Source organism: Mercenaria mercenaria, chromosome 7, assembly GCF_021730395.1.
Source record: "Mercenaria mercenaria strain notata chromosome 7, MADL_Memer_1, whole genome shotgun sequence".
In the NCBI taxonomy this organism is placed as follows: domain Eukaryota; kingdom Metazoa; phylum Mollusca; class Bivalvia; order Venerida; family Veneridae; genus Mercenaria; species Mercenaria mercenaria.
The window spans coordinates 42,449,114-42,521,202 of NC_069367.1; the positions used below are offsets into that span (position 1 = coordinate 42,449,114).

At 35.2% G+C, this 72,089-nt stretch overlaps 3 protein-coding genes across 8 annotated transcripts; 2 read left to right on the forward strand and 1 right to left on the reverse strand.

Annotated features, from left to right (window-relative positions):
- Positions 1-4,502: 4,502 nt before the first annotated feature.
- Positions 4,503-41,003, forward strand: LOC123554311 (inactive ubiquitin carboxyl-terminal hydrolase MINDY-4B-like). Of its 5 annotated transcripts, none has more exons than XM_045344371.2 (16): positions 4,503-4,597; positions 7,827-7,988; positions 9,056-9,211; positions 15,363-15,477; positions 18,544-18,632; positions 19,489-19,608; positions 20,015-20,109; positions 23,764-23,929; positions 28,025-28,090; positions 28,467-28,537; positions 29,992-30,151; positions 34,766-34,852; positions 35,323-35,500; positions 36,323-36,379; positions 39,886-39,982; positions 40,656-41,003. In XM_045344371.2, exons 2-16 carry the CDS (start codon positions 7,875-7,877, stop codon positions 40,702-40,704), a joined length of 1,620 nt encoding a protein of 539 aa, XP_045200306.2. In that variant the 5' UTR covers positions 4,503-4,597; positions 7,827-7,874; the 3' UTR covers positions 40,705-41,003. The 5 variants fall into 5 exon arrangements, with proteins under 5 accessions (XP_045200306.2, XP_045200309.2, XP_045200308.2 ...); XM_045344374.2 differs by lacking the exon at positions 9,056-9,211 and adding an exon at positions 9,584-9,613; XM_045344372.2 differs by having other exon boundaries at positions 4,545-4,697.
- A 6,907-nt stretch (positions 41,004-47,910) lies between these two features.
- LOC123554310 (uncharacterized) lies at positions 47,911-50,434 on the forward strand. Its single transcript, XM_045344370.2, has 2 exons — positions 47,911-47,993; positions 48,354-50,434. Exon 2 carries the CDS (start codon positions 48,365-48,367, stop codon positions 50,150-50,152), a length of 1,788 nt encoding a protein of 595 aa, XP_045200305.2. The 5' UTR covers positions 47,911-47,993; positions 48,354-48,364; the 3' UTR covers positions 50,153-50,434.
- A 5,222-nt stretch (positions 50,435-55,656) lies between these two features.
- Positions 55,657-59,632, reverse strand: LOC128558568 (uncharacterized). 2 transcript variants are annotated; one of them, XM_053548238.1, is made up of 2 exons: positions 59,532-59,632; positions 55,657-58,648 (listed from the first exon to the last, which is right to left on the reverse strand). In XM_053548238.1, the coding sequence occupies exon 2, from the start codon at positions 58,408-58,410 to the stop codon at positions 57,511-57,513; it is 900 nt and encodes a 299-aa protein (XP_053404213.1). In that variant the 5' UTR covers positions 58,411-58,648; positions 59,532-59,632; the 3' UTR covers positions 55,657-57,510. The 2 variants fall into 2 exon arrangements, with proteins under 2 accessions (XP_053404213.1, XP_053404215.1); XM_053548240.1 differs by having other exon boundaries at positions 59,536-59,604.
- Positions 59,633-72,089: the final 12,457 nt, after the last annotated feature.

Genomic DNA, 72,089 nt, shown 5'->3' on the forward strand with positions numbered 1-72,089 from the left:
ATCCTTTCATGATCGTTTCATGATTCAGACACGCCAGTAAAGAAATTTTAGTAATCTTCAAAAGATTTATAAGATATAATACTGAATCAAGGTCTGTATCAAAATAGCAGTATATGTTACTATAGTATCAGATACATTTGCGTGATAACCTAAACGCCGCTAAATGCAAAAAATAGTATCTAAAACACTATGGAAAAAATGGTGAAACTGCTTTCAAATGTAAATAGCAAAATGCATAATAGCAAAATGCATACCCACAAGGTAAGTTTTTTTCTCCTTTCAGTTGCTTGGATCTCATTACTTGGTAATATGGGCATGAGCTGCAGTGTCATTGCATTTGTAAAACAAAATGAGAGAAAAAAGCTCTGAATAATATAAACAGAAAGAAACCATAATACTGTAAATGTAACGTAATTCAAAAATAGCAGGAAAAAACAGTGTCTTATACCAGTGAGAGACGTATTTAGCTACTTTTATTCCAAAGAGCGTGACAGAATAAGTTTCCAGTCAAATTTAGAATTTAAATGATCAATAGCAAAACTCTTTCGGTCAGATGTGTTGAACCTAATGATAACTTCTTGTTACACGTTTACCCTTACACATTGCTTCAAAATTGTACTCTTTAATGTTTTATACGAATAAAAGTTTATATATTTATCATACTAGAAAAATTATATTCGTGTAGTACACTTTAAGTCTTGCAGCTTTAAATATATCCATAGTGCCTGTCTAAAACAAATTATGTCAAACATTGTAGATACTAGTTTAAACTTTGATCTTCCCAATTCAGTTTCAAACGAGCAAATTCGATGAATTGGTATCCCCCGCCGAAAGGGCTTGAGGTGAGGAATGGCAAAAAATATATCCGGCAAAAAGTTAAGGCTGTTACTAAGAAACAAATAGTTTCATTAGTCAAAATCATTTTAAAAGAAAATGAATGCTTTTTTTCGGGGGGGGGGGGGGGGGGGGGGGGGGCAGTGGGGTGACCCGGTGAGGGTACAAAATTTCACATGTTGATTATAAATATTGATGGAAAATTAAAAATGAAAAAAAAATGCTTGGGGGATGGGGATGCATGATTGGGGTGGTGGGCAAGACTGAATGGAGAGTGAGGTGGGGGAATGGTACAACTTTGCATGCTAATAAATATTCATGGAAGGTTTGAAAAAAGTAATAATAATAAAAAGGAATGATTTTTTTGGGGGGTGGGGGGTGAGGAATGGGTGTGACCAAGGTTGGTAACCAGGTGTAGGTACAAAACTTCACATGTTTATAATGAATGTTCATGGAAAAGAATGAAAGACGTTTAATGAAATTCTACCAATGGGTTGGTTTGTTATGTACAAATCTGTACATTTTTAAACAATTAAAGGGCAATAACTCTAAGGAAAATTGACCAATTGAAAAAAAAAAAAAGACAGGCATCATCGAAGTATGTTGGTTCATATTTATTTCAAGTTTCGTGAAATTCTACCAGCTTGTTACTGAGAAATGGCTGCAGACATGGATTTTTCATTAAATCAAGGGCAATAACTCTAAGGGAAATTGACCAATTAAAAAAAACTTGACAGGCATCATTGCAGTATGTTGGTGCATGTTTATTTTCAAGTTTTATGAAAGAAATGGCTGCAGACGGACATTTTTGGGCATTTGTCATTAAATCAAGGGCAATAACTCTAAGGGAAATTGACGATCAAAAAAAAAAACTTGAGGGGCATCATCGCAGTATGTTGATTCATGTTTGTTTTAAGTTTCATGAAATTCTACTTGCTAGTTACTGAGAAATGGCTGCGAACGGACATTTTGGGCATGTTTTTATTAAATCAAGGGCAATAACTCTAAGGGCAATTGACCAATCCAAAAAAAACTTGACGGGCATCATCGCAGTATGCTGGTTCATGTTTATTTAAAGTTTCATGAAATTATACCTGCTAGTTTCTGAGAAATGGCTGCGGACGGACGGACGGACTGACAACGCCATTTCAATACCCCCTCCCGATTTCATCGGCGGGGGATAATAAGCTCCAGTATTGTAGTATCAGCCGAAGTGGTGCCCATAAGTATATCAAAACAATGTCTTAGTATTTTTTATTCGGCACAATAGAATAGTCAGTTTGCAAAGTTTCTTGATTGGCTACTTAATGATTAATACCTGTAAGTGACCGCTAAGGCAAAATGTACTGTGTAAGTGTAGCACAGTTTAACATAAATGTCCTTTATATGTGATAAAATTGGCCTGTTAAACCAACCAAATAGCTATTTCTAAACATTCACAAGGACTGCATTTTTCATTCGTGTAACATTCGGATCCCGAATTAATATTCGCATCCCTCCCATCGTCATTTCGTACTTGGGCACTTATAGCCGGAGCAATGATTTACGGAACTTCGGGATCGGGAGGTAGGGGCACTAGAAAAGTTTACATACCTACTTTTTCTAGCTACTTTATGTCTAATTTCCTACAATATAAATCTTTTTTTTTTCAAACCTAATTTATTTCAAAGTATAGTTAAGATTCAAAATAAATTAATGAATTTGTTGGTGCCAAAAGCAAAATCATTTGAAACTTAATGATTTATCATTATAGTTTATATGTATTTCATTTTTATCAAAATATCATTGATGGAGAACGGCGCAGTTTATTTTCATTTATTTTGAAAAATATTAAGAGCAAAATTCTTGTTGAAGCAGACGATAGGTAGAACATGTGGTATCGTGAGCAATTGATGAAACTCCATTTATGCTGCTGTAATCATTAATTAATATGGATTTGAATGTTCTTTTCAACCTACTGAAGTTTTACTTTAATTTCACGCCGCAAACAATTTGTTAAAACGCATTTTGCTCTTACCTCTGTCGAGTTATACTGATATCCAGTCTTTGTAACAACATCCTTGTCGTTGTATGAAAGAAGATTTTTTTTTTATAGAAAACGAATGTCCTTTTCAGCATGAGAGCAACATTAGACGGAACTTTAATTTTAAGGAAAATTGTTTGAACACTTTTACATTTAATTTTACTCGTATGAGATAAATCAGCAGCTCCATCAAGAAGAATATTATAGACATACACCTTCCAAAAAGTAAGTCCTGTGTTGCATACGAGACCTCCATCGCAAGATAGACATTACAAATGAACCATAAATCGGGATAGATCGCGGAGTGAAAGGGTAATTTTTCTCTTTAATATAAAAACAGCGCAGCAAAGTGTGTTTTTCATATCATATATCCTATTTTTAGGAAGCCCCCACAAAACCTCCTATGGAGAAGTGTGGGACACAACCTTCCAAACTAATGCATGTCGGGGCTTTGCCTTTACCATTCAAATTTACCTAACGCACATACTCGTTTGCCTCGGTAAAATTTAGTCTCATGCTACGGTCATGTATAGTGTAATAATTCGTGATATTAAGAAAATGGCGGAAAATAGTTTAACAAGTTAAAATGAAATGATAGTGCCTCAGTTCGGTTATGCCTTTTAAAATGGTGACTCAAAACATATCCTTTTTTCTCATAATCTTGGCAGGAAAACAGGGAGGCACCGGCCTCCCTGTGCCTCAGTGTAGCTACGGGCCTGTAAAGTCTCTTTTGGATGCGTATGTAGATATATTAACCTTATTTAAGGTAGTTCTGCACGTTTGATAACGCCATTTATCCGGAAAACGTAGAATAAAGCCTGGATTCGGCGTACGGAAATGAAAATCATTTTATGAAATAATCGAAACCTGTGAGTTAATTTATTACAATGGAACTGTTGCTATATTTCTAAAGTCAAAATATGATATTAAAACATATGACACTTTAAAAAAATCAAAATAATGTCTTAAAATTAGCGTGAAATGTCCGGTTCACTTTAATCATAGTCAAATATCTCAAAAATAAGCACACGGACCTATAGGCTACATTTTATTTCACCAAATTATAGGCAATGTGTTAATTTACAAGTGTGAGAAGTTTCATCAAAATCTACATTGTGAAAAAAATTCCTATTCGCGAAAATGCTGTGAAAGTTATGATTTTCCCATAGACTCCCATTATGAAATATTGTATGAGGTCCAATTTTTCCAAATCAGTCTAGCAAAAAATCAAGCACACTACCCTATCTTTTTTTATTTGCTGAATTCTCTAGGTATATTTTGAAGTTTTGAAAAATCAGAGTTTAATCAAATTCTACATTGTAGAAAAAATTTCAATCCAAACGTGCAGAACTACCTTAAGAGTTCTTTTTTTAAAATTTTGGAGGCAATGGAGAAATGGAGGAAACACGCGGAAAAGGTGACCGTGCAAAAAGAAAATCTTTAAATTTAATCAAAGAACTAAAACATACATTTTTTAGCCCTTTGATTTATTTAAACAATAAGGTGCACTGTCAGAGATGAAAATTAAATGAGTACAATACGATCATATATAGGGGCTGGACGGAAGTTTTCCCGCGAAAAGGCGGGAGTCCTTAGATACTGACTAGCCAATAGAAAACCGATATTACCAATTAGCCGTGTGAGCATAAAGTCCGAGGTAGTCCGGACGAAATGTCAAAATCAGAATTCGCTAAATTTTTGACATTTTATAAAGATATTCTTTTCAATAAAACTGTGACAGTAAGTTTTTAACTGATCCAGTTGTTTTCATTTACATTCAGATAGTCCAGAATGGATATTTACATCATTTAGATGAAAAACAAACTTAAAACGTTTGTCTGTAAGTAGTGAGTTTGTGGGTGGGGTGTTGTAAATATATCTCTTAAAGGTTACACTCTACCAATTCAAGTCCTTATTTATTTCATATTAATAACAAAACATTCAGACCTCATTTTCAGCACTTTAGAGCATTTCAATGATATGAAAACCATATATGGTCATTTAGTATAACATGTCTTCTTATCAAAAATAGAAAAATATTGACATGTTATGTTGAATATAAGAAAAATAATCTGTTCTGAGAAACATCACCCTCTAAAAATGCCCCCATGAAAACAGCCGTTTAGCAGTTACGCGTAGGTAGACATTTTTCGCAAAGAATAAAACTTATTCCAAGAAATTTACAATGAAAATGGTCTAGATCTATTCTCAGTACTATAAGCAATAAACATAAGGCGTAAAAAAAAAAATTGTTTGTTTCCGGTATCCCGACCTACCCTAAATTTTTGGCCCGACCCTAAATGTTTTTATGGCCTTAGAGAATATTTTTTTCAACTTTTTAACAAAAAAGATGCAAAACTGCACTTTTTATGCTTTAAACATGGCCAGTGATGTTAGAAATCAACTTACGGATGCTCTAAAGGCATAACCCCCTTATTTGTAATCATTTTTTGACAAAAAAATAATTTCCGAAAAGTCTCCCTTAATAAAAAAAATTTCCAAAAAAAAAAAATTTTCCGACCTACCTACCCTAATTTTTTTGAGCATGTTACAGGAAACAAAGAATTTTTTTTTTTAGGCCTAAGCCAAAAATTTAACTGTCACCTCCTCATGTCACTCATTATACCAGATTTCATCCATAGCATGGAACTACATTTTGGACTACTTCACATGTAACACTGAGTAGTCATTTCCGGTTTGGTGTAATCAGTCCTAAAGACAGTAAAGTTGATATTTTATTGCAGTTTTATTTCTTTTTGATATTCGTTAAAGTTGAAAGATAATAAACAATTTCTCTCTTCTTTGGTAGCAGAAAATAATGATAAAAGTTGTGACTGTAGCATACACCTGTCAAAGGATAGACTCTTAATCTATCTATCTATCCAAAGAGTTATAATTATTTATACTTCTTTGATCTATCTATTTATACTGCAACACTCCTCTCTGCAAGTATTATGTGCAGCTGCGCACCAGTACAAGAAGTTATGAGTAGATTGGATAGGAGGATAAAAGTAATACATGGTGTGTATTGCAAGTATGAATATGTTGATAGTGTTAAAAACAAGAAGGATTTACAGATAAAAGCAGTTTAAAAACAGGTCTGTCATGTTAAGCATTGTGTACAAGTTTGGTCACGCCCTGCTTAAACTGATCGATTCAGGGTGGGGGCTTGCACAAGTTGTACTGGAAAGGAATTCCAAAGCACTATGGTGGCTGGAAAGAAAGAGTACTTATAGTAATTACAGGGAGTGAGGATCTGAGTATAGGAGTGGGGATGCATATGTCTTGTTAGACGGGATGGGGGGCTGACATAGGGGGGGAGTGGCATAGCAACCAAATTTTAACCATTCACTATCTTGTAGAACATATGTAGGCGTGATGCCACTGAATCAGATCTCCTATCAAGGGTACGCCATCTCAGCTGACATAGCATGTTTGTGACACTGCTGTAAGGGGAGTAGTCATGATTAACCCATCGCGCTGCCCTCCGCTGAATCATTTCGATCTGGTGGATGTTTTGTTGGGTGTAAGGATTCCAAACACAGCTAGCATATTCTAGCTTTGGCCTGACTAGAGCTTTATAAGCTACTTCTCGAACTTTTGGGTTCTTGCATGGGATATTTCGCTTGACGAAGTTTAGTGTTCGGGTAGCTTTGGACGTGACTAAATTGATGTGTTTATTCCAATTAAGATCTGAGGATATAGTGACCCCAAGGTACTTTGCATCAGGAACTGTTTCCAAGACTTGGACATGGAGTGTGTACTTTGACTTAATCTTAGAATACATGAATTGATTACTTAGAATCAAAGAGTTATAAAATACTTCTTCGTTAGAATGTATTGTAATTATAGTTGGACTAATGAATAAGATGGTCTGTCATAGAGATATCCAGGAAATTTATGATTGGTGATGTTTTAATTCTGTGTTTTGTTTCATTTCATTTTTATGTGTGCCAATTAAAAGTTGTTTGGAACTGCAAATTCAGAAATTGAAAGTTGAACCTTTTATGTATCCTTGGTGTACTGATTACCAGTGTATTTATGATTATAGAACATGTGATTCTGATGCTTAAAATTACTAGAATCAAATTCTCTAGATACAACTGTATATCTGGAGAATCTCTGCGATTATTTTTTTTAGCTTAAATGTACTTACATATACATTTTAAAGAGAAATTTGATTAAAATAACAGGCAGTGTTGAGCGAATTTCTATGCATGAAAATAACACTTGAAATTGGGTAAGAAGGTTTGACAATAAAAACTGTGAGTTTGTAAAATGGGTCAAACCTTAATTCTAACTTGGGACCTCCCACTTTCAGAGCGGACACAGTCACACTCAACCACTGAACTATTTGAGGCGGTTGAAGAGATTATCTAACACTGATATTTTATTTGAACCTATAGCAATAGTTTTTGACAATTGACTGTCACCGTCAAACCCTTCAGAAAGTATATAATTGACTTCTTGTTGATCCAAACATGTCATGCTTTGGTGTATGTGCATGTTGTAAAAGGACGCATATACAACTGAAATTTATCTTGTTGTTTCATGTTTTTGTAATTATTTTATGGGAAATCATACATTTACAGAAAATATCAGACTTTCAAAACAATAATTTGTGACTTGATTTTTATTTTTTTTAGATCTAGAGTACACTTTCAATTCATCTTTTATTGTTACTACTTGTTTTCAGAGGGTGATGTAAATATTCAGGTCTTGAAGCTGAAGTTGTAAGTGAGCCATAATCAAGTGATAAGACATGTCATAGGGAATGCCATTTTTATCATGATTACACTGCCCAGTTTCATACATCAGGGAAACTTTGTTCACTTTTGACAGCTAACATTGTTACCACCTGGTATATCCTTTATTTAAGTCTATGTAGATTACTTAATGTAAATTCAGAGAAATTTTAACTAAAGCAGTTGTCTCTTATCTCTATGAATTGTTTTGATTTTCCTTTCAGAAAATGCAAAGTTAAATTCAAATACTGGTATTCAGTCAAAGGTGTACAATGGCAGAAACAGACACTGCTATACAAGAGGAGCCAACCTCAACCGGTACAGATCGGGAGAATCTTGATCGGCTGCTAAAGATCTTCAATGGAGGAACAGGAGTTAATCTCGGGGTAATTATTGAAGACTTTTGTTTTGTCACAGAACTTTGAATCCAAATTTCTGTTTAATATAGTTTATATTTAAGATATCATATCCAGGTATTGTTTTTGTAGTCATTTTGATCAACTTTAGGTTTAAAAATTAAAGGCCAAAAAACTGAAAATTACACTCTTAGTTACGTCATAGAGGCCTTTATAGTAGTTATATGTTTCAAAGAATTTGTTTGTGAATTCATGAAAAGAAGACATAATAATGATTACTGTAACAATAGCATTGAAGCAGTTGATGCGGATTTAATTGCACTCTGTGTTAATTAAACACTACATGTTCACATTACAACAAATACGACATGTAAGGTTAATATCATGTTGCATTTAATTTGGACAGCAGACAGCTATAAGTTTTTAAAAGAAATTTGTCACTGGAAGGTGTCTTTTGAATTCATGATGTTTGTTTGTTTATTGAATTATTGTCAAGTTCTGTTTTAGCTTTCTGCAAATGGATTCCCAAAAGGTTATTTTGTATTGTTGTCACAAAACTGTTTGTGGTTATTTGATAAATGGTGCACAAAAATTAATTTTGATTAGTACAGTACATTTTGATGCTAATACATGTATAGATATTGTTGTCAGCTTACAATGTATATGCAAAAACTACATCATTCTGATGTTATATACATGTAACAAAACAAGGTGCATTTTTCTTGAGAACTGTATCAGATACAAATATGTACCATGTTTTAAATGTTTTTCATATGGGGGGGGCCTCCGTGGCCGAGTGGTTAAGGTCGCTGAGTTCATCGATGTGGGTTGAGCCTCACTCGGGGCGTTGAATTCTTCATGGGAGGAAGCCATCCAGCTGGCTTACGGAAGGTCGGTGGTTCTACCCAGGTGCCCGCTCGTGATGAAATAATGCACGGAGGGGCACCTGGGGTCTTCTTCCACCATTAAAGCTGGAAAGTCGGTGCAACGTTAAATCCAAACAAACAAACAAACAAAAATTTTCATATGGGGGACCATACTGGGATGGAAAAAAAATGTGAATATGTGTGACATGGATAAAATGTGGCTGTTTCCAGGATTTGTTGGTATCAGTTGTAGAAGCCCAGGCAATCTATGATAGTACCCAGGAGACCCAGTATGAGAGAGAGATTGTTGATATAATATTTGCCAGTATTAAAGGCTGGCATATAAGACAGAGAGAGGATATGAAACTTAAATTGGAAGAAGGAAAGGTTATTCTTTGCACAGAATTTATTATGGAGGATAGGGGAGCTATTAGTTTGGTTTTCGGTTTTTATACACAAGTGGATGGGGGATAATAATGCACAAATTTCAGAGACCTGTTGGCAAATGAATATTTGATATCACCTAACTGGCACTTTAAAATGGCTGAACAGGAATTATTATAGTTACTATGCAATTCACATTGAGTTGTTGTGATACAAACATGCTTAGGGCAAGTGGATCATCTATGTTCAGTTTATTCACCATTTATATACAGTGATTGATTCTGACAAGGGTATAACTTGCTTTTGAAATAATTCTAAATTATTTTGTATGCTGCACTGTTAACATTTCTTAGTATGGTTGACATTGTGTTTCAGAAACCTGTCAGAATTGCACAACATGGTCGTGTAAGTGGTAGCTTTGTAGAGTAGTTGTCATATATAAAATGCATATTGTTTTCCCCATCTTTTTCTCTAGTTTTTTTATTGGATCTGAATAGAATATAGTAGATAGTATGCTAGCAGTCTACTAATGTTCTTCCATATTTTCTTCCATGTTTGAATAGGCCAAGAAATATATGAGCCACACCATGAGAAAACCAGCATAGTGCATTTGCGACCAGCATGGATCCAGACCAGCCTGTGCATCCACTGTTCGCTTTCAAAGCCTATTGCAATTTCAAATCCTATTGCAATTAGAGAACCTGTTAGCAAACGGCATGAATCCTGACCAGATTGCGCGGATGGATCGATGCTGGTCGCAAATACACTGTGTTGGTTTTCTCATGGTGCGGCTCATATATATATATCTAATATAAAAAATGTATTCTAAATTTTTCTGAAGAAGTGGTGCTTTGTTCCTCATTTTGGCAAAGGACTGTTCTCCTCACCTTCGATCCCCTTTTTGACATTCATTTATAGTTAGAAGTAGATACTTTTATAAAAAAAATGTGTTCTAAATTTTCTAAAGAAGTGGTGCTCTAGAAATATCTATCACTTTGCCTTTGTTACATCCCCCTACATCCCCCGCCCGCCCCTAATTAGAAGTAGATTTTCGTAGCTTTAGATGTACCTTTTGTATCTTTATATTTGGGCCGCGCCATGAGAAAACCAAAGTGTGTTTGCAACCAGCATGGATCTAGACCAGCCTGTGCATCCGCGCAGTCTGGTCAGGATCCATGCTGTTCACTAACAGTTTCTCTAATTGCAGTAGGCTTTGAAAGCGAACAGCATGGATCCTGACCAGACTGTGCGGTTTTCTCATGGCGCGGCTCATTTATCTCTTGAATAATTTCTCATCTAACTTTTACTTTTTTCCCCAGTAGATGGTGTTATCTAGTTATTTTACCTGGTAGGTCATGTCTGAATTACAAAGGTGGACATCCTGATACTTGATTAATGCTGGACATCAGTACACATGTGTTGCATGGATTAATTACCTGTTGGTCGGCATCCGCATCCTGATAAGTTTTTGTAAACTATGCAATCAAATGTATCTGTTATCCAATTAAGCATCATAAGAGATTAAAGTTTAATGTTTCAATATTGTTGCCCTTTTTATATTTGTTTATGTCTATGATTTCATTGTTTTAACTTTCTTGAAGACAAGGCTTTTGAATGAATTGTTGAGCACTGCAGTCCTCCAACAGCCCTTATTTATTTAAGAAATAATAAGTTCCCAAACAAGGTTTATCGTAGAATAAATGTTTTGAGTTCTTATGCCTAAGAATATATCACAAAGGCCGTAGGCCTTAGTGGTATATTGTTTCGCATAACAACGAAAAACTTGGGTTATTCTACGATAAATCACACTTGGGCACTTTTTATTTCGATTCTAATACAACATACTAGTATCAACATTGTTAGAAAAAAATGGTAACTACTTTTTACGACCGTGCTACGCACCTGGATCGGATGATTTCACTGCACGCGCATTGGTTATTGCAGAATAACCGGAGATAGATTTTGCGCTAAATGTATGATTGTAGGTTATTTGCTGGTCATGTTAGAATACATAATTATGTCTCCCCCCACTCTGGGGGAGACATATTGTTTTTGCCCTGTCCGTCAGGCCGTCCGTACGTCACACTTCATTTCCGAGCAATAACTGGAGAACCATTTGACCAAGAAGCTTCAAACTTCATAGGGTTGTAGGGCTGCTGGAGTAGACGACCCCTACTGTTTTTGGGGTCACTCCATCAAAGGTCAAGGTCACAGGGGCCTGAACATTGAAAACCATTTCCGATCAATAACTAGAGAACCACTTGACCCAGAATGTTGAAACTTCATAGGATGATTGATCATGAAGAGTAGATGACCCCTATTGATTTTGGGGTCACTCCGTCAAAGGTCAAGGTCACAGGGGCCTGAACATTGAAAACCATTTCCGATCAATAACTACAAAACCACTTGACCCAGAATGTTGAAACTTCATAAGGTGATTGGTCATGAAGAGTAGATGACCCCTATTGATTTTTGGGTCACTCCGTCAAAGGTCAAGGTCACAGGGGCCTGAACATTGAAAACCATTTCCGATCAATAACTAGAGAACCACTCGACCCAGAATGTTGAAACTTCATAGGATGATTGTACATGCAAAGTAGATGGCCCCTATTGATTTTGGGGTCACTCTGTCAAAGGTCAAGGTCACAGGGGCCTGAACATTGAAAACCATTTCTGATCAATAACTAGAGAACCACTTGACCCAGAATGTTGAAACTTCATAGGATGATTGTACATGCAAAGTAGATGACCCCTATTGATTTTGGGGTCACTCCGTTAAAGGTCAAGGTCACAGGGGCCTGAACATTGAAAACCATTTCCGATCAATAACTTGAGTACCACTTGACCCAGAATGTTGAAACTTCATAGGATGATTGTACATGCACAGTAGATGACCCCTAACGATTTTGGGGTCACTCCGTTAAAGGTCAAGGTCTCGGGGGGCCTGAACATTGAAAACCATTTCCGGTCAGTAACTTGAGAACCACTTGACCCAGAGTGTTGAAACTTATTCGGATGATTGGACATGCAGAGTAGATGACACCTAACGATTTTGGGGTCACTCTGTTAAAGGTCAAGGTCACAGGGGCCTGAACATGGAAAACCGTTTCCAATCAATAACTTGAGAACCTCTTGACCCAGAATGTTGAAACTTCATAGGATGATTGTTCATGCACAGTTAATTACCCCTATTGTTTTTGGGTTCACTCCGTTAAAGGTCAAGGTCACAGGGGCCTGAACATTGATAACCAGTTCCAGTCAATAACTTGAGAACCTCTTGATCCAGAATGTTGAAACTTCATAGGATGATTGAACATGCAGAGTAGATTACCCCTATGGACTTTGCGGTCACTCTGTTAAAGGTCTCAGGAGCCTGAACATGGAAAACAATTTCCGATCAATAACTTGAGAACCACTTGACCCAGAATGTTGAAACTTCGTAGGATGATTGAACATGCAGAGTAGATGACCCCTATTGATTTTGGGGTCAGTCTATTAAAGGTCAAGGTCACAGGGGCCTGGTCATGTAAATCATTTCTGGAAAATAACTTGAGAACCACTTGCCTATAGGACTTTGCATTGAGGGAGACATGTGCTTTTTTACAAAAGCAATTTCTAGTTAAAAGGTGTTACAATAATATTAAATGACTTTCAGAATACAGCCCCTGTGGATGTAGTAAGTTTACGGTTGTAAATCCTCTTGTATTTTACCATACTGTTGAATTAACTCCCTTCATCCCTTTATTATGTCAGCTTTAAGTGAATTGTTAATATGACATTGTAATGCTCTTTGTAGATTTTAAATATTTCATTTCTGTATTATTTTTCACTAACTTTAACAATCCGGACACCAGTTTAATTGTTTTGCTCTGCAGCACAAATCTACCTCTCATCACGTTTTATCGACTGCATTTGACATGTGTTGAAGCACTCTTTGTTTTATCATCACATGTTAAATCTTGCAAAGATTTTTAGTTGTTTTTTTTGCCACCAAAGGCACCTAAATGTCACTGCTTTTTGGTTATTTGTCTCTCTGTCTGTCTGAAACACTTTGTCATACTTTGATTGTTTGACCATTTCTACTGTAATTGATGTTGTGGTATAACTGATGATTCCATGTGTAATTATTCAGCCAATGGAAGCCATTAATACAAATGTCAGCAGGTTCTCATTCAGATAAACAACACTGGTCTGACCGAGCCTTTGGGCAATCTCAAACATGGGTATTAACAAAATTTAGTCAACACTCGCACTTGGATTGCAACAATTGTCAAACAACTGAACGAGTCTACTGCAGTCACCGCACACCTTTGTATCTTAACCAATATCTAAATGATTCAAAGGATTTCTGTTAAGCATAAGAAGGTGTAACTTTGGCAAAGGTAGATCTCTACCACTGAGGTCAAGGTCATTTTTGAAGCATTTGTCACTGACTTGTGACATATCTTTTTTATTATCTAAACCTGTAATTGTTTCAAATTTAGGTAACACTTATATGAAAATATGTTGGTATATAATAAAACTCGAGATAAAAGACAAACTTCATAGTATTTCAGTGGTTTGATATATGCTCCATTAAAGCTAAGTTTTATAATTTGTGCCATAATTTGTAGATTACAATTGTACACTTGAAACTTAAGTTAAGGACTTGACACATGCACTTGACTGTGCTGTAATTTGACAATAATTTCTGGTGTAGTCCTCAAATTTTCAAGTGGTCTACTATTTTATATATAGATCAGATAATTGGACTAAAGATTAACATGGCTTTCAGTAATAAATCTTTATGTTTATATAATTATACTGAAAAGAAAAGCTTCAGTATTTACCAGTGATTGTAAAACAGATCAAAGCTTAAATAAGCTTCTTTTCTATTTTTGGAAATGCAATGCCAGTATGGGTGTCAAATGAACCCATAATGAGTGTTTGTTTTCAGATGGTATAAGGCTGTCATGCTAATGTAATTTTTCCCAAATATAAAGAATTGAACTAACCAGTTCAGTCAAAAAATGAAAATGTTTTTGTCCTTCTTATTCTGCATCACCATTGAAAGCTGGGAGCCAGTCAACCTTGCATTGGAGCAAGGTTAGTAGGGTTCAGCTCTTCTTCAAAGAAGGTATAAAAAGTAACATCCTACCCTACTATAGAGCTTGTTTCCAAAAATACCCGCTGTTGCCTAGACAGAGTGTGGCCTTTCCAATTCGCATTCTGTTGGTTAAGCATTTTGACACCTTTTGTTCTGATCACTGAAGTTTTTGAGAAATGGAGAGTTACAATAAGGGAAACTGTGGTCCAGAGGTCACATTGTTGGAAGCCTGCTGGGATTTTGACCGAATATCCTGGTATGACACCAGTTGGCTCCTTCTTTCCTCCAGGCAGTTGACTAGAGTATGATGTGGATAATATGCATAATTTAGAAACTAACAAAGTCTAACTAAGTCGTTTTGTTTATTATTACCTTGCTTTAACTGTACTCGAGTTCATTTCCTTGCCACTCGCAAAGCAGAAACCATGTTCTGTTATTATTTAAATTTAGTCTTGCAGTATATAAAAATTGCAATGAATATTCTGTGTGAAACCATTGTAATTCACTCAAAATCATTTCTTAAAATTGCTGGGTTTATAGCCGCTTAGAACTGGTTACTCACAACTAGTAATTCAAGAAGATAGTCACCCTGAAACGTTCATTTGGAAAGATTATAACAAATTTTTTCTTTGCAGTGTATTTTTAAGTTTCAATGATAAATGACACAAGGAGGTCTTCCTAAATCATCACTTGAATATATAAGTGTATATAAAGTTATTTTTGTAGAATGAAAGATTTAATTCGATGTAATTTTTATTTTAAAAAATTTTAGTTTGTTTAGATTATTGCTTTTATTATTAAAAAGAGAAAAATGGATATTAATCAAATGATTAAAGCGAAAGAAAATTGATAAATTAATTTAGCTGCCAGGCTTGAGAAAGGCCGATGTTTCTACCAAGGTATCTACTAATGTGCCTGAAATAATGGTCGGAGCCTCAGCCTGGTACCTTGCATCTGTCTTCGCCATGAAAAGCTGGAAAATTGTCATTTGATTTATAGTTGTGTCATTGTGAATTTGAACCAAACAAAAATATTTGAAACTAATTAAAGTTTGTTTTCTTTTTATAGCGGAAAGTTACTATTAATGATACTCGTCGACCGCCACCTGTTGCCCCACACATGACTCAACGTGTGAAGACTTTCTACATGGATCCTTCAGAGCAGTATTCATTGACTTCCAGAGGTAGGTACAGCACAAAAACCATGTTTAAATCCCAAGGTTTATGTTCATCATTGGGAATATCGTACTGTTTAAAGATGTTTAAATGCAGATACATACTTAAGTTCGATAGTAACTCAAGTTGTTGTCTTGCAGTTTTTTTAGCTCACCTGAGCCAAAGGCTCATGGTGAGCTTTTGTGACCGCTCAGTGTCCGTAGTCTGTCGTGTGTCGTCCGTCCGTCAACATTTTCTAAAAAAATCTTCTTGAAAACCACTGGACTGAATTACACCAAACTTCTTAGGAATGATCCTTGGGTGGCCCCCTTTCAAAATTGTTCAAAGAATTGAATCCCATGCAGAACTCTGGTTGCCATGGCAACCGAAAGGAAAAACTTTAAAAATCTTCTTGTCCAATCCAACAGGGCCTAGGGCTTTGATATCTGGTGTGTAGCATCATCTAGTGGTCCTCTACCAAAATTGTTCAAATTAACCCCCTAGGGTCAAATATGGCCCCGCCCCGGGGGTCGCATGGTTTATATAGACTTATATAGGGAAAACTTTGAAAATCTTCTTGTACAAAACCACAAGGCCTAGGGCTTTGATATTTAGTATGTAGTATCATCTAGTAGTCCTCTACCAAGATTGTTCAAATTATCCCCCTAGGGTCAAATATGGCCCTGCCCCGGGGGTCCCAAGTTTTACATAGACTTATATAGGAAAAAAAGTTTAAAAATCTTCTTGTCTCAAACCACAACACTTAGACCTTTGATATTTAGTTTGTAACATTGTCATATGGTTCACAACCAAAATGTTCAAAGTGTACCTCTGGGGTGAAAAGAGGCCCTGCCCTGGGGGTCCCAAGTTTTATATAGACTTATTTAGGAAAAACCTTTAAAAATCTTCTTGTCTCAAACCATACGACCTAGGCTTTTGATATTTGGTATGATGCATTGTCTTGTAGTCCTCTACCAAAATTGTTCAAATTATGCCCCAGGGGTTAAAAGAGGCCCCGCCCTGGGGTCACTTAGTTATTATATGAGTTATATAGGAAAAAATACTTAAAAAATCATTTGATCCTATTTTCAAGACTGTTTAATTATAATTACCTGATGACCCCAAGTAATATGATGTCACTTGACTGTGACCTTGACTTACTGTTTTCTTGTTTTTTAAGATACAGCATTGAAATTTTGATGACATACATGTAGTTTTGCACACCAATCGTAAAACTGAATTTCATTGACCATGAATGTGACCTACTGACTTTCGTTATATTTTATCATCAGTTTGACATTTGAAACATGTAGCTCATATTACTCAGGTGAGCGATCCAGGGTCATCATGACCCTCTTGTAATTAAATTTTCATTACACTGGAGTGAAATTATTTATTTTAAGAGTTTTCTGAAGTATATTGTCACAGAAATATTTGTTAACTTTACTCTTTTTGAAAGTTTTGGCTGCATACATTTTGTTTGTTTACAATATTAAACCTGTAAAAGGGAGAAAATGGGAACTTCTGGATTTTGTTACAGTTATATAGTATCCGCTGTATTTACACTTTTCAACAGCACATTTCAAACAACAGGAAAAACCTTGAGGGTCTTTAAGATAAAATAAAGCAGTATGGAAATGCTCACTTAGTGTAATATTTCAGTACAAAATAGATACCTGAAAAATAATCATGCATTTAAAAAGTCACAGATGTATCATTCAGTTTTGGGCCTTTAAGTTGACACAAAATGGTAAAAATTATCTTTTTTTAACCTTTAGCCTGCCGGCTGCGAGTTATTCTGCCTTTGCGACCACTGTACAGACCAAGATCAGCCTGCACATCCATGCAGTCTGATCATGGTCTGCATTGTTTGCTATTCAGTTACAAAATTTTCAGTGAACACCCCTTTGAATAACAAATGGTATTGCCCAGATTGAATGATGGACCACTCTATTTCAGAAATTCTGTGGGGTAAGGGGTATTAAAGCATGTTACAAAAAATAGAAATGTTTTCATTTGAAATGAATTGTTTCTGTTACACAGTCACAGAAGTTTTAGTGTCAAGTTGCTTTCAATAATTATATTACCTGTGCAACCTGTATTTAGCATTCATAATTGTGTATTTGTTGCATAATGTCATATTTGACTAATATTTACCATTAGTTCAATTTGGAATGGAATGAAATCAAAACATTTGTACAATTTCATCCATTACGACACATTATTTCAGCAAGTTGGAACCATTGTAAGAGAAAACATCCCTGCATAATGTAGTCATTACCCTGCATTGTTAGTCCCTACCCTGGTGTTTATATAACTTCTATGATTTAATTAACATTATGCAAGGTCAATATTAACATTTTAATCAATTGGGTACCAGCGGTAAGCTTAGAAGCTGAGAATTAAATGTTCCAACTCACATGGGCTGGTATCAAAAACAGTTTGATACAGGCAACTGTGCACATGCCCCTGTGGTTAAAGCACAGTAGTCTAGTAACTTAGGTATAGCACATGATATAACACATTGTACTGCACCGTGACACTGACTGTGCAATTCATGTTCATTTAACCACTGTCAAATTTCCCCAGAAACTTCCATTTTTATAATGGGCTGCACTAACTCAAATGTTTAAAAAAAACTTAATTATTTTTAGGGGCAACTTTGGCTCAGTGGTAAGCTTGTGTTCTTAGATCACTTAAATCACAACCACTGTGAGTTTGAGCCTCACTTTAGATCTAATGTGTGGAAATCATCCTGCTGGCTTAGGAAAGGTTGATGGTTCTACCAAGATGGAAGCCCTTAATTGCCTGAGAAAATGTCCAGAGAGGCTACTGGGGCCTGGAAAGTCTCCATATGACCTATATTGTGTGGTTGTGACTTTAAACTCATACTTCAGTAAATTTTATTTATAGGTAGAGCAGTTAATACCATGTTTTTTTGTAAAATATTATGTCTTTTTTTTTATATAAAAACAACAATATCAGAAATTTGTTTCAGAAAATGTTCATTTATTTTGTAATACAGTTTTAAAACAAACAGTCATGCTACACCATAATTGCTTACACCTGCAATAATAAGAAATGGTTAATTTCAGACACTGTAATTATACCCAAGGTGGCGACCAAGTCTGCTCGAGCTAGATCAATGATAGGTGGTACTCCCATAACCAAGGAAACAGCCATAGTAAGTATCAACATTGGTGCTTTTTTAATTGCTATGGTATTTTGAAGCTGCATTTATACATAGTGATAAGAGCATCAGCTTTGAGATGAGGAAGTCAAGGGTTCTCTCCCTTGCCATATCATACCATAGACGTAGCAAAATGGTACAAGTAGCTCTTGTGCTTTGTACTGAACATTAAAATGTAAAATTGGCTTGTCTTTTCTTACATCCTAGAGCCGTCAAGAGTGATTAATATAAGTTGTTGATCATGTTTTGCTATCAACCTTAAATGACTATAATAAATTATGTAACAATTTTGGTATTTCAAGTGTAAAGACTATCTCTCTCAAAGGGACTGAAGCTTCCTTTTGAAGAGTGCTTGTACCTTAACCTCTAAATAAAGATCACTTACTTTTTTTATTGTAACTCCTTTTAGACTTGTAAGTTCAAAACTTAAATCGATAAATAAGATGTGATTTGTAGATTCGTTAATTTTGCTGATTTACGATTGAGTACTTGAGCTGTTTTTCAAAAACCATATCATACTATGTATAAGGGACCTCTGTAGGAAAGTGCTTAAAGTTACTGGCCTAAAATCATTTGCAAATCACCAATGCCATATGAGGAATTAGCAGAAGGTTAATGCTTCCATTCCACTTGGAATAATGCCCTAAGGATAATACCTAGGGTCTCCCTCATACTATAAAGATTAGAAAGTTGCAATATGGCCCAAACTATGTGGATACTAGTTGTTACTTAAAATTACGTAATTAAAATATTTACAAAATTGAAGGGCTAATAATTGTTTCGGGCCATGCCTGTAACCCAGATCTTGTATAACAAGATGTTTTAACATGTTACATGTTTTTATTTTCAGCAATTGAGAAAAATAACTGTAGGAACAACAGTGCATTCTTTCAGTAGAGAATGGAGGAAATCAGCCCTAGTTTTTCAAGATTCCTCTACAAAATACCCATATGGATTTCAAACATCTAGGGTAACAGTTGGATTTTTTTTTAATATATCCTATTATCAATAAGATCTTTGAAATGCAGTATGTATATAACTCAGACATTGATATTAATTATTATTGATTTATCTCCTCTTTATATATTTTATTTTACATTGTCATAACTGAGTAACTACTGAAAAGAACTATGAAAATATATTGATAGATGGCAACGACTGCAAATGCAGATAATGTGCATGATGCAAACTCTGTTTTAATACTTGACGCATTTATTCCCCCTCTTTTACAGTGATAGTTTGCTTATGTGCTTATATAATAGAAAGAATAAAACTTGATAATACTGATATTTGTTGAAGTACATTAACTGTAAATTATCAGCAAAAAATGTCTGAACTACATCTCATTTCTTTTATTTTGTTAAATCTATTTACAGTGCGGATCAAGGGCATTGATTCTTTGTTTCCAAGGTTACTTGATGAAACATCTACTATTTGGGAAACAGTATTCCTCTAGTCTTGCATCCAAACAGTAAGTTTTTAACTCCACCATTCGGAGAATATGGGGGCTATTCTACTCGCCCCGGCGTAGGCGTCGGTGTCGTCGTCGGCGTGACCTTTCTTGGTTAAAGTTTTTCGGCAACCTTTGTTTTTTTGTCATATCTTTGTTACTATTGCATATATCTTACTGTTACTTCACATAAACATTGTCCAGCATACAAACAAAGTATGTGCAGGGGCTGGGCCCATTATACATAAGGTCAAGGTCACCAAGGTGTTATACTTAGGTTATTTATCCCCCCGCCAAAGGCGAAGGGGATATTAGAAATGCTCTCCGTCCGTCCGTCCGTGTGTCCGCAACGATCTTTGTCCGGAGCATAACTCCAAAAGTACTGGAGGGATTTTCTTCAAACTTCATACACTGATAGAACACGTTGGGAGGAAGTGCAGTGTGCAAGGACAATAACTCTACCTTGCCTATTTTTTGAGTTATTCCCCTTTATCATATTTTCTTTTAAAAAAAATTGTCCGGAGCATATCTTTTTCATGCATGGAGGGATTTTGATATATCTTGGCACAAATGTTCACCACCACGAGGCGGAGTGTCATGCGCAAGAACCAGGTCCCTAGGTCTAAGGTCAAGGTCACACTTAGAGGCCAAAGGTCAGATACAAGAATGACTTTGTCCGAAGCATTTCTTCTTCATGCATGGAGGGATTTTGATGTAACTTGGCACAATTATACACCATCATGAGACGAAGTGTCATGCGCAGTTCCCTTCTTTAGAATTACTTCCCTTTGTTTTTACTTTAAATAGCTTTTATTGTAACTTTTTCATTACTAGTCGTAGGGAAAAATCGAAACCACTTTCCTGTAGTACAACATGCATGCTACATCCAATTTTGAGGTGTATTTTGACCAATCTCTACCTGGTAGAGATTAAAGATTTTTGTGTGGACTTATAAATTTTTTGTTTGTTTAAGATTAACTTCCCTTAGTTGTTACTATAAATAACTTATATTGTAACATTTTTATAATTGACCGTAGGGAAAAAACAAGACCACTTTTCTGTGGTACAACATGGATGTTACTTTACAATTTTAGGTGTATTTTAAGATATCTCTACCTGGTAAGGAGTTTTCTTGTGGACTTAGAAAAACAAAAACTTACAATGATTACTAAACAACCACAAAATTAAAATTCCATTTGCAAATACAGCTGCTAGAGTAAAGAAATTTGCTGTGACGGGAATATATTGTGACATTCTGGCACTCTTGTTCCCTGTTAGCTTTCCATTCCTTCTTTTTACAGTAGCCATATAGAAAAACATCATAGCTATACTGTTCATGAAAATTAATAAGATTTAGCAGTAAACCACCTCACCACTGACTTATTCTTTCTTCCACATCTTTAAAACCCCTGATGCGGACCACAACTAAACAGTTCTTCAAAGCTTTCCCCAAAATGAATACTTTCAGACACTAACTTGGCAGGAACTTTAGCCTTCAGTTATAATATGCCCGGCGGGAGGATTGGCCATGTCTAACATGGCTCTTGTTTGTAAGGTTAAAGTTTTTCGGCAACCTTTGTTTTTCTGTCATATCTTTGTTACTATTGCTTATATCTTACTGTAACTTCACATAAATACTGTCCAGTATACAAACAAAGTATGTGTAGGGACTGAGCCCATTATACCCAAGGTCAAGGTCACCTAGGTGTTATACTTTGGTTCTTTTTAAGGTTAAAGTTTTTCGGCAACCTTTGCTTTTCTGTCATATCTTTGTTACTATTGCTTTTATCTTACTGTAAGTTCACATAAACATTGTCCAGCATACAAACAAAGTATGTGCAGGGGATGGGCCCATTATACCCAAGATCAAGGTCACAAAGTTGTTATACTTGGAATTATTTTCATGTTAAATATTTTCGAAAGCTTTGTTTATAGACATATCTTTGGTACTTTAAAAGATAATGACTTGAAATAAAAAATATTTCTTTATAATCATCATCTGCATGTGTGGTTACTATCGAATTTTAATCTTCGCTTTCTGGATATAACTTTAGTACAGTATAAGATAAAGACTTGAAACTTTTAAAAAATGTATCTTGAACATCATCATCTGCATGTGTGGTAACAATCCCCATAACTCTGATTTGTATTTTTGACCAAATTATGCCCCTTTCATATTTAAATTTTTTTTCAAACTTCATTTTCTGGAAATAACTTTGGTACTATATAAGATAATGACTTGAAACTCAAAATATATCTTTACCATCATCATCTGCATGACTGTGTGGTAACAATCCCAATAACTCTAATTTGTGTTCTTGACAGAATTATGCCCCTTGGTATATCTTCCTTTTAAAAGTAGAGGTCTCTTATTGAGACATCATTAAATTTCATGGGCATGAAATTTCGTGGTTTTGGTCAAAACGGCAATTTCGTGCTGATATGAATTCCTGGATTTCAACTTTTGAACATAAAATGAATGGGAATTTTACTTGTTCGTTGGGATTAAATTTCGTGGATTGACTCAACCATGAAATCCATGAAAATTAGTCCCCCATGAATATTAATGATTTCACAGTATTCATTTTACTGTCAAAGCGCCGAATAGTGGAGCGCGCTGTCTTACGGACAACTCTTGTTTTAAAATAAAATTTATGACATGTTCTGCAACTAAATACAGGGGCCAGTCTGAGAATGCAGCCTTGTCATTGGTCAGTTTCAGGTTTATGCTCAGCAACAACCAATCAAATGCTGCAATTCAGAGACTGACTTTGGAGTAACACCCAATGATTATTAAACTAGAACTAAGAAATGATATGTAGCTTGACAAAATATTACACTATTCTTACACTAGTAAATATTTCTTTTTTTTTATCTTACTTCGGTACCAAATGTGTACTAAAGGATTCACACAGAGCTTGAAAAGTCCTTGAATTTCATGCTAGTTTTTGGAAATCCTTGAAAATGACTAAAACCCTGAAAAGAAACTTGGATTTGAAAAAAAACTGCTTGAATTTCAACCAAACCTCCTTGAAAAAATGATCTCTCAGCAAGTTGTTTTGTGGTAAGAATGAAATTCAATTCAAAAACAGAATAAAATGAAGATAATTGAAAGAAAATAATGATATTTGGTCACTTACCAATCTGGTATACACAAGCAGCAATCATAAAAGAAAGCATTTTATCACAGTTTACAAAGAGTGCAATTGCTATAACCCCGTTTTAGAAATAGTTGTATGAAATTGTTGGGAGTAAGATTGGATGTTCTGTATAAATCTTGGTACTAAACATAACCCCTTTCGTGGATCTCTGTGTCATAAATAATGTTGTTTAATAACCTCTTGTATTTGTAGATGGTCCTTGTTAAGGATTGTCACAGTCATTGTGATGTGTGACTGAAGAAACCCCAATAACATTATTATTTCAATGATAACAGATTTTTTGCAGAGAACTTAGGCATTTGGTAGTGTTACTTGCTGGTTAAGACTCATGGCCAGCTTTGTGGTGATGAACATATTTATAATTACTGGTATATCCTCTATGTCGAAATATTTGTAGAATCATAACCATAGTACTGCCTTATGTACAAGAAGAAAGGCTATGAGTGGTTTGGTATGTGAATACGGAAATAACTTCACTTAAATCTTTCTAATTTTATTCTCTCTATTTATTTAGTGCCTTACAGCCATCAGACTTTGAGAGGAGGAAGGCATTGAGTGGTGCTATATGTGAAGTATTGTGGCAGGCTGGGAATAATGCTAGATGCTGTGTATGTTTGCAGCAAGATACAGCATTCTTTGATACAGACTATCAGTATAGGGTGGATGGTGTCACAGAAAAAGTAAATTAGTTCTGTTAATCTTATTTTTAGCTCACCTGTCACAAAGTGACAAGGTGAGCTTTTGTGATCGCGCGGTGTCCGTCGTCCGTCGTCCGTCCGTGCGTGCGTGCGTCCGTCCGTAAACTTTTGCTTGTGACCACTCTAGAGGTCACATTTTTCATGGAATCTTTATGAAAATTGGTCAGAATGTTCATCTTGATGATATCTAGGTCAAGTTCGAAACTGGGTCACGTGCCATCAAAAACTAGGTCAGTAGGTCTAAAAATAGAAAAACCTTGTGACCTCTCTAGAGGCCATATATTTCACAAGATCTTCATGAAAATTGGTCAGAATGTTCATCTTGATGATATCTAGGTCAAGTTTGAAACTGGGTCACGTGCCTTCAAAAACTAGGTCAGTAGGTCTAAAAATAGAAAAACCTTGTGACCTCTCTAGAGGCCATATATTTCATAAGATCTTCACGGAAATTAGTCAGAATGTTCACCTTGAATATATTTAGGTCAAGTTCGAAACTGGGTCACATGCGGTCAAAAACTAGGTCAGTAGGTCTAAAAATAGAAAAACGTTGTGACCTCTCTGGAGGCCATATATTTCACAAGATCTTCATGAAAATTGGTCAGAACGTTCACCTTGATGATATCTAGGTCAAGTTCGAAACTGGGTCACGTGCCATCAAAAACTAGGTCAGTAGGTCAGATAATAGAAAAACCTTGTGACCTCTCTAAAGGCCATATTTTTCATGGGATCTGTATGAAAGTTGGTCTGAATGTTCATCTTGATGATATCTAGGTCAAGTTCGAAACTGGGTCACGTGCGGTCAAAAACTAGGTCAGTAGGTCTAAAAATAGAAAAGCCTTGTGACCTCTCTAGAGGCCATATATTTCACAAGATCTTCATGAAAATTGGTCAGAATGTTCATCTTGATGATATCTAGGTCAAGTTTGAAACTGGGTCACGTGCCGTCAAAAACTAGGTCAGTAGGTCTAAAAATAGAAAAACCTTGTGGCCTCTCTAGAGGCCATATATTTCATAAGATCTTCATGGAAATTGGTCAGAATGTTCACCTTGATGATATCTAGGTCAAGTTCGAAACTGGGTCACGTGCCTTCAAAAACTAGGTCAGTAGGTCTAAAAATAGAAAAAGCTTGTGACCTCTCTAAAGGCCATATATTTCATGGGATCTGTATGAAAGTTGGTCAGAATGTTCATCTTGATGATATCTAGGTCAAGTTCGAAACTGGGTCACGTGCGATCAAAAACTAGGTCAGTAGGTCTAAAAATAGAAAAACCTTGTGACCTCTCTAGAGGCCATATATTTCATGAGATCTTCATGAAAATTGGTCAGAATGTTCATCTTGATGATATCTAGGTCAAGTTCGAAAGTGGGTCATGTGCCTTCAAAAACTAGGTCAGTAGGTCAAATAATAGAAAAACCTTGTGACCTCTCTAGAGGCCATATTTTTCATGGGATCTGTATGAAAGTTGGTCTGAATGTTCATCTTGATGATATCTAGATCAAGTTCGAAAGTGGGTCACGTGCCATCAAAATTTAGGTCAGTAGGTCAAATATTAGAAAAACCTTGTGACCTCTCTAAAGGCCATATTTTTCATGGGATCTGTATGAAAATTGGTCTGAATGTTCATCTTGATGATATCTAGGTCAAGTTCGAAACAGGGTTATGTGCGGTCAAAAACTAGGTCAGTAGGTCTAAAAATAGAAAAACCTTGTGACCTCTTTAGAGGCCATACTTGTGAATGGATCTCCATAAAAATTGGTCAGAATGTTCACCTTGATGATATCTAGGTCAGGTTCGAAACTGGGTCACTTGCCTTAAAAAACTAGGTCAGTAGGTCAAAGAATAAAAAAACCTTGTGACCTCTCTAGAGGCCATACTTTTCATGGGATCTGTATGAAAGTTGGTCTGAATGTTCATCTTGATGATATCTAGGTCAAGTTTGAAACTGGGTCAACTGCGGACAAAAACTAGGTCAGTAGGTCTAAAATTATTAAAATCTTTTGACCTCTCTAGAGGCCATATTTTTCAATGGATCTTCATGAAAATTGATCTGAATGTTCACCTTGATGATATCTAGGTAATTTTGAAACTGGGTCACATGCGGTCAAAAACTAGGCCAGTAGGTTTAAAAATAGAAAAAACCTTGTGACCTCTCTAGAGGCCATATTTTTCATGAGATCTTCATGAAAATTAGTGAGAATGTTCACCTTGATGATATCTAGATAAAGTTCAAAACAGGGTCACGTACCTTCGAAAACTAGGTCAATAGGTCAGATAATAGAAAAACCTTGTGACCTCTCTTGAGACCATATTTTTCAATGGATCTTCATGAAAATTGGTCTGAATTTTTATCTTGATAATATCTAGGTCAAGTTCAAAACTGGGTCACATGAGCTCAAAAACTAGGTCACTATGTCAAATAATAGAAAAAATGACGTCATACTCAAAACTGGGTCATGTGGGAAGAGGTGAGCGATTCAGGACCATCATGGTCCTCTTGTTTAGCTCACCTGAGCAATGCTCAGGTGAGTTTTTCTGATCGCTCGATGTCCGGCGTCCGTCATCTGTCTGTCTGTCTGTCAACATTTAGCTTGTGTATGCGATAGAGGCTGTATTTTTCAACTGATCTTCATGAAATTTGGTCAGAATGATTACCTTGATGAAATCTAGGCCGAGTTTGAAAATGGGTCATCTGGGATCAAAAACTAGGTCACTAGGTCAAATCAAAGAAAAACCTTGTGTATGCGATAGCGGCTGTATTTTGGTCAGAATGATTACCTTGATGAAATCTAGGTCAAGGTCGAATATGGGTAGTCTGGGGTCAAAAACTAGGTCAAATCAAAGAAAAACCTTGTGTATGCGATAGAGGCTGTTATGGTGTGTTTCTCAGGTGAGCGACCTAGGGCCATCTTGGCCCTCTTGTTATGATTTAGTTTAAAGGTATAATGGAAAAAGTTCTTAATATAAATTTTTTCAGGTACTAGACTTTATTTGGTATTATTTCTGAATTTCTCACTAAAAAGACTCCTTTGAGACCACTGTCTTTACACATTCTTATCTGAGCAAAACAAAAAGTGCTCAGATGTATGGCCATTATTTGTAATCTACAATTTCTTTTTAAAAAAAATCTCCTCCTTAACCACTAAGCCGATCTCAACTCAACAGGAATATTCTTTTGGTGGTTCTCTTTCAGATTGCATCAAATTTAGGTTATCCTTGCAACATTCTGGTTGCCACAGCAACCAAGCATATAAAACTGTTAAAATCTTTTCCTCAGAAGTTTGAAGTTTGAAATAACGAGAAATTTTTCTATAGTGACCTTCTACTGGATTTCGTGAGATTATTTTGATTTGTTTAAATATATATAATATATATATTAACCGCCTCGATAGCCTATTGGTAGAGCGCCCGCTTCGAGTGCAGGAGGTTTTGGGTTCGATCCCCGAAGACATGAAAAATGGTACCAGTCCCTTGCTTGGCGCTCAGCATTAAAAGGGAAACTGGCCTCTTCTCTCAGACCCTCGTGGCGATGGATTCCATCAGGAATGAGGTGTCGAGAGTTATTAATATAAGTTGTAGAACTTCCTCCACAATCGGCCTAAAATAAATTATGTATAAACTAATATAAGGTCTCAAGGAGATGGTGTTAACATGTAGGTTTCCCTGTTAGACTGTACTGAAAACTTTGAACATCTCTTCTCTTCTGAGACCGTTGGTCTGATTTGAGAATCATACCACTGAAATGTTCCTTTGGTAGCCTGCTTCCAAATTCATTCAAGCCATGTTGATTTGTTAAAAAGTATAGTCATCAGGGGTCAGAGCTAGCTTTCACTATGACTGTTTGGAAAACTTTGGTAATCTTCCCAGAAACAGTCGTTTTGTTGGGGGTTTTTTCTGGCCACTCATGGAACAATTGCATCTTGTGTTAATTTGATGACAAATATTTCAAAAGTCATGTTGATTATTAACTCACACCACATGACAATAATGTACATGCTAAGTGATGCTAATTTTGGTGCTAATTTCATTATACTTAAATTTTCTGCCATGTCATTATTTATTTTATTTTCTGTTTCAGCTTAATTTGTATGAATTCAAGAAATTTACAGATCTTGAAATGTTTGTAAAGAGGCATCTAAGTCATGTAAGTTATATTTTGGTGAGAAAAAACAGCATGGGTATATTCAAATTGCTTTTTAAATTAAACTCAAAAGGTAGTAACAAATAGCCATTTTGATTGGGGTAGTTACAAGCAGAAACCTTTGCCCTTAACACCCTTTTGAAACTGTGTATTATCACTATTTACATGAACTAGTATTGAATTTACAAAATATCCACTATGTAAGGGAGACTACTCTTATTTAATTTATTATACAACTTAGTCTGCAGTTACGATTTTCCATTAATCATTCAGGCTTGTAAAATTTTAAATGGTAGTAGACAATTTATTTGAACAATCTTTTTTATTGAATTTTATGACACTTTCAATTTCTAATCTCTGTATTTGCATTTTCTTACAGTTTGAGCACGAAAACTCCAATGGGTGTATATTACTGTTATACAGTGTCATTCTGTCTCGGACTGTTAGTAGGTTAGTTTGAAATTACTGTTATTTAGTGTCATTCTGTCTTTGACTGTCGGTATGTTAGTTTGAAATTTTGGTATGGTAGTGGACTGGTACTGACACTCGGCAATTTCCATGAAATTACATATTTTTGTCAGGCATTTGATGTAAAGTAGCTCAAAACACAAATAATTTTCCAAAACAACCGGAAAATGCCTAAATCGCATTCAGAGAAAAACGTAATTTGCCGATTGTCTTTATGGGTCCTAAAGTTAAAGTCCTTAAAGTTTACTTTAAGAGAAAACATTACTAACTAACATTAGCACTTCCTGGCTTTAAATGAATTGCTGTGAAATAGTTAAATTTCCTGGACTTTGCATTTCATATTTTTGGCAGAATAAGCTATACATGTATTATTAGGACATGGTTTGGTGGATTTTAGATTTCAGAAATAAATATTAATTTTATATGTTTGTATTTGATTTACCAATTGTTGAAAATTATGGAGATCTGACAGAATTATGCCCCTTTTTGACTTAGAATTTTTGGTTAAAGTTTTTTATAAAGTCAAATATCTCTGTTACTATCAGAGCTATTGACTTGAAACTTAAAGTAGGTATTTACTATCAAAGTCTACACCAGGCAGAACAACCCCCATAACTCTAATTTGAATTTTGACAGAATTATACCACTTTTTAACTTAGATTTTTTGTTAAAATTTTTGGTAAAATCAAATATCTCTGTTACTATTAAAGCTTTTGACTTGAAACTTAGAATAGGTATTAACTATCAAAGTGTACACCAGGAGAAACAATCACTATTACTCTGATTTGAATTTTGACAAAGTTATGTTCCTTTTTAACTTGGAAATTTTTTTACTGGCAAAGCTCTAATTCAGAGTCAAGCACTAAGAAAAGTCGAGCACGCTGTCTTACGGACAGCTCTTGTTCAGTCATATAAACGACGGTGTCTACAGGTAGCAGTGAGCACAATGCCCAACTTTATAGTGCTGCCTCACTGGATATCACGCAGTAGACATGTGACATGATACCCCACCCAGTCACATTATACGGACACTGGGCTGACCAGTCCTAGCACTACCCTCTTAATGCTGAGCGCCAAGCGAGGAAGCTGCTAGTACCATTTTTTTACGTCTTTGGTATGACGCGGCAGGGGATCGAACCCACGACCTCCCACACTCGTAGCAACGCTCTACCACTAGGCTACCGAGGCGGTTGATATGGTGTAAGAATCAAAATAGTATATTTCAAACAGTGATTTGTAGTTGAACTAGAGCATTGTTTGTTATTCAGATATGTATTGTGATATAATTTGAGCTTCACCCAGGTAAATATATAATTCCTTTGCATTTGAACATCAAACAATGAATGAATGATTTTATTCACCAACAAGTCACAGTTTCTAATATATTATTTCTTAATTAAAAAGATAAAACAAGCATGAATTGATGTTTTATCTAGGATTTATGAAGACATGGGAATCTCAGAGAATGATCGTTTCAAGCTGTTGTCAGACAATGAAGAATGTAGCATCACCTTAGTGAATCTCTTGTTGACAGGTCGAGCTGTGCCGCACTATCACAATGGAAACATAATTTACGATAAAGATGGGAATTTACTGGTACTATTTTGTTACAGATTTTTTTGTACCCCCCAAACATGTTTGGAGGGGGGTATATAGGAGTCAGTTTTGTCGCGTCCCGTCCTGTCGCGTCCTGAAATCTATTATCTCAGTTATTACTAAATGGATTTGATTCAAACTTAAACTAGATGTTCCACCTTGTCACCCACATCATGTGACACAAGGTGCATAACTCTGACACCAAGTTTTCATGAATTATGTCCCCTTTTACTTAGAATTTAAGGTTAATTTTGTTGTATTTTCACTATATCTCAGTTATTACTAAATGGATTTGATTCAAACTTAAAATAGTTGTTCCACCTCATCACCCACATCATGTGACATAAGGTGCTTAACTCTGACATCAATTTTTTATGAATTATGTCCCCTTTTTACTTTAAATTTAAGGTTGATTTTGATGTATTTTCACTATATCTCAATTATTACAAAATGGATTTGATTCAAACTTAAAATAGATGTTTTACCTCATCACCCACATCATGTGACACAAGGTGCATAACTCTGACACCAATTTTTCTTGAATTATGCCCCTTTTTACTTAGAATTTAAGGTTAATTTTGATGTATTTTCACTGTATCTCAGTTACTACTAAATGGATTTGATTTAAACTTAAAATAGATGTTCCACCTCATCACCCACATCATGTGACACAAGGTGCATAACTCTGACACCAATTTTTCTCTCTAGAGGCCATATTTTTCATGGGATCTGTATGAAAGTTGGTTTGAATGTTCATCTTAATGATATCTAGGTCAAGTTCGAAACTGGGTCAACTGCGGTCAAAAACTAGGTCAGTAGGTCTAAAAATAGAAAAACCTTTTGACCTCTCTAGAGGCCGTACTTTTCAGTGGATCTTCATGAAAATTGATCAGAATTAACCTTGATGATATCTAGGTCAAATTTGAAACTGGGTCACTTGCCTTCAAAAACTAGGTCAGTAGGTCAAATAATAGAAAAACCTTGTGACCTCTCTAGAGGCCATATTTTTCATGGGATCTGTATGAAAGTTGGTCAGAATGTTCATCTTGATGATATCTAGGTCAAATTTGAAACTGGGTCAACTGCGATCTGTATGAAAGTTGGTTTGAATGTTCATCTTAATGATATCTAGGTCAAGTTCGAAACTGGGTCAACTGCGGTCAAAAACTAGGTCAGTAGGTCTAAAAATAGAAAAACCTTGTGACCTCTCTAGAGGCCATACTTTTCAATGGATCTTCATGAAAATTGGTCAGAATGTGACAGTTCTAGTTTTGTTTATTAATAGTAATCAGAAATGTTTGAAGTCAGTAAAAATTTCCATGTTGATCAAATCAATACAAAAAGTACATGATGATCGGTACTGGTACTGATGATAAACCCGAACAGAAAATGAGGTTTTTTACCTGTAACTTTTTTATTTCTGCAAATTGTAATCAATGGTCGGTATCAAAATAAAGCTTAACATTTGCTGAAAACTTTACATAATTAAAATTTATACCTAGTAAGCAAACTCAAACAAAGTGAGGCCCTGAAAGGGGTTTGTAAAATGGGGACTGTATGAACGTTGACTGATGATAAATTCGACCACTTTGTCATTTACAAATTTGTCTTTGTATTATTATAATGAAACTTTCCAAAAAGCTGCAACAGTCATTCCTGATCAAGTAATGAAAAGTGACCCAATGTTAGGCCTTCATGTTTTGGCAGTGAGCATGCGCAAAAACACCCTCTTCCCCAGTAATTTTGGATAAATATTTTTTATACAAATAAATGTAAGTCATTTATTTAAACAGAATATTTACCAATTTTGTTTTTGCTTACACCAGTTGGTGTTGTAAGTTGAAACTATTAGATGGTGTGTTCAGTTTTATAAATGCCCCAACCAGAAGTGAAGGGTGCAAAAAAGAAAGCTGGTCGACTTTATCATCTGTTTGGGTTTATCATCAGTACCAGTATAATCTTGATTAAAATAAACAATATCAATTCTTTTTATGGCAAAAACATTGTTTTTGGTAAATGTTTAGAATGTGGGCAATGAAATAATTTGCTGATTTAAGCAAAGTATTCCCTCACATGTAATTTCCATGTAAGTCATTTTTCATATATCTTTCTTAATTTGCAAACAAATGGCAATATGCCCACTTTCACCACTCAGTTGAAAACATCACCTTGCCCAAAAATGCTGTTTGTCAAATTTTATATCTGATGCTCTTCTAGCTATTTGTTTATATTGAGCCGCGCCATGAGAAAATCAACATAGTGGCTTTGCGACCAGCATGGATCCAGACCAGCCTGCACATCCATGCAGTCTGGTCAGGATCCATGCTGTTCGCTAACGATTTCTCTAATTGCAGTAGGCTTTTAAAGCGAACAGCATGGATCCTGACCAGACTGCGCAGATGCGCAGGCTGGTCTGAATCCATGCTGGTCGCAAACCCATTATGTTGGTTTTCCCATGGCACGGCTCCATTGCTTTTTGCACCCTTCACTTCTGGTTGGGGCATTTAGATTTACCATAGCCTGTCTGACTGTCCTACTAAATTTGTGTTGCACACTTTGCCAGATGACTGAAGGTCGTCAAACTTTTATAGGAATGTTATTCAGCATGTGATGGTTTGTTTCCAATTTCATTCCAATCCACAAAACTTATTTTCCTTGCCTTAGTCAAGAGTAGAGGTGAAGGGCCTTAATGTTTGTGACATTTGTGTCTCAGAAAGTTTGACCTGTAGTCATTATGTCTCCCACCACACAGTGGTGTGGGAGACATATTGATTTACTCCAGTCTGTGTGTGTGTGTGTGTGTCTGTGTCTGTGTGTGTCTGTCACAAAGCTTGTCCGCACTCTAAGTCGAACATTTCTCATCCGATTTTCACCAGACTTGAACAAAATGTGTTTGACCATAAGACCTGGGCCAAGTTCGATAACTAGCCAAATCGGTCCAGGCGTCTTGGAGTTATGGCCCTTGAATTACCAAAAATCGGTCTTTTTACTCTTGTCCGCACTCTAATTCGAATATTTCTCATCCAATCTTCACCAAACTTAAACAAAATGTGTTTGACCATGAGACCTCGGCCAAATTTGATAACTAGCCAAATCGGTCCAGGCATTTTGGAGTTACGGCCTTTGAATTATCGAAAAATCGGCCTTTTTACTCTTGTCCGCACTCTAAGTCGAACATTTCTCATCCGATCTTCACCAAACTTGAACAAAATGTGTTTGACCATGAGACCTCGGCCAAATTCGATAAGTAGCCAAATTGGTCCAGGCATTTTAGAGTTACGGCCCTTGAATTACCGAAAAAATCCGTCTGTTTACTCTTGTCCACTCTCTAAGTCGAACATTTCTCATCCAATCTTCACCAAACTTGAACAAAATGTGTTTGGCCATAAGACCTTACCCAAGTTCGATAACTAGCCAAATCCACCCAGGCACTTTTGATTTATGGCCCTTGAATTACTGATTGGATCCACTCATCCAGACCATCTAATTGGATCCACTCGTCTAAAACATCTAGAGAAACTAACATTTTTCATAGGGGCAGTTGTGGGAGACATGCGCTTTTCTGAAAAGCATCTCTAGTTTATAGGAATGTTATTCAGCATGTGAAGGTGTAAGACTAGGATTTAGCTTGAGATTTCATTTGGTATGACAAGACTTATGGCGGTTGCTTTGGTCAAAAATATGCATTAAGGGCTTGATAGTTTTGACACAGGTATGTTCAAACGTATTTAACCTAGTGTCATGAAACTTAGCAGAAATGTTGAGTATCCTGTGAAATTTTGCCCCTTGGGGTTTGCTTTTGTTTTCATTCAGTAACAGCAGAGCTACAGCCTTTGATTTGTACTTTCAAACTTGTATTGTGTGATGCTACAAAGGATAATTATGACCTACAAACATAAAATGTTGCAGAAATACTAGTCAACATAAGTAAGTTAGAAACCCGGAATTTTGATTACATATGGAGTCAAAAAAGTCAAGGTCATCATTTCTAAATATCGCAATATACTTCCCATTCTTTTGCACCTATTTCAAAGTTTCACTGTTGGTAAGTGGTCTATTAGATTAAGGCATTGATATGTGGTATCCTTTTGAAAGTATGAATTTAGAAGGCTGATAGTTCCTTGTAGAATTTTCCTTTGTAATAAGAAAAAACATTTTAGTGACATTGAGGTCAGTGATGTGAAGGTCATCCTGAATATAAATAGAAATGAAAACTGTATTTAGTCTGGCATTTTCAGGTAGTAACATTATGACCATGTAGTGACATTTAGGGGTGGAGGGGCACAAATCCTGTGTCATATGAACACACATCTTGTTATTAAAATTGTTGACAGTCCAAAGTCGACTTTTAAAAGTCCTTATATGGACTTTTCTACAGAAATATGCTGTTTCAAGTGTCTTTTTTGTGTTCAAAACTTTTAATTTTGTTGTGGAAAACAAGCAGAAACTCATTTAACCAAAGACATTATTGGATTGACTTACAATGCTTGGTAATTGAAAAACTTATGAAAGAAGACTTAGAACTGAACAGAAATCAACAGACACCGATATTGCTTTTGATACAGTTACCATCTTTTATTTTAGTTTTGTATTCCTTTTATTTCTTTTTTTCAGCCTCAGCCATTGAGAGGTATAAAGGAGAGAAGTCCAGTTGGATTACTATACTGGGATAAAGGAGAGGAACCTGATGAAAGAACTGAGGTATAGACTTGAGCCGTTTGTATTTCTGTTTCATTTATATTTTATGTAAGGAGGTACTAACTAAATTTTGAAGGTCTCATTTTGTGTTTATCGTAATTATTTTGTGTAAAAAAAAAAATCCAGGAGTAAATTTTGAATACATACATTAAGATTTTGAAATCTGAAATTCTTAGCATTTTACAATACGGTCACAGTCTTGTAATATGGCAATCAAAGTTTTTATGTTGTAGAAATTCTTAAAGATTAAAGTAGATTGAATCAACTTTGCGATAACTATAAACGATTATCCAGAGTGCAGAAATTTTACTGTTTGCTTATGTACAGTAAAATGTTGTTTTGAAATATTATGAATAGTATGAAGAATAAGCAGGCTAACAGCTAAAATTGTGATTTTGAAGACACTTGGTCATCACCTGAATTCTTATTTAGACAATGATTGTAGTGTATTGCTTCTATTAAAATCTTTTCAGATTGGAAGTATGTTAAAGACTCCAAAGAATCCAATATGGCTGACTTTAGTGAACGGCCAGTATGGACTACTTTTTAGCAACAATGTAGATCTTGTTTCTGATTGGAGGGTGGAACACCACTTCACATTGTATTACTACACAGGCCTGTTAACAAAAACATATACAGTTTTAACTATAGGTAAGTTTTTAGCATAATATACTGCTGGGATAAATGAACTAGGTTTTGAACAAAGAAACAGGAAATTTACTAGTTAAATTTATAGATCTGCGAAGATTTCATAGTCACTATTAACTTCAGAAGGCATTCAGGTTATAAAGTTTCAGCTTGGAACCAGTCTCAAAATGCCATCTTGCCATTGGTGGATTAGAAGACTGAGCTCAGATCCAGCCAATCATATACAAGTCTGATATTGATTCCCACTTTCACGTTTCCTTATACCATAAAATGAGTTTATCATGAAATTACCTGATATGACAAGTAGCATAAATCAAGCTTCTATCTTTGTCAAAATTATGCTTTTTAACATAGAAATTTCAAGAAAATTTTTGCATTCAGAAATTTTGTTGCAATTTTTTTTAAGTCTCTGGCATCATGAAATGACAAGTCTGAGCCATACTCCATAACTCTGTCTTACACTTGGCAAAATTATGCACACCTTTTTTCAAGTTAGAAAATATATATATGCAATTAGTTTGTGGAAGGGTTTCAAGTGCACTGTCAGTAGATAGTTTTTGTTGTTTGACTGCTCAAATTTTTTTTCCAAGTTATAGATGTTAGTAAAATCATTGCTGTATTAGAGAATGTGATAAGATTATGTTAAGATTCCAGTTAAAGTTGTGTTGAGACAGAACTGTGGTTGTAGTTTATTACAAGATAGCCTAGATATGTTAGACAACAATTTAACTTCTAAAAATTCATTAAATCTGCACTTCAAATACTGTTGCTGTTTGAAATTTGCCAAGGGACAAACTTCTTCAAGGGAAGTAATTTATTGTATAGAAACATTGAGAGTTGAAGCCCGAGTGGAAAACAAACCTCCAGAAGAAAACTGGGGAAGTAAGTTATTTGCACGCACAGAATGTCAGTTGCTGCAATTTTATTTGTATGTGATGTCTTACCTGTTGATTGGAAAGGTATGAAAATAACAAAATGGCTGAGCAACACATCATGTAATGCATAACCATTCCTGACATGAACTCTAACCTGTAATATGGCATCATCTCGTTTAACCCTTATCATGCTGGACATAATTGATTATGCCTTTATGATCATGATCAGCCTGCACATCTGCACTGTTCAACGTTCAGTCAGTAATTTTTAGGTAAACACCCTTTTTAATATTTAATGGTATGGTCCAAATTGAAAGACGGACAAGTTCATTATAGAAATTTAGCAGGGTAAGGTATAATGGTATGGTTAGAATAAAGTGCTGCACATGCATTCATTCTAATTGCCTGTTTGCAGTGAACATCATCAACAAGTGTTAACCTGGTTTTAAATTATATCGATCATTATTTTTAGTATCATCTTTATAGTGTTATATATAATTATTGATATTCTGAAATTATTTTATTATTTAAAGATGGACATATACTGCAAATTATCAGCTAGGGAACGCTGCCATGGTTGTGAAATATCACTCAGATTGTTGGGTTTTTATCCCAAATGCAAGGTGTGCCATACACAAGCATCTGTATTGCTGCGTGCTGGACATGCTTTTACTAACAAAACTGAATGGACTAGGATCATAATCAGATTTGAACCTCGAAATAAATAAGAAAAAGTATAGGCCAATTAATGTTTTTTTTATCCCCCGACGAAAGTCGGAGGGATATAGTTTTGGCGTCGTCCGTCCGTCTTTCCGTCCCTCCGTCCTTCCGTCTTTCCGTCCGTCCGTCCGGAGCCATATCTAGGAAATGGTTGGGAATATTTATTTAAAACTTCATATACATGTTCACCACAATGAGTTCTTGCGGCCCGTCATGTTTCAGTCAGATTGTCTAAGTCACACCAGAGTTATGGCCCTTAGAAGTTTCTAGTGTTAACTATATAGGGTACTATAAATATGGCAATTTCTGCATCATAACTTTTGATATATTTGACCTAGAACTATGAAACTTAAACAGAATTTAGATCACCATAATGTGGTTGTGTACACACAATTTCATTTGGATTTATTTGTAAATTAAGAGTTATTGCCCTTTAATTGTATAAAAATCCACATATTTGTACATAACAAACTTACCATTTGGTACAATTTCATTAAATTTCTTTCATTCTTTTCCATGAACATTTATTGTAAACATGTGAAGTTGTGTACCCACACCTGGTCACCCCCTTACCTTGATCACACACCTCCCCCCTTATCCCCTGACCCCCCCCCCACACACCCAAAAAAAAAAAAAAAAAAAAAAAAAAAAAAAAAATTCATTCCTTATTTTAGATTTTTTTCAAACAAACTTCATATACATGTTCACCACTATGAGGTTATGGGGCCCATCAAGTTTCAGACAGATTGCCCAAGTAACACCAGAGTTATGGCCCTTAGAAGTTTCTAGTGTTAACTATATAGGGTACTATAGATCTATAGATATGCCAATTTCTGCATCATAACTTTTGACATATTTGACCTAGAACTATGAAACTTTAACAGAATTTAGAGCACTATAATGTGGTTGTGCACAGACAATTTTGTAAGGATTTCTTTTTGTAACTTCAGAGTTATTGCCCTTTAATTGTCTAAAAATCCACATATTTGTACATTACAAACTTACCATTTGGCAGAATTTTATTAAATTTCTTTCATTCTTTTCTGTGAACATTTATTATAAACATGTGAAGTTGCGCACCCACACCTGGTCACCCACTTGCCTTGGTCACACCCCCTCCCCCTCCCCTCCCCCCCTCCCCCCCCAAATTTTTTTTTTTTTTCATTTCTTATTATAGATTTTTTTCAAACCTTCTAAGTTGTACCATTCCCCCACCTCACTTCCCCATCCAGTCATGCCCACCACTGATCATGCATCCTCTGCCCCCCCCCACTCCAACTTCACCCTTTTACCTTTTTTTTTTTTTAATTTTTAATTTTCAATCAATATTTATAATCAACATGTGAAATTTTGTTTCCTCTCCCATTCCCCTGCACCCCCACCCCCTAAAAAAATAAATATATACATATATCTATATATAGATATATATATTTCCATTCCTTTTTTTTTTTTTTTTTTAAATGTTCAAACCTTCAACATGTTAAGTTGTGACTGCACAAACCTTGCCCTCAGCCGTTTCAAGATATCTTACCTGTGTTCTCTTGAGGACATCTGATCTTTTAAGTTCAAATGTACATGAACTTGTAAAACAGCAACACCTGGTGCCAAACCACTCAAAGACAATATTTCATTCCAGTTAAACTTCAAGCTCACATTTCAATTAACTGCATTTAATTTTAAAAGCTAAGCTTATTACAGTAAGCATATCCCATTCAAAATAAATTCTTAAGTCAGGATCAAAGTATCATACATTTATTATGTACTCTTTAATTAAACATTTGTTTTCTGTTAAATTGATTTTGACTAATGAAATTATTTGCTTCTTATTAACATCCTTAACTTTTTGCCGGATATATCTTTTTGCCATTCCTCACCACAAACCCTTTCGGCGGGGGATACCAATTCATCGAATTTGCTTGTTGTAAGATGAATTGATGTGAAAGTCAAAGGTGTCTTCTCACTTGCCCCTACTGTACATGACTTCCAGAGACATCACAGTTTCTAGCAAAATGGTGACTGAAATTGTGGTGTAAAAAGGTTTTTGATTTTATGTGACAGAAAGAAGTTTGCCATCATGGGGGCCATATCGTCACCTTAGTGCAAAAAATCAATAAGTCCTTTAAATCAATGCAGTTATCCACTTTTTGCACTAAGGTGACGATATGCATTTTACAAATAGCTCTTGTGTTTTATCACAAAGATAGTGTAATTAGCATTCGTAACTATTATAAAAACTTACATGATCAATTGCAAAATTAATTCATCATGATAACATATCTTATATTGAATAATGATGCAGCATTTTGTTTACCTTAAGACAATGAGATGTTATACTTTTAAATTGCTTTTTTTCATTTTCGCAGCAAACACAATGGAGAAGGTTTTTTGATGTAATATTGTTGTTACATGTGTATCTTAAAATTGGAGGAAACATTTTGTATTGTCTGTCAGTCACAGTGTATGATTAAGTTTTTAAGAGTACTCACTTACGAAGGCACTCAGATATAGTATTAAATGCACATAAAATTTGGCACATGTATGTAATTCTTCAAGTGTAGATCTTAATTTGATTTTAAAACCTAAGAAATAGAGTGGTGTAACGACTGAAATTCGATATACATTGTAAAATTCAGGATGACGATAAATAAATATTATAAAATTGGTTCATGAAGGTATAAAGGTACAATTATACTGTATTTTCATATTTTTATACTCATTTTAGTAAACTTTATACAGAAATGTTTATAGATTTGAAATAAGTAAAAGTTTGACATAAGGTGTTTATGTTTTCAGACACTCGCTACACAAGAAGATTCCGCTGCAAGACCGGTCTGGCACGAAAAGTTGAAGAAGAAAAAATACCTCCATTAGAAAAATGTATCCTAACAAAGTATGTCTGAAAATTGATTTTTAAATTCTTACTTGACATCTGTCTAAACCATTCCCCCTTCTTATGTCTCCACATTAATGTGGGATGCATATAGCATTGCTGCTGTGTGTACATCCATCCCAACATCCGTAACAGACCACTGCCTCGGTAGCCTAGTGGTAGAGCGTCCGCTTTGAGTGCGGGAGGTCGTGGGTTCGATCCCCGGCCGTGTCATACCAAAGACGTAAAAAATGGTACTAGCAGCTTCCTCACTTGGCAGTCAGCATAAGGGGATAGTGCTAGGACTGGTCAGCCCGGTGTCAGTATAATGTGACTGGGTGGGGTATCAAGCCACGTCTCTAAGGCGTGATATTCCAGTGAGGCAGCACTATAAAGTTGGGCATTGTGCTCACTGCTACAGGTAGACACCGTCGTTTATTTGACTGAAAAATTGTTGAGAAAGACGTTAAACCTGAACACACACATACGTCCGTAACAGAGGGTACGGTGTAAATAATAATAAAAGACATATTTAACTTAAAAGTTGTGTGTTTGAAGTAATAAGAAAATTATGTATTTGATTTATATTCTTAAGATGATATGTTGTTTATTACCATAAATGCGTATTTGATTTATATCTTACAAGTGGTATGTTGTTCTTATAAAGAAGACATATTTGGTTTATATCTTACAGATGGTATGGTGCGAACGTAGACTGGGATGGTGTTTATCCATTTTACTGAAAGACAGTTTAACAACATAAACGATGAATTGCTAGGGACCAGCACACACTCACTTGCCATAAAAAATACGCATTTTAAATAGCATTTATCTGTGTAATGTCATTCAACATATGAGTACTGATTGGAGCTTATTTACTACGGAGATGCAGAATAAATTTAGCTAATTGGGCTTGAGTCTTTGTTTGGCAGATTTTGAAGCTCTTTGTGCTTTGACATATTTGTTAGACCATATGATGCAGCTTCCATTGTTTCTGGAGTTCATTCTAATTATAAATACATGAACTTAACTACAGTAAAGAGTTTGTACATGAACCTTTCTACCTTGCCACAGTATCAGACTATGTAATTATTGAAGTACAAGGTCCAAAGTATTTTGTATGAGTTAATCATTTAGAACTCAACATGGAAGTGGTTAACAAAGTTAAAGGCTGAAAATAATAAAACCTTATACCTCATATTGTAAAAGGTGCAAAATGTGATTTGACAAACTGTTTTTGTAGTCTTTGTGAAATTAAGGTACTTATGTTCTGGTATAATTTAATTATCTGAATTTTTGTTGTTAGTGGTAATGATAAAATAGATTATAATAACAGTAGCTTGATCTGGTATGTTGTATTTGCCGCAAGTGTATTTTGCCAGGACTGGATCACACTTAGGTGCTTAAGTGCCGAGTTTGATCTGGCCTGGTAAAATCCAGGATAGAAGAAAACATCCATGGTCCAGTTATAATGACTCTTTTATGATATGACTTCACCTGTTTTTATTTTAATTTCATAAAATTTAATATGGCTTTGAAATCATTTATACAAAGAACTATTTATTTACTGGGTTGTGAACATTAATGAAAGTAGTCCTGGCACAGTTATGACTAGAATAGGATTTAGATTTATATCAATTACTGTTAAATGTTGAACTGTTTAATTTAAGTCATATGTTTTGCGTGCACATAAAATATATGATAAATAACAAGAACTTTATGTCACATGACTTTAAATTGAAGGGTTAAAGGTAAGGTTTCTGTCAATGTTCTATTGCACAGTTGCATGACTTTAACTGTTTATTGTACCTCTTTTGATATTGATAATCGTTTAAAACAATATTATTTAGTTTACCTTAACTGATAATGCTTTTGACCATTTGAACGGCACCATGAGAAAACCAACATAGTGCATTTTCGAACAGCATGGATCCAGACCAGCCTGCGCATCCACGCAGTCTGGTCAGGATCCATGCTGTTCGCTAAAGGTTTCTCTAATTGCAATAGGCTTGAAAGCGAACAGCATGGATCCTTACCAGACTGCGTGGATGTGCAAGCTGGTCTGGATCCATGCTGGTCACAAATGCACAATGTTGGTTTTCTCATGGTGCGGCTCATTTCTTTTTCCCAATTGCATGCAGGCAAATATCAGGGTTTAAGATAATCATGGCAAAAGCTCAAGACTTGGTATGAAACAAGTCTTGTGTATGTCTGAAAAAAGTTTTTGGAGAAAAATCGTAATGTGATTTGAATAGTTCAAAAACATTAGCAGGTTCTAAATATTTGATATAACAGCTACATTTTTATACCTTTTTGCATATTTGCATCTGAAAATGTTATTTGTTATTATTACAGATTTTTCAGTTTCTAGACAATTTTCTGAACTTAGTGTTTTGATCTACAAGATTTGAATCATATAATTCAGTTTAACATTTTGTTTTTACTTTATACGTGGCTGTTTATTATGGAATAGAGATGTCCATCTGTCCGTCAACATTTACTCTTTCCGGACTGTTAGACATGAAGTGTTAAAGTTATAGCTTTGAAACTTCACAGGATGACTAAACGACTAAACACCACTTGAAGAAGGTCCCTATTGTTTTTAGGATCATAAGGTCAAAAGTCAAGGTCACAGTGACCTCGTCCCCCCCCCCCACATGCCTAAGTTTCCCTCTCTGCTCCTGAAATTTATATATACTTTTACTTTCAGTTCCGTTTTGTGATACTCTATCTTGGTATTTGCGTTCTGCATGCCCCACACATACCTCATACCCCAACTCTCTCTCCGTCCCTATAAATGCATTTGTTGTTTTTACTGCCCTGTGCAAGTCTACTTGCAAACAGGCATATTATGCCCCATTGTTTGTTATTGTGATTTATTCATATGACAACATTCCAACAGTTCCAGTTATTTCTTTAAATTACGTTGTTATAAGTTAGTAATGTTAACCAGAAAGTGGTGCTTAAACAGCTCAAGCTTCTGGTAAATGTGTGTTGCGTTTTGTGCTAGTCTGTGATCTCGTAGATTCAATTGTGATACAATTTTATAAATGTTTATCTCTAATTTATGTGTTTTTCTTTATTTATGTACCCACTTCGAAGGGTGAAGGTTGCACCAAATTTCAAACATTATAACTTTTTTTTGTATACTTCCATATTTTACATATTTATCTTACTTTGATGTTGATCATCTACATTTATATAGATCAAAATCTTGTTTTACAGTTTCTTTTTAAACATGTTTTCCTTATAATATTTTGCTTTTTACACACATATAATATGTTGTGTAAGAACCTTTAACCCCATTGTGAAATTTATGGTCATTTTATTTACGTGACTTTTCATGTCTGTCTAACTTTGTGTCTTAGTCACAAAAAACTACAGGAAAGAATGATTTTCACTTTCACACATGTTTTTGGCACTATGAGGTGATCTCGCAGGACACGTTTTACATTTTGCCAATTTACTGTAAAATCATTAGCTTTCGCTGGCATGGAATTTCATGGTTTGGGTTTAAACAGCTATTTTGTGGGGATACAAATTTATGGATTTCAAATACTGAAGGAAGAAAGAAGAGGACAATTATATTTTCATCGGGAGATTGATACAACCTTAAAATCCAAGAAAATTTGTCACTGACAAATATTTATGATTTCACAGTTGTGTAGAAAATTTTGGTGAAAGTTTTGCCTGTAAGCAGGTTTGTCAGGTTCTGTTGGACTGAATGCTTTCAAACTCTTTGTCAGCCTTAGGTGTCATAAAAGTGACCTTATCAATTGTTAGGTGTCATAAAAATGACCACTCTTGGCCAGGCTTTTACAATTTACAGCTACAGTAAAACCTGTGCTGAAGACCACCTCTGAACAGGGACTACCTGGCTGTACTGACCACTGGTTTTGTTTCCTATCTTAACATTTACAGTGTATTGTTCACCAGTGAGTAAATACCATTTGCTAGAAAAGACTACTTTTTGTCTCTCCCAGAGGTTGGTCCTTATAGACTGATTTGACTGTACGACTCATTTTCATATTTTGTAGAGTTTTTGTGCAAGCTAGTTTATGTAAAAGGGTGTCCAATAGTTTTGATTTTTACCTTAAACAGTTGTTGTAAATTTGTCATATTTCATGATTTTATACATGTACTGACCTCATTCTTACTAAAATAATTTGTTTTGAATGTTTATTTTATGTTTTAAAGAGCATGTACTAATTATTTCCAGGTGTTGTTGCAAGTTATGTACTGTTAAGATATATTTGTCTGTGTAACACTGTTCATTTTGCATAATATTGCTAGTTCATGTATATGTTCATGTAAATGTATGTATAATGTATACATATTTACACAAGATACATTGTTTTGGTTTGACTTGGTATATTAAAATGAAGACTCGTGTAATTAAGGACTCTGTTTTTCTTTAATGGTATCATAGAAAAATAGGTATCTTGAGAAGGTTGTTGTTCATCCCAGATTCATCTTGGGTAGAAGTTAGCATAAGTATTAATGCTGAAACAGAAAAACTGATCTGCAGACAAACTAGAACAACAACGCATACATAATTTACATACCTCGGTTTAGGATGGATTTAATATAAAATATGGTACATTTCCGACTTAGACTATTCAATTAAAGTTTTTCATACAACTTTCAATCTGTATCACAGTAACAATTGACACATGTTTGAGAACTTTTAGTTGAATGACTTTTTTACCATGAAGTAGTATAGTCTAGATACAGTTACCTCAATGGTTTGACATAGAAAATTAAGTTGAAGTTTTACATACAAGTTGTTATAATTGCCTTAATAAAATTTTAATCTGTAATAAACTGTAATAAAGCAATACAGTTACACGTCTTGTCAGGTTATGGCTCTTGTTCAGTTAGAAGATGTGGAACAATAGAGAGTACAAAGTCTTCTCGACAGTCTTGTTTTAGGACTATAAGGTACAGTATAGTTCTCCCATATTACACCAAGAACATCGTTATCACCAACACAGGTCACCGCCTCGGTAGCCTAGCGTAGAGCGTCCGCTTCGAGTGCGGGAGGTCATGGGTTCGATCCCCGGCCGCGTCATACCAAAGACGTGAAAAATGGTACTAGTAGCTTCCCCGCTTGAAGCTCGGCTTTTATGGGTATTATGAGTGCTAAGACTGGTCAGTATAATGTGACTGGGTGGGGTATCATGTCACGTGTCTACGTCGTGATATTCCAGTGAGGCAGCACTATAAAGTTGGGCATTGTGCTCACTGCTACAAGTATCAATAGCAATTGAAATTTTGTACTTCTGTTGAAATTTATTCAAAAAACTATCTCACATTTGTTTAGAAATAGTCGTTTTTACGCGAAATTTCGGGTGAAACTCGACGTCAGTTTTGCGTGTTTTGCGTTCATAAATCGCTTGCCTCTGATGTGACGTTGAAATAAACATGACAAATTATATATCACTGGAGAGATAATTTTAATATAAACTTGAAAATAAAGAATTTTTGCCGTTTTTTAGTTGTATATAAAAACGATACTCGAAAAACCAGTCAAGTACGTCATTTTGCGCTCTGCTGAAAAAATGACGTTAGTGGTCATGTTTGAAGATTTACAGCAGCAAAATGGAGAATAACAGAAAAATGGAAAAAATACCAGTCAATCGGAAATATCGTCAATTTTGATTCGGCAAAATTTCATAACGGTCCGTTGACTTTCGTTAGGTGGCGCATTTTCACACACACAGTTTACTGCAAGCCTTGCAGCTGTGTCTTGTCGATATTTATGGTAATGTTAAATGCATCACCATTTCACGTTTATAGTAACGTGACTTTTAATGTAACACGCTTCTTGTGACCACAGGCAGCGATTGCATGTAGCTTGTACAAGTACTGATGTTTTTTAATCTGCTTTGTAAAAGGTACATTTTGAAAAATCACCAGGAAGGCCAGAAGTATATTTACATATCTCTTGCAAAATTGTCTTTATGACGCTACGATTTACTTGGTACTTTTTGCATTTTTTCACACATCTGAAAGATACCTACTTCAACTCGTCACAGATGTCTATATCTTTGCAAAAAAAAATGTTTGTTTTTAGATCGATTCTGTGGCAGTGCTAATCCGTTCTGTGCACTTAACTTCCAATTTCCCCCACATTGATCCGAGATGATATGGCAACTGGAATAGATTCCATCCCTTCAAAATTCATAACAGGTAAACAAACAAACATAGCCTTTCAACACCAGGTACCAATTTAGCAAACCCTATTTTAGATAAAGAGCAATTCATTACGAAACGGAATCCTGCCCCGATTTCTCCCTTCACCGAAAAGAATTATAAACCTGTTTGATTACCGTCTGTGTCAAAAATCTATTATATAATTATAAGTGACCAACTTTAATAGAATTTATCTATCTGCTTTTAGTTCATCATATGGATGTCAAACAACCTTAATTAAGCTAGTGGACGACTGAAAAAAAATGCCCTAGATGAAAGAAGATACGTAGGCGCTTTTTTATGAACATGTCAAAGGTTTTTGATTGCTTACTTTTAGTACCTCTCAATGTAATGACACTTAAATGAAAAGCATATGGGTTAATTGAAAATGCAATAAAATCTGTAAAAAGATTGGAAGCATAGAATGAAACCAAAAAAAGCATAATAGCAGAATCGGTTTGATTGAGTCTGTTCATGAGAGATAATAAATGTGCAACACTTCTCACGCCCCCTAGCACCGGCTTTAGCGAAACTCTATTGTACATCTATTGACTGGACTCCATGATCCCAAACGACCAGAAAATATAAAAACACTGCAAGTCAAATAATGTTAAACTATGTTTCCAACAGGTCCCAAAGGGTCAAAATAAACAACTGTACAAACAATTGGCTAAAAGAATTAAAGGAGTGTCTGGAGGATCAGTGCTTGGTCCTTTGGTTTTTAACATACTTATAAATGATATCTTCTATTCTGTAATAAATCAACTTTGTATGACTATGTGGACATCAGCCACACTTTCAAAGAAACTTCTGAATCAGAAAAAAATCCCTCATACCCTGGTTAAGTTCCAATCAAGCTGCATAAATAACAGAACAAATAGAGGTCAAATCCTTCATTACAAGTCAAGGTCAAATTTTCTGTTAAAATGAAGTTAAACTGCTTTGCACGGAACTTTACTTTCATTTAAATTTTGATCTACTGGTCTCACAAACTTTACAGGAAAGAAGCCAAACAACTAAAATAAAATAATTAATGTCCCTCAAAGGCAATCTTGAAGTGCCGTTTGGCGGCTGTAAAATGTCGCCCCGTACTTAGCTTTAGTGTTGTTATATTTTCCGGTTCTTTGGGATCATGGAGTTAATTCAACATATGTGTAATAGAGTTCCGCTTAAGCCGGTGGGGGGGGGGGGGGGTGAGAGGTGTTGCACATTTCCTTACCTCTCATGAAAAGAATCATTCAAATAGATCTCGAGTCTCTATTATTCTTCTTAGTTGCATTCTTTGCTTCCAAAGGATCTTTTTACAGATTTTATTAGTAATCTTTTTAAATAGTAATTTTTAAATATTTTATCGGGTCACACTTTAATTTCTGCCCACTTGTCTGGCATTTCTGTAGTAAATGCAACACTCTGGAAAATTTGAAATATTTGGCCTTAAGGATTATATATACATGTAATGATAACAAGCCAAATTAGCATGACCTCTTTACATCTAAACAGGTTTGAAACTTTTAAGTGTATACGCAACCTATCTCCACATTTTCTCCAAATTTTTTGTACCTGTTATATCTTTTTTGTTATATGCTATTTACATTACACTAAAATTTTCAACAAATTCCAACGTATTCATCACGATATTGTATTTTGTCTATTTATTTGTAATGTTTATAGTGTAAGTGTATTAAAAGGACCCTCATTGACTTTGTATAAACATATTTTTGTGTTTACATTATTCGCGGATGAGTAATTTATTATAATAGAGTACTTCCTGTTAAGATTACATGAGTGGTATGTAGATATGTGATGAAGAAAATCACACTGATTTAACCATTATTTGGTAAGTTTCTTTTTATGCTTTCTATATATGCTCTGGTATGTTGATTTTAAACGTTGTTACATTTTCTAAACATTTTTGAACATTTGATGAAAAGAACCTAGTTTTGAAATTATTTGACCAACCGTTGTCTTTGAATTGTAACAGTTCACTCATTTCCGCAATATTTATGTAAGGCAGTGTGTGTTTCATATCTGAGCAATGTTACCAAATTTTTATTTTCTTCTCCAGTTGTACTAGTTTGGAATGAATAGTAAATAAAAGTAGTTTAAGAATAATTCAGATATTCCTCCTAAAGTTTCTACCAGACGATACCTTGTCTTCAGCTTCTTGAGACCACTTCCTAGTTCATTTTAATTTCAGGATATCTAAAGATGGCGGTTCCTGGACGTAAAATCTCTGATATCCGCGGTTCTATGTTAAAGGGCTCGGAGGAAGACTTTGACCATATCTGTGAACCATGCTCAACTGAAGGTCAACATATAGAAGCGTTTAGATACTGCGTGGATTGTCAAGAATATTTGTGCAAAACTTGTGTAAGGTACCACAAAAAGACAACTGTTTTGAAACATCATAAACTCATTGATAAAGAAAATACAGAGGAAACTCTGTTTTCAAAGGATACTTCTGAAACCTGTACTGAGATATGCTCTTTCCACATAAATGGGATTATAAAGTTTTTTTGTCCAAAGCATGGTGCTCTTGGCTGCACAGATTGTATAATTATGGAACATAGGACATGTAAAATTGATTATATACCTGATAAATGTGTAGATATAGATGATAGTGATGAATTTAGAGACACGATGAAACTACTAGACAAGAAAATAAAAGATACAGATGTTATAATCAAGAATGCTTCAGCAAAAGATGAAGAAGTAGATGTCAAACACGATGAAGTATTGGCAGATATCATCAAATTCCGAAAGGAAATAGATGCTCGCTTAGATTTACTTCAAAAACATTCCGAGACAAGTGCAAACAAGCTGAAAACCACAGCTAAACATAAATTCAGGACTGTCATTGACACTTGCTCTTTACTGTCTGCTGATATGAAAGAATTACAGTCTAGTTTGGAAACAAGCAAATCAAATAAACAAAATGGTAAAATATTCTGCGCTCTAAAGCGAGCACAATCTAAACTTCAGTCGAACAAAATAGAAAAGGTTGGAGCAACTCTAGAAAACATAAATGTGCACTACGTATTTGAGAATAACACAAATATTGGATGCATTCTATCTGAACAAGATTTAGGATCTCTATATGAACGTCGCAGAGAGGTGACTTCCAAAAAAAATGAAACAACGTGTTTGATAGACAGTGACAAGCTAGATTTTGGGAAATGTCCAACAGATGAAATAGCTGAGGCAAAGACAAGATCATGGGAATATATAGAAAGAACTAATATAAATATTACCAGAAAAACAGATATGAGCAAATGCACTATCACAGGATGTGAAATCCTATCGTCAGGCAAAATCGTGCTCGCCGATTATAATAACTATAGACTGAAAATCGTTGATGTTGAAAGAAAGATTATTGTTGCTGATAAAGAATTAGACACGCGACCCTGGGACGTGACAGTACTGCCAGGGGATCAGATCGCGGTTACACTGCCAATGGATAGCCTTATTGTGACTATCGCCAGTACCCTTGCAGTTGTGGGGAGATTTAGAGTTAAAGGGCAGTGCTATGGTATTTTTTACCATAACGACCGTCTTTACATCGTGTGTCAGAATCCAAAAGCTGTTCTCGTAACTGATTTACAAGGAGATATCAAGTCCATAATTCCTCTGAAAGACAATGAATTATTTTGCAACCCAACATATATTGCGGTGAGCAAGAGCCACCAGCGGATGTATATAAGTGATTGTGATAGCAGTTCCGTGGCAGCTGTTACATTCCAAGGTCTAGTGGCTGCAGTGTACAAGGAGAAAGATTTCCTTGGACCGTTGGGCATTGTGATGCTTGGTGATGGATCTTTATTGATCTGCTGCAAAAGCAACAACACGATTCACCATATCTCCGGAGACTTGACACAAAGCGAGAAAGTAATCAGAATAAGAAATCTGCCACAGTCGATTTGTTACAATGCAGACAGAAATGAGGTGTACATAGGAAGATGGAGAGATGATCTGATGACTATTTTAGGGGTAGAGTGATATGCCCATACCACTGTAAATTGCCATACAAACATGTTTTTCCATGCACTAAATTGTACCATTGCTTTAAGACTAAGAGAAGGAACACGAACAAATCAATCAAACCCGAATTTAAACTATACAACTGTGTCAATGTTGCAACGCTGATTCATATGCCTTGATAAAAGAAACCGAACAAGTGTAAAATGAACGGACATTATTATGAACACTACATAATTATTTAACTCTTATCTTTGTCGTTCTTATTTCTGGTTCTTTTTATTATGGAGTTTATTCATTGTTCTAATGTTTATCATAGTTAAGGGCTGAGGCGTGTGAATTGTACTTACTTTTCATAACCTCACACGAAAAAACTCAACCAAGTATGTTAATTTGTTTGCTTTGTTGCTTCATTTGCTTCTAAAGCATTTTCTTATGTATCCTATATCTCGCCAGTATGTGTATTATATGCTTCCAAAGGATCTCATTATGTATCCTTTCTTCGTCAATTCTCGATGCTGACAATTGTGTGATAGTCCATGCAGATTGTTTGTTTGTTTGTTTGTTTGTTTTGGGCTTAAAGACATTTTTCAACAGTATTTCAGTCATGTAACAGCGGGCAGTTAACCTAACCAGTGTTCCTGGATTCTGTACCAGTACAAACCTGTTCTCCGCAAGTAACTGCCAACTTCCCCACATAAATCAGAGGTGGAGGACGAATGATTTCAGACACAATGGCGTTCATCAAATCGTCACGGAGAACAGACGCCCCGCGAACTCGCGACCCCGCGATCCGTAGACCAACGCTCTCCCTACTAAGCTAAGCGGACGGGCTTGCCATGCAGATTGTACACGTGTCATAACATACTTGTACTAAACACATGCAAACCTTACTTTGTCATTTGAACCTTTCCACTGGTAATAATAAAAAAATTGCTAGCAAAACGTATGTGTGAAATAGTTTATGAAACAAATAACATTGTACAGTAATCGAACGATAATTTGATATTTGTAAACAAACGCAGTCGACCGTATTATTTACCAGTTTAGGTAAATCACGCATGGACGAGCTGAACGAAGTACTGTATTTGCGCAATACGTTAGGCCGCTAGGTATGATACCTGAGGTCCGGAATTCGATACTGGATTGAAGTAAACATTTTTTTTACTTTTTTCACCATAGATACAATGCCGGTTTTTCCACTGGCTTTGAAAATAATACGGTAATACAGCATACACGGGATTCCAACGGCCAAACGCTTAGCGGACGTGCTAAAAGAAAAAAAATAAATTATCTTGGCGTAGAGCATCATTTAAGGCGAATACTTAAGGAACTGGGGTTCTCTTGGAAACGATCAGGAAGCAATTGATGGAACGGTCTGATATTGTTTTTCTTCGGGCGCAGTATTTACGGAAAATGAAGGCATTCAGGGACCTTGGACGCCCTATCAAATATACAGGCGAAACGTTTGTGCACGCAGCACATATGGCTTTGAAATGCTGGCAGTCGGAAGATGTTGTCCTCGCTGTTCCATTTAATAAGGACGATCGATTCTTCATTGTACATGCCGAATCTGAAGCTGGCTTCGTTAAAGGTGCCGGATTAGTTTTTAAATCGAAATCACGCAGCGGAGATTACCATGATGAAATGAACTCAGAAAATTTTCAGAAATGGTTAATGAAACAACTCATACCAAACTGAAAATCAAACTGAAATAAAACAAAAATAAAGCTGGGCTATATAAAACATTTCTTTAGAAAATAATCGAGTGTCGAACTCGTGCTATGTTTCGCACTGCATTTGAAAACCGACAGCTTAGCCACTGAGCTATAACTGACCAGCCTAAATTATCTTTCTTATCACCTGAATTTTCGCGCCATTTTTATTATCGTTCGCCGACTGTATGACACAGTACGAATCCGGACATTAAAATTATATGAAATGCCCGTATGTGGATTTATGTTGTAAAAATTAAACAGAAAGAACTTTAGCTATTACGTAAATTGTTTACTTTTCTTCCATACTTAATATTGATTATTTCATTCATCAGATATTTATGCAATTCAACTATTACGTAAATTGTTTACTTTTCTTCCATACTTAATATTGATTATTTCATTCATCAGATATTTATGCAATTCTGAATGATAATATTTTAGGAATTTTATTTAAATTAACTTTAAACATTTTGATATTTTGATGGTGCAAGTTAAGCAAAATATAGAACGTTATGCACTGATCACATTATTGAACAAAGCAACACTTTTCTGAAAAGTATCCTTGATGTTTTTCACAGTAGAAAAAAAGGAGTGTAAATATTTTCAGAATGTGTTTTTTTTTTTTTTTTTTTTGGAAGATACATAGTAGTTAAACTAAAGGACTTTGGATATTTCATGGTTGGGGTATTAATCTAGTTTCATAAAATCATGAAAGTTTTGCCAACGATGTTTTACATCTATAACCTTGTCTATTAGATGTCCTAAAAGTACCTGAAATTTTAATGAATACGGACACTGATATCGAAAAAAAAATACAGATATTTATAATTATCGTGTTTTAGAACTGAAAACAATTACAGATTGTGTTCTTAAAATTGTTAAGTGTTCATTTTACTCGTCCATCACTTTCAGAATGTATCTGATTCGGTATTTGGATATGGAAGTATCCGGACATATACTTTCGGATAACCAAGTTCGGGATTCCAGCAAGTTCGGGATTCCAGTACATCAGCAGATGACCAACATGTAAGCGGAATGAGAGATGACAACCTTTTTCAAAATGGTTTAATATAGTCAGTTATCCGGTTTTATCTATGGAAAATCAGTCACAATTTCCTCATTTGTTATCATTATCAAACAAATCATTTGTTCTAAGGTATTGGATGTCAAGAACCATTTCTTTTTTCAGTGGCGGTCTATGTGGACAGCAGATTGTTGTTGCCCCAAAAGAAAACTATAAAATGATACCAAAAAGCGATTCACAACAGTTTGCAAACTCTATGACCACGGGCTGAAGAACGTGTTCCGATACCATGACAGCCTCCAACATTATGAAATTGGTAGTTAAGCACATCAGTTGCAATGGAAATGTGCTGCCCGAGTCAAATAACGATACAGCTTTCTGTTTTAAGTGACTCGTTTTGAACTATGCTACCATGGTACAGTGGTCCCAGACATTGGTATTTGAAACTTTTCTTGACTTTTGACGAGAAACTGTTCAAAGCTCAGTGGTGACTTTTTTTATAGTAAAAAGGAAACCATTTGATCAAAGTTAAAGTCATCGTAACTAACTTATAAGGTTAATGAAAATAATCGCTATTTTTCAATAACAATTGGTACTTCTGGAATAAATGGAATAAAATTTTATGCCCATAATTTTAATACTATAATAATAAGAGGTATAGCCTTGAAACTTTGTAAACTGATTAACCATCATTATGTTAGTGAGAAAGCTGGGAAAAATACTTTCTGATGCATTTCGTCAGAAATTTCCCTTACTGTACTTTGAAAATTAGTATTCCTTTGTTTACTTCAGCCTTTCCTTGGTATACGACCGTTAAACCTTCTGCAACAATAACCTAAGGGTAGCGGATGACCACAACTGTTTCTGGGGTCAGAACCACTGTGTCTAAATAGATTAAATGCCAATAATCTGTAGCTGACTTTAAAAGAATGTTTTCTGATCAAAGCATACAAACACATTAGCTTCATATATTATTCACATCTGGTCAGAAGATGATCCACATTACATCGAAGAGTTTTAGGTTAAAAGTAATAAGTTTGTTTTATATCATTTGATCTGATTTCAGTTTGTGATACTTAGATTTTCTTCAGTTTTCTTAAAGTCAAGTGTAGAACTTAGCATATGTCAATTTCAATCAGTATTTAATGTATACAATGGCACAAAGTAACAAGAAAAAATCGGTAAAACCGATGGATGTTTCCCAAAATATGACTGTTGCATATTAAAAGCAGAAAACCGGAATTCATCGTCTGGGCAAATACTTCGTCTTAGTGGTGAAGCTTACAAGAAGTTTCTTAGAACTCCAGCAAGAAGTTGTTGAGAAAAACGTGCACATGATGTGCGAATCTCCTTTTGGGAAGCTTCCTATGAAGTTTTGCTGAATATCCATCAAGGGTTGCTGAGGAATACTCCGGACAAGGGTAGCATAAGGATAATCAAGGGTTGCTGAGGAATACTCCGGACAAGGGTAGCATAAGGATAATCAAGGGTTGCTGAGGAATACTCCGGACAAGGGTAGCATAAGGATAATCAAGGGTTGCTGAGGAATACTCCGGACAAGGGTAGCAAAATAAAGGATAATCAAGGGCCAATAACTCAGTGAAAATATTTCGACTGGAACATGAAGACAATTTGTGCATCGAAGCATCCTATACATTTTTGATGAATTCCAGACTATGGTTACTAAGAAATACTCATGACAAGGATGGCGTTACAGTTTACCAATATTGAACAATCAAAGGCCAATAACTCAGAAAAATCAGCAGATTAGAATATGGAGACGCTTCCTATGAAGTTTCGCTGGATATCAGCCAATGATTGCTGAGGAATACTTATAATTGATAATATTTATAATCAAAGCTAAAACACTCAGTCAAACGAGGACATGAAGAAAATATGCGCACCTCCTTTGGGAGTAAGCTTCCTATGGAGTTTCACCGAATTCCAGCCAAGGGTGCTGAGAAATAATTCGGACAAGAAATGGTGCTACAGTATACTAATATGCTGAATAGTCAAAGGGCAATGGCTCAGTGAAAAATCACCCGACCGTAACAAGAAGACAAAATGCGTATCTCCTCTTAAGAGTAAAGCTTTCTATGAGGTTTAGATGCCAGTGGTTGAGGAGGAATATTCTGAACAAGAAACGGTACTATAGTATACTAATGTTGAATAATGATAAAAGGGCAATAAGAAGTTTCGCTGAATTCTAGCCAGTGGTTGCGGAGGCATACTCTGGACAAGAAATGGTGCTATAGTATACGAATGTCGAATTATCAAAGGGCAATAACTCAGTAAAAATCATCCGAGCAGCATAAACATACAAAGTGCATAATGTTAAGATCCTGCCTGACTGGATTGGTCAAGTCTTTATCCAGTGGACAAGCAATTAAAACGCAATAAAATATAAACACAATAGGTATTGTTCTATGGAGCATCATCATTTCTCAAAGTCACTGGTTAATATCAAAGCCAAATGGTTCCCAAATTTAGCCTGTGGATGGCGTACCTGAAGGATACAGTTTTTAGGAACTTTGGCTTAAGTGTTGTTATATTTTCTGGTCCTTTGTGATCATGGAATCCATCCAATATCTTTGTAACAGAATCCCGCTTTAACCCGGTGCTAGGGGGCGTGGGGTGTATTGTACTTTCCATTACCCCTCATGAACAGACTCAGTCCAACCGAGTCTGCGTTTACTTTGCTTGGTTGCATTCTATGCTTCCAAAGGATCTGGTTATAGATTAATTAAATCAACGTACGAAGTAGAAAAAAAGAGGTGTATTAATATAATAACAATAACATTCTCTTAGATTATAGAACGTTTTATTGAGACTTCAAATACAATTAAAATCAAATTTGATTATTCAAATTCACAGTCATATTTTGCCAAATTTGAATATGGCTTATCAGTGCGACCACCTATAAACAGAATCATTTTAATTGGGATTTTCAAATAATGAAAACTTGTATTATTTCGCAATGTGTGACAAAAAGACAAAAGTTAATTAACGGTTTGTATTTGATTACTAAAATTAAAATGCATATACTAAGAAAAGCTATATACATATAAATACGTGTGTGCGTGAGCGCACCTGCATGTGTGCGCTCGGTGGGCTTTTAGTAACGACCATAAACATACAAAGAAAAAGACCTATAAAATAAAACGGCTACAGACTAAAAGCAAGATGAAAATATGTACTAAACATCACACTACAGATCACCAATTATAATGTGATAAGAAAAGATAAAGGTTAGATATGGTTATCAGAGCCTCACTCTGCATGACACAGCAAAACAAAGCTTGAACATTGACATCATGCAAAACTATCTAAGTATACAGAAAGTATGAAACTACATTTATTTATTTCGACAAACATAAAATACTTTACACTTCAAATTGATATTATTAATTGATCATACCTAATAAGTAAGTTCTGACTAATTCAATATATTTTAATATAACGGCATAAATACATGTAGAAAACAAAGTAGTGTATGTGATTTGTTTCTAAAATGCAAGTATCCTAGAATCCCACACATGACATATCGAATGTCTATTACTAGAGTATTCGTCAGAAACTAAAACTCTTTAACACACTCACTCATAACTGAATTGCTATGAACTTGAAATGAGTTATTATTTCACTTTTCATTTCAAACGAGTCCTTATTGAATTGTGTTACACTTTATCATAGTCACATAAAAGCACAATTAAATGTGTTTGTCTGTTTCTCAAGGAATGCTCTATTCTCTTTTAGTACAGGCTTGATTCTCGAACTTCTTCTTCATTTTAGAAAGAACAAGGTTTAGGTTATACATCACTTTACAGATCTCAAGGGATATTTTGTTAAATCTTGAAGATATATTGAATCATTTTAAATTTTGATATGTATTGTCCAATGAAAATTCCCGTGGGACGAGCGATATGTGGCTCACGAACATTTCGAATAAAAGAAAATAGTTTGAAAATGAAGATATATATATGTGTGTGTGTTGTTTCATGTTATCTAAAGATCCTGCATCAAATTGGGTTGGTAAATTGCTGTTTTCTTTTTAAATTGGATAACACATCCTCGTGTCATACTGGTCATTTGTCGCAAGTCTTTTTGAAATCTCTCCATCACTGACAACGGACCAACAGACGGACGCTGCAAACTCCCCAAACCGAAATCCTGGCTCCTTCCCTAGAAATGGCGATTTGGGCTGCCAACAATCAACTTGTTTAATTTTCCAAAAGAATTGTTGGTCATATTGTGTATACGGTTTTGTATAAACACGACCAGTGCAATCAGCACGTATGCATTCATATTTCTTTGATTTAGAGAGAATAAAGATAAATCGACGTCCATCTTCTTCTTTTTCTGGTTCAATTTGGACAGCGAGCCATTTTGTCTCCCTACTTGAAGACCATGAAGATGATAACCAAAGACTGTCATACAATCGTTGGCCGTTTTCGGATATTATTTCGACAGTGTTTTTTCCACATTTCCGAAACTTAAAGGCACATAATGTTGAGTATCGGTCAAGAAATTTTTCTAAAATGACGTACCCCTTGTCACGTTGTTTTTCCTGACATCGAACCCAGTTTAGTGGTGTAGATGTATGAAGCGTGATTTTTTCTTTTGGCTTTGAAACAGATTCAATGTGGTAGGCACCTTCCATCCGCAAAGGTACGTTGAAGGAAACAATTATCCCATTTTGCCTTAAAACCTCTCGCGATATTGGGTAAAACCCGGTGTTGTAACGGATATAAACGTGTAATGTTTTCTCTAGTGGTCTGTACAAAAAAACACAACACGTCTTTCAATCGTTCTCTTTGTTCAGTCACTAGAACTCTCAGTCTCTGTGTTTGTCTGTTGTGAACGTTTAAAATTGAAATGCGATAAAGAAGCAGAATTTCGTGCAATAATGAGAGGAAGCAATAAAGTTCGACATGTGCCATCAGCTCGGGGAAGTCCGTAGCATCGTTTTTAGCCTTATGATCTGCTATTTTAGTCTCAACTAAAGCTATATCTTTTAGTCCAGCAGTGACGGACTGTTCATTTGCCATATCATGAAGAATGTTGGTTTTCTCCTGAGCATCTTTAGAATTGTTCAAATCCTTCACACTACCGGAAAGTAATCTAAGTCTCCCTTTATAATCTTGAACTCTTGTTCTTGCATTTCCGATGATTTCATGATCAAGCAAGGTCTGAAGTGTTTTTGACAGAACTTTCCATTCAACAATTGTATCTATGATATTTAGAGTTGCCTTTACGATTGTAGATACCTTACACGGTTCGAGGTATTCTAAAATCGAACAAACGGTATTTGCTACGGTGATTGTTGGTCGGATTATATCAAGTAGAGAAATGCTGTCCTGTTCAAAATTTTCACTATTTTTCTGAAAAGAATCACTTCTGAAGAAATTTTCAAGTTTGCCTACACATTCATCGAAATCACCTTTTTCTTTCCCATGAGCTATGTTTTTACTTTCAGCAAGATACCTCAACTCTTCAATGATATTTGTTTTATCAAATCTATATTCAGTATCGCCCATTTCAAAACGAAAATATAGTTTTTAAAATCTCTTCATTTTTAAAGGTTCCTGATGACACTGTACGAGTAAGCCTCTGAGAGTAGCCGGAAGTCACCGATTTTATGTGGAGACTAACATATATTTTAGAATAATCACGTATAAAATGTTGCATATTTATAAAACATCATTCTCTGGATTAATTTATACTTCCAAACCTTTTTTCTTCGATACCGTTTGAATAAAGTCATATCGTCTTTACCTGAAATCAAAATGGGCTATAAATTTGAATGATGTAATAACAAGGACTTTAAAGAAAAATATTTGCATTATTCTAAAACTACTTGTATTTACAATTCATTCAAAACTAACAAAGTTGATCAGATAAAAATGTTAGTAACATTGCCGAGGTAACACACACGCACTAGTTGTCTTATAAACGTTGCGGGTATGGGTTTAATTGTTACAATACAAAGACACGGGTATGAAAAGTTGCCTGCGGCATAAAATGTGCCCCGCTGAAATGAAAGCATCGCGCTTCCGACTGCGCAGGCGTTGAGCAGGATGTTGACAGAAATATCGGGTGCGCTGAGTAAAATTGAATGTTTCTGGTTAATTTCTTTTTACAGCAAAAACTGTTAAGAAATCGGGGAATGCATCGGGATGTAGTTGTATCTTGCCGACGCATCCATGTCCAGTTTGTGAAGAAATATGTAATATTGTTATTTTGCGAGTGTTTTTCATCGGGTACAGTAACGTAAGTAAACCAAAAGCAGTGAATATTTCGAGTCGATCATTTTACCTCCTGCTAAAAAAGAAATTATCTATTTCTGTCGTATATTATATAAAGACATGATATCTGATCGACTGAGATATAATACATGTTCAGGAAAAGGTATATTCCCTGCTTCTGCCGACTTTTTAGTTAGTCCTACTTAATGCTTGCTCCGTCCGAAGCGCGATGCCTTCATTTCAGCGAGACACATTGTGTGTCGCAGGCAACGTTTTTTCCATACCCGTGAAAGAGAACAGATGGTCGAAAAAAACTCAGAATCACCTTTTTACATAAAATTGTTGAAATGTTTAAATTAATACAACGAAATATCAACGCAGATATAGAAAACATAAAACAAAATCTTACTTACTAACTTATTTTGTTTTCTGCATCCGTTTTATGTAACGTTTTATGCAAGAATATGAATTGTTCACCATATCCCATTTAAATCAGGAAATACTTACGTTTCTCATCTGTGTATATGCATCGCTCATATAATAAAACCATATAAATCGCGGGCTTAGCGCAAAACAGTTGTAACTCCTTCTTTATTTCATATAAGTTACAACCGTTTTGCGCTAAGCCCGCGAAAAGAATGAAATATAATCTTGAAAGTAGGAAGTTGCCATATAAGATATATCTATAACGCATTTTCTGTTTACAAAATGTGCTCTGAATTGCATTTTTTTTTGACAAACTATTATTGTACAAAAATAAGTCGGCGTGTCACGTTTCGAACGCAATTTAATGGGATTTTCATTCTACCGAATATTTTCAAGTTAACAATTAATCTTCTACACTCACATTTTTTAACAATATTTAAATATGTGTGCATTGACTGTTTCCCCAAAAAGTTTTTAAACTTCATATCTTAAAATAAATAATATATATATTATAAGATAATAAGGACTAGGGAAGATGTATTCGCGAAAGACATTTATGTAAACACGAATTTGTAACAGTTACTAACGTTCCCCGCCTAAGGACATTTTTCAAAAAACAGCATCTACAAGATAATAGGGCAACATACAAATAGAATGTATATAAGTCACAACTATATCGCATATCATTCATGAAGGCATTATATGAAGTTTGAAAATCTACAATAGGTAAATGCTTTCAAAATTGTTTTTCTAAGTCCACCAAAAAAACACCTTACCAGGCAGAGATACCTTAAAATAAAATTGAAATGCTCCGGACAAAGTCATTCTTGTATCTGACATTTGGCCTCTAAGTGTGACCTTGACCTTAGAGTTAGGGGTACAGATCTTGCGCATAACACATTGCCTTATTATGGGAACATTTGTACCAACTAATTTCAAAATCCCTCAATAAATGGCAGAGTTATGAATCGGACATGAAACAGACCCTGTTAAAATTTGACTTCTAAGTGTGACCTTGACCTTGTAGCTAGGCTTCTGGGTCTTGCGCATGAAACATGGCCTCATTATGGTAAACATTAATGCAAAGTTATTTCAAAATTCCTTTATAGATTTGGACAGAGCACGAAACAGACCGTGTCAACCTTATTTGACCTCTAAGTGTGACCTTGATCTTGGAGCTAGGAATCTGGGTCTTGCGCACGGAAGTTGTCACATTATGGTGAATATTTATGCCAAGTTACTTTAAAATCCCTTCATGCATGGCAGAGTTATGGACCGGAAACGAAGTGTAACGGAAGGACGGGCGAACGGAAGGAAGGACGGAAGGACGCAGCCTATTTCTCTGTCCCATTTTTTTCTTCGAAGAAGGCGGGGGACAATAAATGCTTTACACGTATCATATTGACATAAAGTACTTTTGTCTGTTATAGTAAGAACAGAGTGCAACAGCTAGAATGCTCATCCGCTTACAAAGTCCGGATGAATCAGCAAACAACAAAATGTTTCTAAATTGTTGAACACATTAGTTGTATCCGCATTTTAAATTATAGAAATTTAAAAATACTACAAAGACAAGTATAAATCAATATTTATCTGCGCCAGTGGATCTGGATTGATTTTGCTGTAACAAAAATTCATGAAAATAAGACTGTGTTCTTGTTTGGACATTGCTGTGGTATTTTTTACCATAACGTACGACCGTCAGTACATCGCGTATCAGAATCCAATGGCTGTTCTCCTAACTGATTTACAAGAAGATATTAAATCCATAATTCCTCTGAAAAACAATGAATTGTTTTGCAACCAATCATATATTGCTGTGAGCAAGAGGCACCAGCGGATGTATCTGAGTGATTGTGATAGCAGTTCCGCGGCTACATAATGTGTGGCTGCAGTGTACAAAGAGAAAGATTTCCTTGGACCTTTGTGCATTGGGATGCTTGGTGATGGATCTTTATTGATCTGCTGCAAAAGCAACAGAACTATTCACCATATCTCGGAAGACTTGACACAAAACGAGAAAGTAATAAGAATAAGCAATCTGCCACAGTCGGTTTGTTATAGTCCAAAATTTTGGATTCCGAAATTTCCGAATTTTGGGACATTTATTTTTTTTTTAACTGTACACGATTGAAGAATATAGGACAACTTTTTAGCATTTAAAAATATATTTTTCTGACTTGAAATATTAATGAATACGGACACTGATATCGAAAAACAAAAAATATATATATATATAGATACTTATAATCGTATTTTAGAACTTAAAACATCTACAGATTGTGTTCTTAAAATTGTAAAAGTTTAATGTTCATCTTATCCGCCCATCATTTTAGATCGTGATTCCGGAACATCAACAGACGACCCCCACTGTGACCCCTGCATGACAGAAGGTCAATATATAGATTCGTTCAAATACTGTTCGGAATTTCTCTGCAGAAAGTTTGTGCGATTCCACCGGAAGACAAGGCTGTGGTTTGAAAAACTTTCAGCTATAGACTATACCTCTGTACGAGACAAACATCTTCAATATCTTTGTCGCGTACAAAGTTATAGGTCAAATTTGCATTCTCTAAGAATTTTTCAGCATTTTTAATTTCAGCATACTAAAGTTTGGATTTTGCCTCTTTAAGGGCAATGAAGAGTTGTCCAATTCAATTTGCTGATTTATTTTGTTACCAAGCCTGATTGAAGTTGTTTGATATTAGGCGAAGCACATGTACATGTGTCAAGGACATGTTTGACTTTCTGCTTACACACTGGCTTCAATTTGTCGGCATCTGTTGTGAAATATTATAAAAAAAAAACATGTTTAACATACAGGCGGAATGGATAAAATTAGATTTTAAAGGGCATTTTTTATATATCACTTGCAAGTTGTAGGTTTAAATGAATGGGAATTTACTGCTTTCATCAGATTGAATTTCATAAATTGACTCAACTACCATTCTCATCCGTCAAAGGTTCGTGAAGATCCGAAAACGAACACCTAATTTATTTATTTCATTTATTTGATGAGCATGCACTCTCGTTATTACTACCTGGAGTTGCTTAGCCAGTCAGCATCGGCTCGCCGAATTTAAACTTCAAACAACATATAAGAAAAGTACTTGCTAGAAATATGTAAAGATGGTATTACATGAATGCGATTACTAAAGTTTTATTCCTGTAATGGTATGTTTAGAAAATTGCCTCAAATATAATAATGTTCTTCGTACTGAGGCGTCGTTATCGGAACGGACACATCACGGTTTTCGCGGCCGATTGGATTGGTTCGCCAAGCTTTGTCGCAAAACGCCGCTGATTGGCTGACATCTGCAATGTAACCAAATTAAGAATGTCGGCAAAAATGTGCCACAGCTTCAAATAGGGAACCATTTGCAAGAATGTTCCATGAGGAAAATAAATGATTTCACAGTATTTGATTCGTATAGTGCAAATTACGAAGAAGGGCATATTTTATTTATATTTTTATAATGGTATGGTGCAAATATAGTCTGGGATGGTGTTTTTCCGTTTTATTGAAAGACAGTTTAAAACTTAGATGATGTTCTGCTATGGAAAAGCACATAATCACTTGCCATAAAAATACGAATTTTTTATCAGCATTTATCTGTGTGATGTCATTCAGCATATGAGTATTCAAGTCTGTAAATGATTGGAGCTTATTCACTACAGTGGTGCAAAGTGGGTTTCGTGAATTGGATTCGATTTTTCGACAGATGTTCAACCCTTTATGCTTTGACATAATATTTGACTAATATGATGCAAATTTCATAGTTTCTAAATAGATCAGAGTCAAATCTAATGAACATGAACCTAACTACAGTATGGAATTTCTTCTAATTAGGTACTTGACTACAGTATTAGGCAAAGTAAATAATGAAGGGCGGACCAAAATCCTTAGTTTTTTGAATGAGGTAATTATGTATTAGTAGAACTCGGCATGGAGGTGGTTTACAAAATTCAAGGCAGTGAATAATGAAACCTTATACCTCATATTGCAAAAGGTGCAAATTTTGATTCGCCTTACTATTTCTGTGAGCTTATTAAAGGACTGGTACTTAAGTTATATGATTTATTTATCTGATATTTTTATTATTTTGTTATTGTTAATGATATAATAACAAGCACTGAGTTTGATCTTTCATTATAATTCTATATAATTACGGCTATAATATTATTTGAAATAAATCAAAAAACTATTTATTTACTGGATCATGAACGTTAATAAAAGTAGTCCTGGCACAGTTATGATTAGAATGGGATTTCTACCTAGTGCAATATGGATTTAGATTTCTATTAGCTGTTATCAAATTGTGGAATCTAAGTCATAATTTTACACAATATGTGTAGATATATAAGTTACATGACTTTATGTCACATGACATAAAATTACAAGGTTAAAGATAAAGTACTGTCAATGTTATATTGAAAGAGTTGAATGGCTTTAATTGTTTGCTTTAACTCTTTTGATATTGGTTATTGGTTATTGTTTAAAACAATATGCTTTAATTTAACTTAACCGATCCTGCTTTGAACATTTCTTTTTCCCTAGTGCATTCTGTCAGATATCATGACTTAAGGTAATAATAGTAGAAGCTCAGTATTTGGTATGACATCGGTCTAATTATAAATCTGTCTGAAAAGAGTTTTGGAAAACAAATTTGTCATGTGATTTCAACAGATAAACATTAACAGTTTCTAAATATTTGATATAACAGCTACATTTTAATGTTTTTGGTATATTTGCATACCATCTACAAATGTTATTTATTACAGATTTTTCATTTTCTGGACACTTTTCTGAATTTAGGCTTTTGATTGACAAGATTTGCATGATGTATCTCAATTTTAAGCTTTTGTTTCGTTTTTGCTTATCTCAACATATTCATTAACAGTGATTTATTCATGTGACAAAATTCCAAATGTACCCATTATTTTATTAATGTAACATTCTTTTAAATTCATTCAGTAATGTTAACCAGAGAGTGGTGCTTAAACAATTCTAGCTTCTGTGATCTCGTAGATTCTGTTGTAATACATTTTTATAAAAGTTTATCTCTTTGTTATGTGTGTAGTTCAGTTATTACATTTTTGTTTAGTTTTCTAACTTCTGTAAAGTCAAACAAGCACCTTTTGAAAGAAGTATATAGTTACTTATTAAATGCCAGAAGAAGAAAAAATATTCTAAACATCTAAAAGAAATTCCCTGCACACTGTTACGCTACGAGATCCTCTATGGAAGAGCGTTAACTTAGTTCTAAGTATGTGTGTTTTTATTAACTCGAAATTTCGAAAAAATAACTTGACTTACGTAACTTGAAATTAATAGTATCTCCAAGTTTGGAGTTAATATATAACATGCAGCGTGCACTAATGCTGTTCTGTACGTAGTACTTTCGCTGAAAACTACACCAAACTCACAAACAAAGATCACAAATGGAAGGGCAAAGTATTATGTTATAGCAAGTTTTTATGATAAAGGTGGCAGTGGAGCAGTTGTTTTCAAGATTTTAAGCAAGTCCACGATTCGCAACTATTTTTCTTTTTTTCTTTATAAGTGATCAGTACAAAAAAGCAGTACTTCTACTTTACATTGTGATATGGCACTAAGGTAAGCTTCAAAATGAAAGCATTAATTTTAATCCATGTGGTCAACTTTAAAAGGAGTAGACATTACAGCCTACCCCTAGCCCCTCTTAAAATCAAGAAAATTTTAGCATTGTTCCTTACTTTCAACACATGCCATACACTCGTTTGTAAACTTTCATACAATTACACCAGGTTTTCATATAAATCAACCCTTAGGTTGCAAAGCCCTGCTAAGCACAGTGTCTGTCAACCACCAAGTTTCAGGAGAAAAAGCAGGTCAAAGACACTTACTGTCCATTTTGCTGTAGAAAACACCTGATTCGTTCAAATCTGCCTCTATTAATAATGACTCACAAAATTTTTGGATCTAGGTGTGAATCTGACTAATCAAATTTTAATCTAGCTACTGATTGATGATGAGGTAATTAAAATTTCTAATTATAGAAAAGGTTACAATGCACTAAAATCAGAACTTAATACTGGATCTTAAATACTAAATTTGATAAGATGTAATAAATTCCTGTATAGATTATGAATACAACTTAAACGCCGATTCCTTCACTTTTTTGAATAAGAGTTGTCTTCTACTGATCATGTGTCTTTATTATTATTATTAGAATGTAAATCTCATGTCTATGTAATGTACATACTGAGAATTTATTAAGGTAGCAGCGTACACTTCGAAGTTTGGCCCCGTCAATATTTGTACAAATTAGAATATGGTGATTTTGGATGTCTGTAAATTACAGTGAGAGATAATGATTGTTAATTCTTTAGAAAATTTAAATAGCCGATACATGTAAAATTCTGAATTCAGTTGTAAAACTAACAGCTGCTAGCTTTTTATGGATTAATGAGTCATTTCCGGTGAGGGAAAATCAAATCATTGAAAAGTTTCATGCTTATTGATTAACACTCAGGTACATTTTCGCAGTTTTGTGAAAAAAACGAGCTGGAGAGGCCCCCATTCCATTCATATCCTGTAGTTCAGTAGGGCCTATTGAATTGCAGCGTGATCGTGGCAGGCTGTCTGAAAAGTGCTAATTTTGTGATTTTGGCCTGTTATTTTCATTGGGTGGGGTATAACATTCGTTTTGATAAGTGTCTATATTCTTGTTTGGGAGTACTGATTTTGTCATTGATTGAAAGCACAAAACATGCAGGCAAATTATAAAATGGCCACCCTGCTCTAGCACTTTAGGGAAGTGCGATATTACGACTCGATACATGTAACCCTGTCCGTGCCCAAAATGTTCGAACCGAAGTGTACCCTGCTCCCTTAAGGAAATTTGATGGATTTTGCATTTGTGCTAAACTCACTTTTCTATCGCAAAACACATTCATACGCCAATGCTGATCAAAATTATGGCTCATTTATTATTGAGTACTGTGCATTTTAAGAGGAATTTGCATGTAAACAAAGGGAGGTAATTCTGCCTTGAAATGGCGAAAAATGTAGCTCAGTTGAAAACGTATTGCAATATGTTCGGTATGCATGTTACACTATTTCCTTTCAGTTTTGAATTGTATTTCGGCAAAATTGTTTTAGTATGGCCCCTATTTCATTAAAATTAGAGTTTTAAAAGACTGAAACAGATTTCTCGTATGCGTAAATGGCAAACCTTCATGCTTTCACATATTTCTGTTCTTGTTTTGCAGATTCCTGCTTTTTAAGCTGAATTTTTAAGCAAAATGGCTGTAGCATTCTTCAAACTGCATATTAATGTAAACGAAAGAGTGCGATTACAAGAAAAAATTATAAAAAAGACACAATCGGTTCAAAATAATTGTATTATCTGGACCGGAAGTTTCAATGCTAGCGGCTACGGAGAAATCCGTTTCACTTACGAGGGCAAACGAATAAAATGCAGAGTGCATCGTTTAGCATATTTCTTGCAAAACAATATACTGCTTAGCCCTGATATGCATGTTTCGCACTTGTGCCATAACAAGTTATGTGTAAATTTAGCTCATTTGTCCCATGAACCTCATACCATTAATAACAATAGAAGTGTTTGTAAAAGTGATGGTGCTTGCTATGGCCATTTTGCTTTTCCCAGCTGTCTACTGTAAGGTACCCAGTTTCAGTTCTGTTATTTTGCATGATCTGCTACATTTACAACATGCTTTTAAATTTAAATGTTTACCTGTTTTACAAATTTAGATTTACACCATATGCATGATCTATACTTGCAACTGTTTCACTACCATACACAGAGGTACAAAGTACAGACCGGTATGCCTTTTTCTTTCGATTAAGGTACCTTGTATTTTTGTACTTGTATGTGTGTCGGCGTCTGGCATAGTAGTGTGCAGTCTTATCCACTGATTGTATGTACTTGTAAAAAGGATCATCGTAATTCACCGCTATGCTCATATATCGTGCCATCTCGAGTAGCGACATTCCCCGGCCTATGCTCGCTCCCAGAGTTACCGAGTGACACAGACCTGGGAAGTTTCTACTCCAGACCGTGTTCTTAGGGGCGTACTGAAATAGGCGACTATGTAATGACTCGCATGCATTAGTTGAAAATAATCTACAAGTGTCCTTGAGCTGTTGCTTTCCAAAGTATTTATCAATTACTTTCTGTAAAGAGTTCTTCTCTGACAGTGACAGTTGCATGTACTTTTGTTCTGTTAAATAGCGCATGTGTTTATGAATATGTACTTTTTTCAGATGAGCTGTACAGATCATTGAAGCACTTCTGCACATGGAATGGTCATTGGTACTACAACGCAAAATGTTTGCCATAAACTTTTGAGCCTGGTGCACATATTGGTCCGTATTTCTACAAGCAAGCTTGATGTTCTTCAGCTCAGCCCGAATTCTAAAGCGTAGACTTGTAGCCACTTGCTGGGTATACACAGTTTTATTTTTCCTAGTAGTTGACTTTAATTTGACAGCTTTCAAGTGTTTGTGCAAGTTGCGCATGTAGTGCACAAAACACTAGTAGTGAAGACTCTTTGCTGAGGTTTTGGCATTGATATCACGTACCGCCTCAGCAAGTTGGAAACTTCCGTCTGTTGTAATTGTTTGTACACTTAAATTTTTTTGTCGGATATGCTTTTTATTAATTCCTTCAAAAGTGTTGTCTCTGCTTGATTATAGATGTGTCAGTTGCATAGTTCTCTTGGCATTTTTTGTTATTGTGGGAGCAGTTCCTCAATGAGCACAGTTTATTTGCAATTTGGATGTCAATGGTAAGTGTTTAACTGTTGTTTTTTTTCTATTACAGGAGCAAAGCACTGTGTAGCTGTCGTCTCGCCAGCTTTCGGACGGGTGGTGTACGAAACACCATATTCAATGTCGGTTCCGCCTGATGTGCCAGGTGCTGAACCTTTTTAACATACCTCTGGTTTCTTACCAGTTGTTCTTTGTTAAGTGACTGTACTTGATCAGAGACATTGTTGAGTTTTCTTTGCATTCCACGCTTGTTTGGAGCACGGATGTTCAAGCAGGAGAGCAAAAGCTGTATGTCAGTAAGTCCAAGTTTTGACGTCATCACTGGCATGGGTACTGTGTTATTGATCGTGTCAGATTCTTGGCCCTGTTTGGTTTTTATGGAATCAAACAGATGTATATGTCCGGTAGCGAAGTCACAATTCTGGCATTTTACCTCCAAAGAAATACATAATCTTTTTCTGTCTGCAACAGATGTCATTATATTTTGCTTTTGACACACATGTTTAGATACCAGTTCGAACGCACTTTTAAGTTGTTTTTTTATGTTGACGATTATGTTTTCGTTTCAGTCCTGTGCTTCGTATATTCCTTCTTCTCTCTTGATTGCTGTCTTGTGCAGGCCTGAGTTTGTATGGTAGGATACTAGGTGTTGTACAGCTGGCGGCATTGAGCACATCAGCAGCTACAGACTTTTCCAGCCTTGCAACAGTCTTCTCTTGTCAGTCTAGGCCATGGAAATGTTGAGTTTCAACTTCAGCACTTGAAGCATTTAATGTCTCACTAATAAACTGTCTGCTAACATTGCCATTATGGCCCTTTTTAAACCAATTTTGTCTACTTCTTTTACTCCTGTTATAACTTTTTCTAGATTTTTTAGGATATTCCTTCATAATTCACTGTGCAATCAACAAAAGCTATTAAGAAATGGACAGAAATGTGTTGTTATCATGAAATGTGGGCTTATCAGCTGGACAAAGTGTCATTTTTCAGTGGAGCTCATTCATTAGTGTTTTTCGTCTTTTTTTAATAGTCTCTGCAGGTGGAAATCTTAGTTTAGCATAGTTTAAGGATTTGCCTCCCTTGTATGCTGTGAAAGAAAGACTTGTATGCTGTGAAAGAATGGGGTTGAATTCTCTGCATTTTTATTGTTTGTACGTATATGGATTATTTATATTGAGTAATAAGGCTTTTGTTTACACTTGTAATACAAAGTAATTTTGATCTTACTAATATATTTGTATATAAAAGCATTTTAAGAGGGTATGTGTCTTTCCGAAGAGTCGGCTGTGTTGAACAAACATTGTAAAGTCATTTTTCATTCTGATATAGGTTTCTAATGAATGACTGGTATTTTTGTAAGACTGATGTATAACAGCTTACAAACAGAAAAAGATTTTGGCCATTTATTCCTTTTCAGTCATTTTTATTTCAAGAAATGGAGCTGTATTTTTAACTCACATTTTTGTTACTTCCCTTGATTTGTAGTATACTTAAATAAGATGAAATACACAACAAATTAGTAAGATTAATTGTTGTCTGTCAGTTTTATTTTATTCATAACATATTCTTTTACCAGAATACAGTGGTATAGGTATGAACAAGAACCTCAAAAAAAGTCTTAAGGTAGCAGGGTAACTACACTTCGAATTTTGGCCCCGTCAATATTTGTACAAATTAGAATATGGTGGTTTTGGATGTCTGTAAATTACAGTGAGAGATAATGATTGTTAATTCTTTAGAAAATTTAAATAGCCGATACATGTAAAATTCTGAATTCAGTTGTAAAACTAACAGCTGCTAGCTTTTTATGGATTAATGAGTCATTTCCGGTGAGGGAAAATCAAATCATTGAAGAGTTTCATGCTTATTGATTAACACTCATCTACATTTTTGCAGTTTTGTGAAAAAACGAGCTGGATGCCCTTACGGAAATATTATAGTTTGCCGCGAACACTTGCTGCACTCATGCCGCGAATATCCGGCGAACATGCCGCGAACACTTTTGATACAATTGGTATAATTGTTTGCGGGATGTTCGTTTGGTGTTCACTTTTCACATGCAAGTTAGTTTTGCCGCGAACTTCCCGCGAACAAGTTGCTGCGATCATCCCGCGAACTAGTTGCTGCGAACATCCCGCGAACTAGTTGCTGCGAACATGCCTCGAACTAGCTGAAAACCATCACTACAGAAATTGTGTACAAAAAAGCATGTACAGAAAAAGTGCAAAAACAAATAAAGAAATAGGAATCAGGGATCTAAATTTTTTGAATAAACTTGAACACTGAGGTTGTAACAAATTCAAATTGTCAAGGTCTGAACTTTGTCATATCATATTTGGAGAATTTTAAACAAAGTTTTAATGATAAAATAGGTTTGAATTTTAACTGTTACTTGTCATTTCAATAACAGTGTCTGAGTGCATGTATTCATTTCATCCCAATGTTTTTACTTCACACTTCTTATAAGTTATATGTATCACTACAAATCTGTCATAAGAAATTGTCAAAATAAGCTAGTTTTATATTTCCTTTTAGATAATCTGAATACAGCTCTGCAAAAGGTTAAGCATATCTATTTCATTTTCAAAATTCATTATGTTTATTGAGATTTATGAGTATAGATATTAAACATAAATTTTCTGACTTACCACAAAAAAGTATATATTCCTATCAGCCTCTAAGAATCACTTATAAAAACTGTCTGTAATGCACACAGATTTCCTTCTAAACATGTCCAGAATATCTGGTTGTAATTAACTTATCAGACTCATACTGTGACTTACAGATAATGTTACAAATTAATTGATCTACAATTACCTGCTCTTATAAATGCTCTTCAGTAACAGTTTATAATCTTCTAAGTTCTTCTTGCGAACATGCCGCGATCATTGGTCTTCCTGCGAATATCCCGCGAACTAGTATCAAACCAATCGCGACATGATCGCGGTAGCAGTGATTATCCCGCGAATACTTCCTGCGAATCGGTATGTTCGCGGCATGTTCGCAGCATGTTCGCGGCATGTTCACAGCTTTTTGACCATTTCGTAAGGGTGGGCCCCAATTCCATTCATATCCTGTAGTTCAGTAGGGCCTATTGAATTGATAAATGCAAAAGAATTGGACTTAATTCTTGCAGCGTGATCGTGGCAGGCTGTCTGAAAAGTGCTAATTTTGTGATTTTGGCCTGTTATTTTCAATGGGTGGGGTATAACATTCGTTTTGATAAGTTTCTATATTCTTGTATGGGAGTACTGATTTTGTAATTGATTGAAAGCACAAAACATGCAGGCAAATTATAAAATGGCCACCCTGCTCCAGCACTTTGGGGAAGTGCAATATTACGACTCGATATATGTATCCCCTGTCCGTGCCCAAAATGTTCGAACCGAAGTGTACCCTGCTACCTTTATAAACTTGGAAACTTGGTGTAGCAAAATATTCGCATCTGCTATTTATAGCTTCATGCATGTACACATTGATTTCTTTTAGAATAAACTTTCAATAATTAATACACTTTAAACAAAACTACCCTAAATATTTAAATAATTCGAAACTGCTCCCCTGCCACCTAAAATAAACACAGTGCATGAAAATACGTGTTAATAAGCGTGACAACAATTACTAGCATCTTTACTGGACCGTTAGTAAAGGTTTTCATTCAAATCGATTACAAGTCAAATGGTTTATCGCGGCCAGAAATTTGTAGAAACCGGACAGAAGTTGCGAAATTGTCATTTGTGCAGGAAAGAAGGGTTTACCATAATGT

Coding starts and splice junctions, on each gene's coding strand:
- LOC123554310 (XM_045344370.2), top strand. CDS start 48,365: ATGGCGGTTCCTGGACGTAAAATCTCTGATATCCGCGGTTCTATGTTA.
- LOC128558568 (XM_053548238.1), bottom strand. CDS start 58,410: ATGGGCGATACTGAATATAGATTTGATAAAACAAATATCATTGAAGAG.
- LOC123554311 (XM_045344371.2), top strand. CDS start 7,875: ATGGCAGAAACAGACACTGCTATACAAGAGGAGCCAACCTCAACCGGT. Junction 7,989..9,055: donor GAACAGGAGTTAATCTCGGG/GTAATTATTGAA, acceptor GGCTGTTTCCAG/GATTTGTTGGTATCAGTTGT. Junction 20,110..23,763: donor TCTAGTCTTGCATCCAAACA/GTAAGTTTTTAA, acceptor CTATTTATTTAG/TGCCTTACAGCCATCAGACT.